The following is a 69807-nucleotide window of genomic DNA, read 5'->3' on the forward strand; positions in this document are numbered from 1 at the left end:
CTGGGCAGTATATTAGCTTAATTACTCTTCACGCTGACCCTATGAGGTAAACAAGGCCATCATGTATGGATGTGAAGGTGTACACTGCACAAGAATCCCACATCTACAAGGACAGTATTCCCATCCTGGATATATTTGTCAGTTTCCGGCAGACGGCAGTAAAGTATCTTGTTCTAACAAAATCAGCACTTAGAAGTACTTTAAGGAAGGAGTGTCTTTTTCTAACTTACACAGGGGCACTTCCGGTAAGGTAGAAGGTAGGGATTATTCAGAGCTCCACTTTACAGATGAGGAAACTGAGGCTCAGAGAGGTGAAGGGGCTTGTCCCAGGCCACAGGTCAGAAATTGTGGGGGTGAGGACTTGGGATCAGCCCTTGCCCAGAGACACCAGATCATTCTGTCCCCACAGGTGTGTCCTGCTGAGGCTCTAGGCTGCTTCTGGCTGGAGCTGTCTGTGATTGGGTTTGAGGAGGGCCCATCCATGGAGACTGCTGTGTTCCGGCTACAACGCCTATTGGATGCCCTGGGGTCCTGGCTGTGGGTGACTGGCTGGGGCCCTTGTCCACCCTGTGGAGGATACCCTCAGAGACCTGTCCATCTTTTTCTGGCCAAACTCTTGGAGTTAAAACAGGGGGCTTGTGCTCAGCATCTGCCCTCAGCATGAACCTGGGAGGATACAGACTCCCTGGTACTCCCGGAGAGGCTGCGTGGAGAGAGGGAGAGGAGATTTGGTCTCCAGCCCCAGTTCCCAAACCCCAAGCCTTCTCCTTCTAGGCCAGAGGACCTCACCTGGAGCCCCAGAAGCCAGGAGAAGAGGAGAGAAGGTAAAAAATAAGGTGAGATCTGAAGCCTGAAGTCTCTGACCTACTGGGGCAGAGGGTTGGATAAATTGCCCACACCTGTCCCCGTTGGTCTCCGTCTCTTTCAGATACTCCCTCCTCTCTCCTCTTCCAGGAAGGGACCGAGAATTGCACACCTGTCCTCCAAACTCATCCCCATCCCTTGAGGACAGGAAGAGTCTTGTGGCTCACATTCCTGGCTGCAAATAGTCACCACCTGGAAAACTTTTAAGTGATGCTGATGGCCAGGTCCCAGCCCAGAGAATTTGACAATTGGTCTCTGGTGAATCCTGAACATCTATATATGTATTTTTTGAATTTCATTTATTTTTTTATACAGCAGGTTCTTATTAGTTATCTATTTTATACATATTAGTGTATATATGTCAATCCCAATCTCCCAGTTCATCCCACCCCCACCACAACCCCCTGCCACTTTTCCCCCTTGGTGTCCATACGTTTGTTCTCTACATCTGTGTCTCTATTTCTGCCCTGCAAACCGGTTCATCTGTACCATTTTTCTAGGTTCCACATATATGCATTAATATACGATATTTGCTGAACATCTATATTTTTAAAATCAACTCTATTGAGGCATAATTTACATACATTTTTTAAAATATAAATTTATTTATTCATTTATTTATTTTTGGCTGCGTTGGTTCTTTGTTGCTGCGCGCGGGCTTTCTCTAGTTGCGGTGAGCAGGGGCTACTCTTCGTTGAGGTGCGCGGGCTTCTCATTGCGGTGGCTTCTCTTGTTGCCAAGCACGGGCTCTAGGCATGCAGGCTTCAGTAGTTGTGGCACGCGGGCTCAGTAGTTGTGGCACATGGGCTTAGTTGCTCCGCGGCATGTGGGATCTTCCCGGACCAGGGCTTAAACCCATGTCCCCTGCATTGGCAGGTGGATTCTTTTTTTTTTTTTTTTTTTTTTTTGCGGTACGCGGGCCTCTCACTGTTGTGGCCTCTCCCGTTGCGGAGCACAGGCTCCAGAAGCTCACGGGCCTAGCCGCTTTGCAGCATGCTGGATCTTCCCGGACCAGGGAACGAACCCGTGTCCCCTGCATTGGCGGGCGGACTCTCAACCACTGTGCCACCAGCGAAGCCCGGCAGGTGGACTCTTAACCACTGCGCCACCAGGGAAGCCCCTACATACATTTTAAGTGTACATTTCAATGAGTTCTGACGAATGGATATATACCACCACATTTCCATCACCCCAAAGCACTCCTTTATGCCTCTTCCCAGTCTCCATCTCTAGTCCTAGACACCCACTAATCTGCTTTCTGTTTGTATAGATTAGTTTCGCCTGCTCTAGAATTTCATATGAATGGAATAATATTGTACGTATCCTAGCGTCTGGCTTCTTTCACTCAGCTAATGTTTTTCAGATCCATTCATATGTGTATCAATAGCTTGTTATTATTCCATTGCATGTATGTACTGCAACTTGTTTATCCATTGTCCTCATGATGCACATTGGGTTGTTTCCAGTTTGGGGCTATTATACATCTCTCTCTCTTATCTTCTCAACTATTCTGATGTGCTGCCAGGTTGAGAGTTGAGAACCACTGATACACCAAAGAAGAGCTTTCCACAGGGAGAAAATGACAGTTCCTGCTCCTTCCTGGAGTAAATGTCTTCCTGCAGAAGTGTCAATAGGCATTTTTATGTGGACTCCTATTTTAAAGAACTGCTGTTTAAAGAAACCAAGCTTATAGAAGGGGAAACTTTTTTTTTTTTTTTTTTTTGGCCTCACCCTGTGGCACGTGGGATCTTAGTTCCCCAACCAAGGATGGAACCCACGCCCCCTGCAGAGTCTTAACCACTGGAAGGCCAGGGAATTCCCGGGGAAACATTTCTATTGTGTGCGCAGCCCCTCCCCAATCTGTCTTGGGTTCATTTGGGGGTTGGAGGGGAGACTGTATGCTTATGCAGAGATGCACCTGTGATGTATACTCACTCCATGGACTATGAACCTGCTGCCAGTCCAACAGCAACTCATTCCCTTTTAACTAAATAGATGTATATTATATTTCTGTAAATTGAATCCGGATGTCTCAATGCTTATGTGGGAAATTTTAGCAATGTGTTCTAAAAGCTTCGATTACTTTTTCCTCCATCAGGTTAATTTTTCATCTCTCTACCTCATCATACCTGGTTGTCTTTGCCATCTCTCTGACAAATAATTACTACTATGTAAATTCACATTTCAGTCAATTTAGGGAGATTGCTAAGGAAAACAAGGGCTTTGGGGTTACCTAACTTGGGGAGGAGTCTTAGGTCTGCCACTTTGCAGTTACATAGTTTATTTTTGAGATTCGGTTACCTTGTCTGCAAAGTAGGGGTATCTACCTCCTAGGAATGTTTCAGAGGCTGTGAGATAAAGTCTGATTTATATGCAAATTTGTTATTATTTGCTAATCCCTTGCTTCCTCACGGCTTGGCACACCACGTTAGTGATCTGGACTAAATTCAAGCAAGCACTTATTTCTGACTAGAAAAGGCCGATCCCAGGGTGTTATAACACTCCGACTTGACCATCCCAAGATGTCAGCTCCACGCTCTACTTTAAGACAACTCTGCCACTCTCAAGATGGCGTCCTGGAAGTGCGTCACCGGGGATGAGCCCCAGAAATCTCGCGTTAGGCGGGGCCAAGTGGTAGGTTCTCGCGAGAGGGCACGTCAGTCTCAGCCAGGCGTCGTGTGAATTGCAGCTGGTGCCGAAGGCGGAGGTGGCACCTGAGCGGTGAGCCGTTGGGTTGGAGGCCGTGGTGGCAGGCCCGGGAGTCGCCGGGGGCCAAGGAGGTGTAGAGACCTGATTAGGGGACTCGGGAGGTATAGCGGGTGGCGTGTGTCGGGGGGTGGTCCCCTTTCGGGATCACAGTTGCCGGAACGAGGCTGCCGGAAGTGCGCTGAGGGGTTTTTCTTCTCCTCGGGAACCCGAGGGGAAACTGAGGCTCGGGGTGGGGCTCGGAACTGGGGGAAGCGCTGAGGCCGCCGTCTTTTCCTGCGAGCAGAAGATGTCGGACAGCGAAGACAGCAACTTCTCCGAGGAGGAGGACAGCGAGCGCAGCAGTGACGGCGAGGAGGCCGAGGTCTGTGGCTGGGACGCTGGGGAAGGCATTGCGCCTGGGGACAGGACCAGAGCAGAACGGCCCATGTGGGAGCTTAGCGGGGATCAGAAGGAGCTCTGGCCTCTGGGAGCTTCCAGGTTGTCGGGAGAGATAGGGAAGTAGGCAAGCCCAAGTCAAGCAGAGGCTCAGGTGCTGGAGGTCGGGGATGTTCCAGGTCCAGTGAGATAACAAGTGATGTGTTTGAAGGACTTGGCATATAGTAAGAACTCACTATTAGTTTTTATTTTTAGGTGTGCTCAGTCATTCCAGAAATATACTTCTAGTGTCTACTACATGCTAGACGCACTTCTTTACCCTTGGGCTATACCAGTAAACAAAACAGATTTTTAGAATCTTTCTTTGCTCTGGTGAAGGTAAACAAACATAACTGAGAAGTAAATCATTTAGTTAGCTAGAAGGCACTCTGGAGAAGAGTAGAGTAGAGAAGGGGAATAGGGAGTGCTGGTTGCACTTTGAGTAGGGTGATCAGGGTGATCATGGTGAGTCTGGGAGGGTGACATTTGGAAAAAGATTTGTGAGGTGAGTGAGTGAGTCATGTCATGTGGAAGAAGGGTGTTCCAGTAATGGGGAACTGCAAGTGCAAAGTTGGGAGCATGTCTGTGGTGTTCAGAAAGTAACAAGACGTTCAGTTTGGCTGGATCAGAGTGAGTGCAACATAGAAGTAACAGGAGCGGGCTTCCCTGGTGGCGCAGTGGTTGAGAGTCCGCCTGCCGATGCAGGGGACACGGGTTCGTGCCCCGGTCTGGGAAGATCCCACATGCCGCAGAGCGGCTAGGCCCGTGAGCCATGGCCACTGAGCCTGTGCTCCGGAGCCTGTGCTCCGCAAGGGGAGAGGCCACAACAGTGAGAGGCCCGCCTACCGCAAAAAAAAAAAAAAAAAAAAAAAAGAAGTAACAGGAGCCAGATCTTGTCGAATCTTAAAGGCTGTGGTGAGGAATTTGTCCTTAACTGAGTGAGATGAAGCCATGAGAAGGTTTTGAGCAAAGGAAGCATGTGATCTAATATTTTGAAAGGATCACTTTAGCTTCAACCCAAAGGGGTCTGTTGAATGTCACTGTTTTAGGAACCAAATAAACATTTCCTGGGACATATCTGATTTCAAATATTATTTTATTGGCTATTAGCCTGTTTTATTTATTTCTCATTTACTCATTTGTTGAACAGGTAAATGTTTGAGCATCTATTGCTATGTTCCAGACACTTCCTAGGTGTTGGAGAGAGTGGAGCAAGGCAAATTTCTGCCTTCACAGAGTTTACACTTAGTAGGCAACAATTACAAACAAATAGATGGGAGTATGATTATAGAAACATTAACTTATTGCTTAAGTTAGTTGCCAACACTTGTAGAAATTTCATGTAAAAATCAAGCTTTCTTGCTTTTCTGGGACAATGGGAGGAGCCAGCAATCTGAGTGACACCCACAGCAGCCGTTTTCTCAAGAAATGGCACCCCCTCTTTAAAGTTAGGAATTTTCTCCAGTTCCCGGGATATATTAATTGCCATTTGTCATCACGCAGATTTAAGAAAAGGAAAGATTTCATAAACCTGTGTTCTGGAAAACATCAGGTAGGTGAAGAGTGCCATAGGTTTCCCTTGAGCTGCCCTACTTATTTACGTTTCCTGTTTGCTCTCTGCAGGCATCTGATTGTCAATCCTTGTTGTGTCCTTTGGGGAGTCCTCAGCTTGCCATGGTGGGAATGGGACGAGGGAAGATGACACGAAGGGCCTTTACTTGAAGCTGTCTCACTGAGTCCTTGGTCTCTGACTCATGGCTTCAAGACACTTTGCTTGTGGTTAAAGCCTGAGGGTAATGAGACCCTCATGAGCTCTCTGTCTTGAGGTGGAGGTAGTTTTATAAGCAGATGGTTACTCCAGGGGATGCTAAGGACGGACTGTGTAAGAGCACGTTCAAGCCCTGAGGTAACATAGAGATAGTAGTGAGAGCTATCTCCTCAGAGGATGCGGAGCCAGGTCTGGAGAGAAGACTGCTGGGACTGAGCCAGGGGGATGATGGCAGGGTTCCTAGAAGTCAGGCTGTGGTCCTCTTGTAGTTTGAGTTGTTAAAGTAGGGGACATCGTGGGCTAGTTAGGATTCTGTATTAAGCAAATAGAATTGACCCTTGAACACGAAGGATTTGAACTGCTTGGGTCCATTTATATGTGGATTTTTGTTCAATAGTAAATTGTACTACATGATCCAAGATTGGTTGGATCCTGAGATGCAGAACCGTGGATACGGAGGAACCTTGTATTCGGAGGGCTGGCCATAAGTTATGTGTGGATTTTTGACTACACAGAGGGTTGAAGCCCCTAACCCCCATGTTATTCAAGGGTCAGCCTTATTTTTTTAAAGTCATTTTCTGTTCCCAGCCCCAGGCTGGGTGGTGTGTTAGGGACCCAGCAATCCCTGAGCTAGCATGGGCCTTTCACTTAGGGAGCTAGCTCTCGGTGGTCAGGGCTGTGATGGAGGAAGCCCAGAGAGTTGTGAGCCCAGAGAATGTGCCTGACTTTCCCTGGTGGGGAGAGGGCAGGCATCACTTCCTGGGCATCACTTCCTGGAAGAGAGGGTATTTTGATTGAAGTATGAACAAGAGGCAGAAGAGAAAGGCTTTTTATGCTGAGGACCGGCACGGATGATGGACAGTGCGATGAGAGCATGCTGCAAGTGGTTCAGTGTGGCTCAAACCTAGCATTTAGGAGGGGGAGCCCAGCGAGGCGGGATGAGAGGGAGAGGCAGAGGGTACAGTGTGCACTCCCAGACCAGGCTGCTAGGGAGCTGGTTCTTTACCTGAGAGCAGTGGGGAGCCGTGGCTGTGTTTTAAGCAGGGGACCAAATGATCAGATTCGTGTTTTTTTGTTTTGGTTTGGTTTTGTTTGTGTTTGTTTTTTGGCCACATGGTGCGGCGTGTGGGATCTTAGTTCCCTGACCAGGGATTGAACCCGTGCCCCCTGCAGCAGTGTCTTAAGGTTAAGGAGTCTTAACCACTGGACCGCCAAGGAAGTCCCCCAGATTCGTGTTTTAGGTCATAGTTTCCCAAAACTGTAGGATGTTTTCCGGGTGAGGAGTAATGAGAAGTGCTTTTAGGTGGAATAAGCATAAGACCTGAAGCGACATTGACTCATTTAGTGAGAAAGTTATTTTCTTTTTAGTTGCACACCCTGTCTTTTAATTGGGTCATGGAGAAAGTTTCACTTTAGTGCTACTGTGTCTTGAACACCTTTCTGAAATTTGCTAGTCTCTGTGTTTGGGAGGGAGAACAGGCCTTCAACTTAGCCTGCAGCAGGCGACAATATCATGTTGGGACTTAGTAACATTGTTTTCATTGCTTTGCTTTTATCTTTATGGTTACTTTCTGTTTATAACTAGCTAACCTTTAAAGAGTTTTAACTTCTGAAACATTTCAAAACAAAAAAGTTTGCCTCAGAAGTAAAAATTTTAGTGAATTTAAAGAAAATATTAGATAAATGGGTTGTACCGATGTGGACATGGCAAGAAGTCATGAAGTTAATGAGGGAAAGGTTGAAGTTTGGGGAACACTGTTTTGTGTGGGTCATTTCCTTTTGTGGTTTGTATGAAAAAGAGGGATTGGAGGCCAAGAGACAAGAAAGGAAGCTGTGGCAAGGATTCAGATTTAGAGGGCAATGTTCTAGCCTAGGCTAGGGGCTGTGCAGGTGGGGAAGAAGGGACGGATTGAAGAGATGATGCTCAAAAAGCAGAAAGGTCAAGAATTTGGTGCCTAATGGGAGCTAGAGGAGGCAAGCACAGGTCTAGGGGAAGACACCGAGGCCAGTTTGGGGTGTGGTGGTTGTGAAGGGCTCAGAGGACATCTGAGGAAGGTATCCAGGAGGCTGCTGGCACAGGAGGGTCTCTAGTTCTGGAAAAAAGTAGGGGACTGGAGACAGATGGGATGTCATCTACAGAGACAGTAGGTGAGATCGTGGAAGGTAAAATGGCCAGGAAGAGAGTGCATGGAGGGAAAAGGCAAGTGGGCCCTTGGTTGAACCCTGGTGATTGAAGCCAGTATTTGAGAGGTGAGCACAGTAAAGGGAGCCTGCAGAGGAGCAGGCGGAGAGGTTGGAGAAAAGCCAGGAGAGTGCGATGTGGCGGACACCAAGGGAAGAGCATTTGCCTGCATAGAGAGTGGTCGGTGGTGTGAGAGGTCTTATAGGTAAGGACCAAAGCATGTCCATAGAATAGCTGTGAGAGGCGGTCAGTGGCCTTGGCAGCAGTGTAGACTGGAAACAGATGTGGGAGTCGATGTCACAGAGATGTCCACCACAGCCAAGGGAGTGGATGAGATGGCCCGGGGGAGCTGTAGCATGGAAAAAGACAAGAGCCAAGGACCAAACCTAATGGAGTGATAACATTTAAAGGCTCCGTGGAGGCTAGCAAGGAGATCTAGTTGGGGGTGGGGTCAGCTCCCAGATATTGGTTGGGTGGATGGTGTTGCTGTCACTGAGATAGGATGGCTACCAGGGAGGCCTGGCCGGCGGGGAAGGGCATGTATGCAGAGCAGAGGGGGCTGTGATCGTCCAGGCAGAGCTGAGGTCAGATTTAGGGGTGGAGAGCATGGTGTCTGGATTTGGGGGGTTCAGTACACTGGTGCCCCAACCCTACCTGACCCTGCAGGTAGAGGAGGAGCGGCGGAGTGCAGCAGGTAGTGAGAAGGAGGAAGAGCCTGAGGAAGAAGAGGAGGAGGAAGAGGAGGAGGAATATGATGAGGAAGAGGAGGAGGAAGATGATGACCGGCCCCCCAAGAAACCCCGCCATGGCGGCTTCATTCTGGATGAGGCTGGTATGTGACAGGGCTGGCGAGTGCTGAGCAGAGGCTGGACTTCCACCTTCAGTTCTATTTCTCCAATGTACTTTTTAAACATTTTCTTTTGGTAAATGTCAAGCACACAATCGTAGGGGAGTTTACGGAGCCCCGTGTGCCGTCACCTGGCATCAGTAGTGAGCAGCTCAGTGCCGCACCTGCTTTGCTTATTTCCTCCTCACTCCCACCCTCCACTGGATGATGTGGAAGCCAATCCCAAGTACATAATTTAACCCCCAAATATTTCATATGTATTCCTATAAGATAGATCCTTTTAAAACCCAGTTACAATGCCATTATCCTCCTTTAAAAAACCACTAATCGTGAAAAGCTCAGATGACCTAGAAGTAGGCAGCCGGACGGGGTAGCGGAGGCTGACAGGTGCAGGTGCCTTCTGGCCTCTCTGCTCTTTTCTCCACGTGGCCCTGGGCAAGTTGCTGCCTGTCTGTCTGAGCCTCTTTTCCCCCTTGTACAGGGGGACAGGCAGTTCTGCCTACTTCAGCAGGGATATTTTGGGGATTTGGGGGACTACGCATGTAAAGCACGTCAAGGTGATGGCAGCCCAAAGTATAATGCCCAGCCTGCAGTAGGCCCTCAGAAAACAGGGTTATTATTTATGTTACATAGACCCACAATGTCTCTGCTGTTCTGTAACTGCTTTTCTCTTCAATGCTTGTGGAGGTAGATATAACATAGATAGTTTAGGTTAAGTGAGTTAATTCTTGTAAGGAAAGTTTTCTGAACATTTGGCAAGTACTCTGTAAATTTTAGCTGCTCTCATCATCATCATCATCATTGTTGAAATATCTGTTTTTTCCAGTGGCTGCACATTGTTCCATTCTGTGATGTGCTTTATTGAACCAGTCTCTTGTGGGACATTGATGTTGTTTGAAGTTCTCAGTAGTATAAGCAACACTGCCGTGAGCATCCTCATATAACATTTAGACTCACATATGCAAGTTATTACCTATTACCTAGATCAGGCGTTCTTAATCTTTTTTGTACCGTGACCCCTTTTGGAGTCTGGTGAAACCTATGGAAGTGTGATTCCCTGACCCTGCTCAGAATCATGTTCTGAAATGCATTAAAAAAAATACATAGGGGCTTCCCTGGTGACGCAGTGGTTGAGAGTCCGCCTGCCGATGCAGGGGACACGGGTTCGTGCCCCGGTCCGGGAAGATCCCACATGCCATGGAGCGGCTAGGCCCGTAAGCCATGGCCGCTGAGCCTGCGCGTCCAGAGCCTGTGCTCTGCAATGGGAGAGGCCACAACAGTGAGAGGCCCACGTACCGCAAAAAAAAAAAAAATACATAGGATTCCAAAGAAAACAATTATATTGAAATACAGTATCTAAATATTAAGAGAACATTGTGATGTATGTGCTTCTTTTTTAGCACATTGAAATAACAAGATTTAGTGGAGGCTCTGTTAAGAATCTAATTTTGAAGTAACACTGATTGTGAGTAATATTTTGAGATATTTATAGCTGTACTGTGCTATGAAAATATCAGATTTCATGGCTAACACTACTGTGGTTTGTTGCCATTGCACATAATTGATGTAAATACTAAATTTCACTTAGAGATTAGTGAAAATGAAGATGTAGTTTTTTCATCTAACACAGACGTGGCAGATTTTTTACATGGTAAATCCCTATAAGTCAAATTGCTGGGCAATGGGGATACATATGTTTTTAAAGCTTTTTGATATCTTTGGCCAAATATCAGCTCCTGAAAAAGTCACTACTTGATACTCCCACCATCCATAGATGAGAATGCTTGTTTCCCACACGCAGGTAAAGAGGAGCGACTTGAAACACCACCCTTCATTTTCTTGGGACCTTCTTACCTGAGGGGAAACCAGGGAACAGAGGGGCAGGAGATGCTCTAGGTGTTCCTGGTTCTCAGAGAGCTTCGGCCCTTTTCTGAAAGGCTGAGAGGGAAGGAGTCCTTGCTTAGAGAGAAAGTCTTAGACAGCAGATGGGCTCAGATCAAGAGAACGGATAACATGCCATGTGACAAAGATGTGGGCCACTAGGGACACCCACTTGGTGGTGGTGGGAGTGACATTCAGCACTGCCTGTGGCAGTGCCCATTAACATCTACCACATCAGGACCCTAGATCCAGCAGTTCCCTTTTAGGAGTTCACCCCACAGGTACATGAGGATACAAGAACAAAGACACTTGCTGTGATCCTGTTTGCAGTTTCAAATGTTTGGTGACCTAAATGTCCATCGATGATAAGGGCCTGGTATAATGAACTATAGGACAGATAGTGAGGCGTGTGCTGCTGTGGAAGAGCTCCAAGCTACTAGTATTGCTTTAAAAAAGAGGGTGGGACAGAACAGTGTGTTTAAAAAATTGTGTGGAAGGGGACTTCCCTGGTGGCACAGTGGTTAAGAATCCGCCTGCCAATGCAAGGGACACGGGTTCGAGCCCCGGTCCGGGAAGATCCCACATGCTGCGGAGCAACTAAGCCCATGCGCCACAACTACTGAGCCTGCGCTCTAGAGCCCGCGAGCCACAACTACTGAGCCCGCGTGCCACAACTCCTGAAGCCTGCGCGCCTAGAGGCCGTGCCTTGCAACAAGAGAAGCCACTGCAGTGAGAAGCACGCAACCACAATGAAGATTAGCTCCCGCTCACCACAGCTAGAGCAAGCCCGTGCGCAGCAACAAAGACCCAATGCAGCTATAAATAAATAAATAAATAAATAAATAAGTTTATAGGAAAAAATTGTGTGAAGAGAAAATAGTGGTGGGGGGGTTTATATGCATTTCTTATATAAGGTCAGATTACCTTTAGACTAGAAGCTGGTCACACAGTTGCATCTGAGAAAGGGGACTGAAAGGGGTTAGAAATGGGAGGGAGACTCACTGTACACTTACGTCCTCTGTACACTTTGGATTTTTTCGTTGTGTGTTGTTTCAGTTTTTAGTGTAATATTCGATACATACAAAAGAGTATATGTTATGTAGTGGAGAGGTTAAGCGCGTGGACCTTGGAGCCAGACTGCCTCTCAGGTGTCAGAGAGTCTTTAGGCAAGTTGCGTGACCTCTCTGGGTCTTCGAGCCCTTACTGTAAAATTAGAACAATGGTGGTACCTCCCTTAGGGTTGCCAGGATGATTCAATGAGGAATTTGGGAAGTACTTACAGGAGGGCAGGGCACACAGTACGCTGTCAGTAAGGGTTGGCTGTTACAAATGTAAGCGAATAATGATAAAACCAACAAACCACAAACCCTATCTTTAAAAAAACAAACAAAAAACCCTATATACCAATTTTCCCTTCCCTTGATAGTTGGGAGGGAACTTTTCTGCTTCCTTGTTTTTATCTTATTTTTAAAATGGATCTGTGGGTGGTAGGGGGAGGGATGACTTCTAGAGTCGGGCGGATCTGCACATTAGACCTGACCCTGCTGCTTGAAGCACTTCTGAGGCTTTGGGTGAGAGCCTCACCTGTCCGAGCCTCAGTGTCCTGACCTGTGAGGTGGGGATTTTGTAGTGCCTGTTGCCCAGATGGGAGCTGTTGTCATGAGGTCATCTTTTCCCTGGATGCCCCCCTGACCACCTGGTGTTCCCGTTCCAGATGTGGACGATGAGTATGAGGATGAGGACCAGTGGGAGGATGGAGCAGAAGACATCCTGGAGAAAGGTGTGTGTGGGCCCCACCTCTGGGAGACCACTGGGGGTGTGGCCGAGAGGGTCTTGAGAGCCTACCCCCACCCCCATGCCCGGAGCCACCCCAACCCACACCCTCCTCACCTTGCTTCTTTCTGTCGTTGCCAGAGAGGCCAGCTCCGCACCCTTTTCCTTTTAGGCCCATGAGTTGGGGGGATGGGGGCTGTGGGGAGAGGACTCTGGGCTCCTAGGGCCCCAGTGAATCCCTTCTGGGGGCTGTGGGGGTGGGACAGGCTCTATCCCAAGATACCCCCCACTTCCTGGGCCAGTGCCACCCCTTCCCTGTTATTTTCCGTTCTGTGCGCCTCATACATTTCGGCTTCTCCCCCCACCACCTGGTGCCTGGCCTTTACTTTTGATTTTCAACCTTCTTGTGTCCCTCCCTTCCCCTTCCCCCAACCCATTGGTTGATTTCGCTGCTATAATTTGGCTCATACTTTGTCTGCCCTCGCCCACCACCACCACCACCACCACCACCACCACCACCACCACCACCACCACCTCCTCTTCCTCCAAGTAGAAGAGATTGAAGGTAAGAACCTGAAAAGTGTGCTTCCCCGACCCTCCTCCCATATCCTGACATCTCCTCCTTCCTGCCTGTGGCACCCTCCCTCACCCCTGACCCCTCCCCGGCCCCGGGGGCTCTGACTCACGTAGGGTCCAGAGGCAGGGGGTCTGGGGCCAGGTCTCCAGCAGTTGTTGGCCTGGGAAAGCGTGTATGTGTTTATGTGTGCGTGTATGTGTGAGTGTGAGCGTTGCCGGTAGCAGGGTGAAGGGGTGGGGGGGCTGGGACGGAGTTCAGGATGTGCTTAGGCAGTGGCGATGAGATGGGGAACAGCTGGATGTCCCCAACTGCTGGGCCCCATCCCCAAGGAGGACACTGAGAAGCAGGATGCTGAGTAGGCCAGAATAGGAAGGTGAGGGTTACGGGTCTCCTCAGTGAGGTATCTGCCGCCCCAGGACCCACCTCTGACCCCCTTAACCCCCACCGCTTTCTCCAGGCCCCTGCTTGCTCTTCATGTCCCCTTACTCACCCCATCTGCCCATTTTTTTTGCAGCCTCCAATATCGACAATGTTGTCTTGGATGAAGACCGTTCCGGGGCTCGCCGCCTACAAAACCTCTGGAGGTAAGCAGTGAGGGGAAAGGGAGGTTTGGGGGCAGGTCAGCCCACCCTCCTCTCCCCAACCTTCAATTCTTGTTTACTTTCCCCCTCACACCCCAGGGACCAGCGAGAAGAAGAACTGGGCGAGTATTACATGAAGAAATATGCAAAGTCATCTGTGGGAGAGACGTAAGGGTGTGGGCTGGGCTGATGGGAGGCTGGGAGCCGGTGGTTCCTCTCTGAGAAGGGTCAGGGGTCTGACAGACCCCTTCCTTCCTGACGGCCTTTCTCTCTCCAGGGTGTATGGAGGATCCGATGAGCTCTCGGATGACATCACCCAGCAGCAGCTGCTCCCGGGAGTCAAGTAAGGGGGCGGGACAGGAGGGCCGAGGTGGGAATTTTTACTGGGGTGATGTGCCCACACGGCCCACTCTCTGAAATAAATCAGGTCACAGTGTCACACAGACAGAGTGGTGGATGGTGGGGAAAGAGGGGAAGGGCAGATTGGCCCTGTTCTCCTTCTCTCTGCTTATGGATGGAAGGATGGAGAAGGGAGAGGGTGTGGAGGGAGAGGAAGAAGGATGGGTGTGGTGATTTGTATGTTTCATGATGAGGAGACAGTTTCACTAAAAGGCTTCCTTTTCCTCTCCTGTCAGGGATCCCAATCTGTGGACTGTCAAATGTAAGGTATGTGCTCTGGCCTCACGGCCTGGGGGAGGCAGGGGAATGGGAGAGGCGGCCTCGTTGGGGGGAACTCTCCTTCCGTCTTTCCTGGGTCTCCTTGATCTGTCCGTCTCTTCCTTCTGTCTGCCTCTACATCCTTCTCTCTCCCCCCACCCTCCTCCTCCCCTCCCCCTCCCTCCCTCACTCAGTGTCTCCTCCCTGTTTTTCTTGCTGTCCATTACTCTTGCTCTGTAATCTCTCCATCTCTCTTGCTCCTCCCTCTCTCCTACTTTGTCTTTTTTGTGGCCACGCCACGTGGCTTGCAGGATCTTAGTTCCTCAACCAGGGATCGAACCCAGGCCCCTGGCAGTGAGAACGCCAAGTCCAACCACTGGACCGCCAGGGAATTCCCGCTGTCTTACCCCATCTTTTTTGCCTGATGATTCTTTCTTTCTTTTTTTCATTGAGGTATAGTTGGTTTACAATATTATGTAAATTTCAGGTGTTCAATATAGTGATTCACAATATTTTAAAGTTACTCCATTTATAGTTATTAGAAAATATGGGCTATGTCCCCTGTGTTGTACAATATATCCTTAAAGCTTTATTTTATTTTATACATAGTAGTTTGTACCTCTTAATCCCCTACCCTTATCTTGCCCTCCCCCAACTCTGTCTTTCTTGCTGCCGTCTCCTGCCCCCTTTTCTATGTCCTGTTCTCCATCTTGCCATTTCTCTTAAGTCTGCCTTTCTTCTTCCAGATTGGGGAGGAGCGGGCCACAGCCATTTCCTTGATGCGCAAGTTCATTGCCTACCAGTTCACAGACACGGTAAGTCGGGTAGGCAGGCAGCTTGTGGGTGAGAGACAGGTAAAGCCCAGAGTGAGGGACAGTACAGGTTCAGGGGTACCAGGTACCCCTTGCACTGAGCAGCACTGCCTGGTAGGTGAGCTGCTTCAGCTAGAAAATGGCCACTTTCTGGATCAAAGTGTTCTTCATGCCTGACAGAGATGCTGTCTTCATTCTCTCTGCATTTCTGGCAGGATTCCCCAGCCTCTGCACCCCTCTGGAAGTCAGCCATCTAGCTCCCTGAGCCTTCTCTGCCTGAGAACGAGTTCTGCCTGTTCACCAACCCTGGTGGGCAGCTGTCACCCTCTTACTGTTTGGTTGGGAGTCCCACCATAGGGCAGTGTGGCTAAGTGCATCACAGAACAGGCCTTTTGGGAAGAGAATTCCTTCCTTCTCTCTTTCACTCAGTTATCAAAATCCACTGAGCCCCTCCTCTGGGCTGGTCCCGGCATTGGGAGATGCTGAGGATACAGCTGTGACAGTGCCAGAGCTGGTCCCTGCCCCTTAAGGGCTCATTCACACACAACACACAAAACATGAAGTAATGCCGGCTGCATGCAAGGCAGCAGATGCTGCATTAAGGGCACAGATTTTTCTTTAGACTCCTGGGTTTTGAATCCTGCCCCTGCTGCTTCCTCACTGTGTGACCTCTATCAAGCCGCTTCCCCTCGTTGCACCCCTTAATTGCCCCTCAGCATCATTAGGATTAAGTATACTTGAATATGTCCAACCCTTAGCCGGGACTTGTTCTGCAGCTTGTGTTCAGTAAATGTAATTGTTGTCATAGGCGTAATTGTTAGTTTTGGAACCAGGACGTGCTGGTTGGTAACTTTCTCACTGAATATGATTTGTGTTAGGCTGAGTGCATAGCTTTTACCTGCCAAAACAGTGGGTGTGTGTCAGTGGGACCAAGTGGACAGTTGCAGGATTTGCAAATCATGATTTTGAATGTGCTCAAACTTCTACCCTGTGCCCTGGGCAAGATTCTAGTGACCCCATTTGAGATGGGACTGAAGTGGTACATGTATATCATGAAAGCCAAAATCTCTCCATACCCAAGTCCCATTTTTCAGAAGTAATTACTGTTGGTTTGTGTGTCTTTCCAGACCATCTTCTCTGCATATTGAAAATAGGTATTTAAAAAAAGTAAAATGGTATTATCTACGTATCATTCTGCAGAGAGCCTTTTGTCAATACCATAGTTCTCTTTCCATGACAGTAAACGTAAGGTGGTTTCCATTTTTCACTATCACAACAAATACGGAAACAAACTAGGTGCTTTTTAAAAAATTGAAATATAATTCACATAGTGTATGAAAGCATGTTGCTGGATTTGGTCTTCTACTATTTCATTAAAGATTTTTGCATCTATGTTTATAAGGGATGTTGGTCTGTAATATTCTTATGATGTCTTTGTCTGGTTTTGGTATCAGGGTAATAATGGATTCATAGGATTAATAGGGAATGTTCCCCCCTCTTCTATTTTTTGGAAGAGTTTGTGAAGGAGTGGTATTAATTTTTTAGATGTTTGGTGAATTTCACCAGTGAAGCCGTCTAATCCTGGGCTTTGGGTGTGTGTGTGTGTCTGTGAGAGTGTGTGTGTGTGTGTGTGTGTGTATGTATGTTTTTTGCTTATTAATTCAATATCTTTACCTCTTATAGGTCCATTCACATTTTCTATTTCTTTTTGAGTCAGTTGTAGTAATTTATGTCTTTCTACAAAACATTCATTTCCTTTAGGTTATCTTATTTATTGGCATGCAGTTATTCATAGTATGCCTTAAAATTCTGTAAGTTTGGTTGGTTGTAATGTCCTTTCTTTCATTCCTGATTTTGGTAATTTGAGTTTTTTCTTTTTTTTCTTGGTCAGTCTGGCTAAAGGTTTGTCAAATTTGTTGATCTTTTCAAAGAACCAACTTTTGGTTTTGATGGCCTTCTCTTGTTTTTCTAACCTCTATTTTACTTATTTCCACTCTGATCTTTATTATTTCTTCCTTCTGCTTGCTTTGGGATTAATTTCCTCTTTCTCTTCTAGTTTCTTAAAGTGGAAGGTTAGGTTATTGATTTGAAAAAAAATTTTTTTTAAGTTGGTGTTTACAGCTGTAAATTTACCTCTAAGCACGGCTTTCTCTGCATCCCATAAATTTAGTATGTTGTGTTTTTGTTTTCATCATCTCAAAATATTTAAAAATTTCCCTCACGATTTCTTCTTTGACCCACTGGTTACTTAGAAGTGTGTTCCGCATATATGTGAACCTTGTAAATTTCCTTTGATTTCTGACTTCATTCTGTGTGGTTGAAGAATATATTATACTTGATATGATTTCATTCCTTTTACATTTGAGACTTGTGTTGTAGCCTAACATATGGTTTATCCTGGAGAGTGTTCAGTGTAACCCTGAGAATTCCACTGCTGTTTGACAGAGTGTTCTAGCTATAGATGTCTGTTAGGTCTTGTTGGTTTGTAGAGTTGCTCAAGTGTTCTGTTTTCTTGTTGATCTTCTAATTGTTCTATCCATTGTTGAAGGCGGGGTATTGTAGTCTCCAGTTATTATTGGTGAATTACCAATTTCTCTCTTCATTACTGTTGCGTTTTGCTTCCTATAGTTTGAGTCTCTGTTGTTAGGTTCATATATATTTATAATTCTTATATCTTCTTGATGGATTGAACTTTTTATCATTATTAAATGTCCTCTGTCTCTGGTAACAATTTTTGTCTTTAAGTCTGCTCTGCTGTTAGTATAGTCACTCCAGCTCTCTTTGGTTCTAGTTGCTTTTTCCACAGAACATATGTTGGATATCTTTCTGTGTCACTACATATAGATCCATCTCATTGTTTTTTTAAGTACTACATTGTATTTCATGGTACAGGCAGACCTCGGAGATACTGGTTCCAGACCCTCACAATAAAGTGAATATCATAGTAAAGCAAGTCACATGAGTTTTTTTGTTCCCCACTGCATGCAACAGTTATGTTTACACTATACTGTATTCTGTTAAGTGTGTCGTAGCATTATGTCTAGAAAAAACAATGTACATACCTTAACTAAAAAGTAATTGCTGTTGGGAAAATGGCACCGATAGACTTGCTCCCTGCAGGGCTGTCACAAACCTTTAGTTGTAAAAACCACAATAGCTACAAAGTGCTATAAAGCCAAAGAGCAGTAAAACGAGTTATGTCTGTATGGTTATTCCATAACTTAACAAGTCCCTCTTTGGGGGCATTTTAAAATTTCCAGTCTTGTTTGTTTTCTATGCTAAATGGCTCTGCAGTGAATGTCCCTGTGTGGGGGTCATTGCACAAACATGTTTCTGTGGGATAAATTCCTAGAAGAGAGACTGCTGAGGTGGTGGTCATTCCTGGTACCAGCAGTCGTGTCTCACTGTCTCTTTTCACTGGCTCGGCCCTCCAGCCCCTGCAGATTAAGTCGGTAGTGGCACCAGAGCATGTGAAGGGCTACATCTATGTGGAGGCCTACAAGCAGACCCATGTGAAGCAGGCCATCGAGGGCGTGGGCAACCTGCGGCTTGGCTACTGGAACCAGCAGATGGTGCCCATCAAGGAGATGACAGATGTGCTCAAAGTGGTGAAGGAGGTGGCCAACCTGAAACCAAAATCCTGGGTCCGCCTCAAGCGGGGCATCTATAAGGACGACATCGCTCAGGTGTCCGGGGCTGGACTGGGCTGGGGCGGCCGAGGAGGCCAGGGCTCTCTGTTCTGTCCTCCCCTCCTTTCTCTTCGTCCTTTCCAGCCCCCTGACTAGTGCAGAGAGCAGAACCCCACACGGATCAGGTGATGCAGAGTCTGGACTTTGTTGCGAGCACACAGGAAACGGATGACCATCTTCTGTGCATGTTCTGTGAATGTTGAGTAAAGATCTGAAGGTGGTGAGGGAGTGAGCCACGCGGAGTTCTCGGGGGGATGGGGTGTGGCAGAAGGCAGCCCATGAGCTAGGACCATCACTGGCCAAAGCAGAGTGAATGAGGGTGAGAGTGGCAGGAGATGAGCTCAGGGAGGCAGCGGGGCCTGTGACTCATCCTAGAGCCTTGGCTTTTACTGGAGTCAGATGGGAGGGTTCTAAGGGATACAGCGTGGCTTGGATTTTGATAGGATTATGCTGCTGACTGCATTGGGACTAGACCGCTGGTTCTCAAGCAGGGGTTCCCCCAGGGGACATTGCATAGTGAATGGAGACACTCCTGGTTGTTTCACCTGGGGAGGGAGTTGAGTCTGCTATCTAGGGGCTAGAAGCCAGGGGTGCTGCTAACATCTGTCAAGGCATGGGACGGCCGCCACAACAAAGGCTTACCCGGATGAGAAACCCTGCAATAGACTAGATGGACCACGGGAGCAGGGAGACCAGTAAGGAGACTGCTGCCACAGCCTAGGTGGCAGGTGATGGTAGGACAGGACTGAGGCTGCAGTAGTAGAGGAGGGGGGAGAGGTCAGAATTTTTGAAGGCAGAGCTGACCGGTTTGCTACCAGGTTGGATATGGGTGTAAGAGAAAAAAAGGAGTGAAGAATGCCTCCCACGTTGTGTGCCTGAGCAGAAGGAAGGATGGAGAGGGACAAGATGGGGAGAGGAGTGGGTTTGGGGCAATCAGGAGGTTAGTTGCAGTTATGCTGGGTGTGCGGGACCTTCTAGACATCCAGGTGGAGATGTCCAGATGGCAGTGGATACTCAGTTTCAGAATGGAGGGAAGACAGGCTAGAGAGTGAATTTGGGGGACTTGTCAGCAGTTTCATTTCTTCCCCATCACCCTCTGTCCCTTGCCCTTCCTGGCATCTCCTTTCCCTTTCTGTGTCTGGGGTCAGGAGGGGAGGGCTGGGCCCCTGCTGACCACCTGTCTGGCCTTCTCAGGTGGATTACGTGGAGCCCAGCCAAAACACCATCTCCCTAAAGATGATCCCGCGCATCGACTACGACCGCATCAAGGCCCGAATGAGCTTGGTATCGTGGGGACGTGCTGCCGGTGGGGAGAGGGGGTGATTGACACCCCTGCTGGTGGCCAAGCCCTCGTCCCTCACCCTTCCTACTCGTGCCCCTTTTCCTGCACAGAAAGACTGGTTTGCCAAAAGGAAGAAGTTTAAGCGGCCTCCACAGAGGCTGTTTGATGCAGAGAAGATCAGGTGAGTGTCCTTGGGCTGGGCCAGGCCGGGTGCCCAGAGCTGTGGTGTAGGATGTGCCTTTGCAGGTTCCCCCACAGGGCTGGGCTCCCGGAGCCATCCATAGTTTGTGAGTGGGTAGCTTGGCAGTATAGCCTTAGCCACGTTATTTAACATCCTTGTGCCTTGGTTTCCTCTGCTGCAAAGATTATAATAGTAACCCCCACTTCCTAGGGTTGTATTGAGACTCAAATGATTTAATATGCATGTGTACCCAGAACAACACTCGACACCTAGTAAGTGTGATTAATGGTATCACATATTGAAATGAGATTTATCGACACATCAGGCTTTATAAAGTCTCTTACCCTCATCTCCTGATGCCTGGACACCTCAGTTGTGGGTACAGAGCCCCTTCCACTCAGGGTGTCTCCCTCCCGCTCCCCGCTGGATAGAGCATTGGAGCAGCCCAGGGTTTCCAGTGTTCCAGGGCTGCCGGGGGCTCCAGCAGGAGGGCAGGAGAGGAGGAGGTGGAGAAACAAGAGCCAGTGACACTTTTCCTCTGGTCCTGTTCTGGAAACACATCATGAGCAGCCAGTTTTTCATTCTGTTAAAGGCTGGACTGTAGAATGAGCCTTTTGATTTGCCAGGCTGGGTTAATACCTCCAGCCCAGGCCAGATTAATACTTCACATGCCTGAATTGGACTCATTTACACCAGTGGTCTCCACCCGTCTGGACATCCCCTGCTGAGCACAAGCTAGGGTGACCCTTCCCTGCCCCCCAGTAGCCGGTCTGACGCAGTGCCCAGACATGCGCAGCTGAGCAGTCTCGCCTCTTGCCAAATGTAGCGTGTGAATGAGATGATTGAGCAGTTGGCAGGAGGAGCTCAGCCTGCTCCCCAGCGCTCCCTTTTTGAGAGCGCGGCAGGCTTTCCCTCCCCACTCTAGAAGCACGGGCAGGAACTAAGGTCCCGCTGTCCCACATGCAGGGCCAGTAGAGTTAAGCACAGGCTTGGGAGTCCCGCCCCCATGCATTTGAATCTTGACTCTCAGACTCAAGGGCTCAGGCCATGTTGGCCATGTGGTGTGCCCTCCCTGAGCCTTGTTCTCTCATTTCCCTGGAAACAAGGCTCATATTACTGATGTCATGGGCTTTGGGGAGGAGTCAGTGAGGTCATATGTGTCCGTGAGTGTTAACTGTTAGCAGCATCTGAGACTTTGTCTAGCTAGTACTCACCGAGTGCTTGCTGTGTGCCAGGCCCTATTATAGGGGAAATAGTGAATAAAAGATGCTAAGTCCTCCCCTTCTGGAGCTGCCATTCTAGTTAGGAAAATGGGTCAAACTTGCTGTAGTGGAAAATAAAGCAGGGACGGGGGGCAGCAGGGTGCAAGAAGGTGGGTGCTGTGCGCCCTTCCGTTGAGGCGGGGCTTTCGGGCTTTGTGAGAGGTCACTCTCGCCAAGGGGTGTGTGTTTTGGGAGGGGATGGCTCAGGCATCCTGTGTTCTTTTCCCCCTTTGCCAGCAGAGGAGACTGAGGTACAGCCAGATTCTCCTCTTAACCTCCACTTCCAATGTTCTCTCCCCCACAAACTCCCAGGTCCCTGGGGGGTGATGTTGCCTCTGATGGTGACTTCCTCATCTTCGAGGGGAACCGTTACAGCCGGAAGGGCTTTCTGTTCAAGAGCTTTGCCATGTCTGCTGTGGTGAGGGTCCCAGAGGGGGTCGTGTTAATGGCGGTGGGAAGCGGGGAGCCCAAGCTTTCTCCCTCCTGCAGTCCAGGCCCCAGAGCAGTGGGTTATCTGGGCTTGTCTTGGATCCTCAAGTTAGGAGTATCCCCAGGGGATTAATCTCACCATCTCTCCAGTCCCCTCAGCTGGGCTGTGACGCTGACTTTCATCCACTTCCTTCTCTCCCTCTTGTCTCTTGGGGCTCAGATCACGGAGGGTGTGAAGCCCACACTCTCTGAGCTGGAGAAATTTGAGGACCAGCCAGAGGGTATCGACCTCGAGGTGGTGACCGAAAGCACAGGTATTTGGTCCCGGTCAGTAACCCAGGCCAAGGAGGGGGCGGCCCATGGTGAGCAGCCCTCAATTTAGCCCTGTGCCTCCCCCCACAGGGAAGGAGCGGGAACACAACTTCCAACCTGGGGACAACGTGGAGGTGTGTGAGGGTGAGCTCATCAACCTGCAGGGCAAGATCCTCAGCGTGGATGGCAACAAGATCACCATCATGCCCAAGCACGAGGACCTCAAGGTGGGTACCATGCTGCCCGTATGTACGTGGTGGGTTGAGGGCATGACGAAACCGTGGAGTAATCTTGAGGTCACTGGTTTTAGTTTGCTTAGGGGTGGTTGTGTCTGAGGCTTATCTAGGCCCAACATGGTGTGTCTGGGGTGAGGCTGTCTCCAGGTGGGTCTGAGGAGGTATCTAGTCTGGTGTCATATGTCTTGGGGACAGGCTGTCTCTGTGCGGGGTAAAGGGTTGTCCAGACTGATATCCTGAGTCTCCGGGGCAGGCTGAGGTTGGTCCAGGTGGCCTGGGGTAGTCTGTGGTTGGGGGTGTGAGCCTGGAGTGGGTTTTGGCCAGGGTCTTTCTGAGACTACGAGTGGAATCTGAAGATGGGTGGACAGATGGGTTGTGATGACTTCCCCTGACTTGCTCGTTGTCCTCACACCCGATCCCTAGGACATGCTGGAGTTCCCGGCCCAGGAACTTCGGAAGTACTTCAAGATGGGGGACCACGTGAAGGTGATTGCCGGCCGGTTTGAGGGCGACACAGGCCTCATTGTGCGGGTGGAGGAGAACTTCGTCATCCTCTTCTCTGACCTCACCATGCATGAGGTAGCTAGCGGAAGGCTGGGAGTGGGGTGGATGTGCCAGGAGGAGACCGAGGCCGATGAGCCACGTGGACCCTGCTTCACCCTTTCCCATCTCCCACAGCTGAAGGTGCTCCCCCGGGACCTGCAGCTCTGCTCGGAGACGGCATCAGGTGTGGATGTCGGGGGCCAGCATGAATGGGGGGAGCTGGTGCAGCTGGACCCCCAGACCGTGGGTGTCATCGTGCGACTGGAGCGGGAGACCTTCCAGGTGTGTGTGCTGCACGCAGAGGCAGGCTTACTTTAGGGGCTTCCTCTCCCTCCAGCTCCTCATCCTGGGAGGTGGCCGAGCATGGTGACTAAGATCCCAGACTGCTCAGGGTTGCAGACCTGGCTCTGTCACCCATGGCCAGCTGTGTGATATCAGGCAGGTGCGTGTCATTTACCCTCTCTGTGCCTCGGTATCACACCCTGTGAAAAGAAGATAGCAGCAGCATGTACTTCGTTAGTTGTGACTGAATCCGTGATATCAGATACGTACCCAGGCATTCGGTGCTTTCTCAAGGGCTGGGTGCTGCTGGCGCCTTCCTCCCCGTCACCGTGCACGTGGGAGCCACAGAGCGTAAATGCTTAGGACCCTGGGCTCTGGATTCACCTCTCAGCTCTGTTGCTCTGTGCTGTATGACCCTGGGCTAGTAACTTGCTCTCTCTGGGCCTGAGATTTCCCCTCTGTAAAATGGGAATTGTGACAACATCCATCTCACAGGGAAATTTTGAGGCCTCAGTGAAATCTTGTGTGAAGAATTTAGCATGGGTCTGGCACAGAGTGATGGGTAGACGTTAGCTATTATGTTAACATCTGTTCCTCTGCTCATCTCTCAGGTCCCTGATGCTCAGTTGGAATGGAGGCTCCTCCCAGAGGGTGTTTTGGAATGACTGGGGACATTTTCGGTTGACCCAGTATCTGGGGGGTGGTTCCCTGACATTACCTGCCCCAGAGTCAGGGAGTCTAGACGTCCTGCAGAGCTTGCGACAGTTTCCTACAGGAATAATCATCCCACTGTAGGGAAGCCCTGCTCCACATCACCCCTTTCTACTCTCATCCCCTCAGTATCCCCTCCCCTCCCTCCATAGGTGCTGAACATGTATGGGAAGGTGGTGACTGTCAGGCACCAGGCTGTGACCCGGAAGAAGGACAACCGCTTTGCCGTGGCCCTGGACTCAGAACAGAACAACATCCATGTGAAAGACATTGTCAAGGTCATTGATGGCCCCCACTCAGTGAGTATAAGCTCCTGCCCGTCTGTCACATCTGAAAGAGTTGGGGTGGGGCATGGCCACGAGAGTGACTGTCCTTCCCCATCCAGGGCCGGGAGGGCGAGATTCGCCATCTATTCCGCAGCTTCGCCTTCCTGCATTGCAAGAAACTGGTAGAGAACGGGGGCATGTTTGTCTGCAAGACCCGCCATCTGGTGCTGGCAGGGGGCTCGAAGGTGAGACAGGCATGGTGGCACCCTGTCTGTTGGCTACCTGACTCGGCTCTCTGACCTACCCTGGCCCCAGGAGTGACAAGAATGGGCTTGTGGAGGATTAGGAGAACAAGTGTCAGTGTCAGGCCCTTGGCAAAGTATGGAAAAAAAGGGTTATTGGGATACTGAGCTATTTACCAAATCATTTGTTCATTCAGTTTTATTGTGCACCTGTTAGGTGCTTGACTCTGGAGGTACGGCAGTGAACAAGACAGAAAAATCTCTGCCTTTCTAGTGCTGCTGCTCTGGAGATGAACAGATAAATAAATACATGCATAGTGCAGCTGGGGCTGATGGCAAGCACTGTGAAGAAAAATAAAACGGAACAAGGAGATAGAGAATGCTGGGGGCTGCTGCAGGTGGCATTTGAGCAGAGACCTGAAGGAAGGGTCAGAGAGCCACCTGAATGTCTCAGGGGAAAGCAAAGTTCCTGAGGTGGGATTTGTAGGGAAGTTGTACAGAACCAGGTATCAGAAAGGAAATGAAACCTGGGATCTGGGGAGCTGGGACCAGGAGATGGTTTTCTCAGGCCCTGCAGGTGGAATACTGAATTCCCATGGCTTGCAGTTTCTGTGTCACTGGGGGTTTAAATTCCTGACTACCACATTTTAGTCTCACTCCTTGCCCAAGGGAGGCCTGGGCCTCTTGATTGACAGGCCCACAATGGCATAGGGGTGACTGTTTTCCCAAAGGGAAATTGAGGCATTGTGACCAGAAAGAGGGAGGCATGGCTGCTGCACAGGTTCAATCAGGAACTGTTCCCAAATGGCAGCAGGCAGTGTGGTGCAGGGGCTGGGAGCCTGTCACCCAGGCCCTGCCTTCCCGTTCACTTCTTGCCCTTTCCCCAGCCGCGAGATGTGACCAACTTCACAGTAGGTGGCTTTGCCCCTATGAGCCCCCGGATCAGCAGCCCCATGCACCCCAGTGCTGGAGGTGAGGGGAATTTGGGGTGGGGATGTGTCTGGGGGGTGGAAGAGAGAGGCTGTTCAGCCCACACTCACTGAGTGTCTGCTCTGGGCTGGCCCGACCATGGTGGGGCTCACAGCCCAGGGGAGACCCGACCCCCACCACAGTGCAGCCCAGGGTGGCTAGGGCGGTGATGGGAAAGCCCAGGCCTCTGGTGGGGGGCCCCCAGAGGAGCCTCCTAACCCAAGGGTGGAGGGAGTCAGGTGAACAGGGGGCTGGAGGGTACCCTGACTGTGGGCACAGCACATGAGAGGATGGCCCCGGGGACTGGTGACAGTCTTCTTCCTCAGGTCAGCGTGGTGGCTTTGGCAGCCCGGGTGGCGGCAGTGGCGGCATGAGCAGGGGCCGGGGGCGGAGAGACAACGAGCTCATCGGCCAGACTGTGCGCATCTCCCAGGGGCCTTACAAAGGTGACCTGCGAGGCCGTGTGGAGGCCTGGGGAGGGGCACGGTGAAGGAGAGCCCACCCGGCCTGACCTCCTGCCTCCCCACCAGGCTACATTGGCGTGGTAAAAGATGCCACGGAGTCCACAGCCCGCGTGGAGCTGCACTCCACCTGCCAGACCATCTCAGTGGACCGTCAGCGCCTCACCACGGTGTACGGGCCAGGGCAGGGCTGGGAGGGAGGTTGTTGGGTGGTGCAAGGGCCCTACTCACCCCACTTGTTCTCTGTGTCTACAGGGGCTCACGGCGCCCGGGCGGCATGACCTCGACCTACGGGCGGACACCCATGTATGGCTCCCAGACGCCCATGTACGGTTCTGGCTCCCGCACGCCCATGTACGGCTCTCAGACACCTCTCCAGGATGGTGAGCACTCCCAGGGGATGGGGATGAGGGACAATGTGGGGGGATCTGGAGCCAGGACAGAACTGATGGACACACATCTCTCCCGTTCCAGGTAGTCGCACCCCGCATTATGGCTCTCAGACACCCCTGCATGATGGCAGCCGCACTCCTGCCCAGAGTGGGGCCTGGGACCCCAACAATCCTAACACACCGTCACGGTGAGGGCCAGGAGCTGGGGGCTGGGGCAGGGTTCCCTGAGCCACTGGGTGTGTGTGCCCATGTGCGTGAATGGTTCTGCTGTGTTTCTGTGGGATGGATGGGCCTGTGTGGTCCACCCTGAGTTCTCTCCTCCCAGCCCCAGGCTGGTCATGTGAAGGGGTAGGCAAGGCTGGGGCTGGGGGCAAAGTAATCTCTCCAGCTCCCATCGTAGTAGCGTGCTGTGGTCAAGACCTGGGCTTGGAGACAAATTGTGTGGTCTTGGTCATGTGACTTTGGGCAACCTCATCTCTATTTCCCAAGTCTCCTCACCTGTGAAATGGAGGCCTCTGGATGGGGCTGTTTGTGAGGATGAAGTTGCCTTGGTTTTGCCTGGTGTTCAGCGCTGTTCTGGAAGCATTTGCTATATCACTGCGATCACCACAGTCATTCTCAACAGACGTCTCTCCCCAACAGGGCTGAGGAAGAATATGAGTACGCGTTCGATGATGAGCCTACCCCATCCCCACAGGCCTATGGGGGCACCCCCAATCCCCAAACACCTGGCTACCCAGACCCCTCGTCCCCGCAGGTCAACCCACAGTACAACCCGCAGACGCCAGGGACGCCAGCCATGTGAGTCCACTGGGGCTAGCCCTTATCACCCGCTGTCCAAACCCTCCCCACTGCTACCACCTCCTTCTCTCCCCGTCTAATGCCCCCAGCTAATGCCCCCCCGCTCTCCTTGTCTCTGCAGGTACAACACAGACCAGTTCTCCCCCTATGCAGCCCCCTCCCCGCAAGGCTCCTACCAGCCCAGCCCCAGCCCCCAGAGCTACCACCAGGTGGCGCCAAGCCCAGCAGGCTACCAGAACACCCACTCCCCAGCCAGCTACCACCCCACCCCCTCGCCCATGGCCTATCAGGTACTGCTCACGTGGCACGCCCTTGAGGGTGGTGGGCTAGGGTGGGCCTTGGACCTATAGGGACAACCAGGCCAAATAACCTGTTCCCAATGACCCCATCCCTTTTTCCCTACAGGCCAGCCCCAGCCCGAGCCCTGTTGGCTATAGTCCGATGACACCTGGAGCTCCCTCCCCTGGTGGCTACAACCCGCACACACCGGGCTCAGGCATTGAGCAGAACTCCAGCGACTGGGTGACCACTGACATCCAGGTGAAGGTGCGGGACACCTACCTGGATACACAAGTGGTGGGGCAGACAGGCGTCATCCGCAGTGTCACGGTAAGTGCCCAGGCTGGTGGGTGGGCAGGCATCCCTTCCTTTGGGGTCCCCAGTCTCTCTGGTTACTGTTTTCTGTTTTCTTTTTAACTGTCTATCCCCATTTTCCAGTACTCATTTATAGCTGGAAAAATAGATATGGAAAGGTTTGGCATGTAAGCTCTACAGGGCAGGGACTTCTGCCCTTTGTGCACATGGCTGGGCCCCCAACGGCCTGGGACAGTGACTGGCACCCAGGAGTGTGGTTACTTTTTGACATACTCTTCTGAGATCAGTTCAGTAACGTGGACTAAGTGCTCCTCTGTGCCAGGCTTCGGCTTAGCGCCAGGCACCCACGCCCCCCGGGCGTTCCCAGCTCCAGCTCTGCTGGCCTCTCTCCATTCTCAGTCACTGAATTCTCTGCAGCCTCAGGGCCTTTGCTTATTACTTTCCTCTGTCTAGAGCTCTCTTCCTGCCATTCTTTGTCTAGTTAACTCCTACTCATCCTGCAAGAAAGCACTTGGGCTGTCTCAGATCTGTCTCTTATGGGTCCATGTAATTCTTTTTCATGTTATCTACCTGTTTAAAAGCTTAAAGTTTACCCTGGTATGGTTCTTTGATTACCAAGCCTATATTTTCTTCCCAAGTAGCCCCAGTTCCTAGATGAGGGACTGACACCTTGTTGGCCCTTCAGTAAATATTAATTGAATTAATTAAACACCAGAGAGGAAGACAGCTCCAGGCCCTACCCTCACAGATTTCACATTCCAGTGGGAGAGACAGACACGTTTCCAGACAGTGACAGACCAAGTGGCCAGAGCTGGGATATGGGAAGCCCAGAGGACAAGGGGAGCTATGTGAACCCAGGGAGGCACCTTATCCAACTTTGGAAGGGATCAGGGAGGGCTTCCGGGAGAAGGTGACATCTGCGCTGAGACCTGAAGAATGAACAGGAGTAAGCCGAGAGAAATGGCTGGGGAAGGGGTTGAGTGTGTTCTAGATAGAGTGCATGTGCAAAGGCCTGGAGGTGAGGGAAAGCCTGGCACATTTGGGGGGTTGAAGTCTCTTCATTGTGGCTGAAACATAAAGATTCAAGGGGGAAGGTGAGTGATGAGGCCAGAGGAGTGGCTGGAGCTGGTCACATGCCAGCCTGGGGAACTTGGATTGTGTCCTCAGGGCACTGGTGGGTGGTGGAGGAATCTAAGCAGGGGAGTGGTGGGATCAGATCTGTGGTTTGGAATCAATTCACTGTGTTGCTCTGTCATAGTTGGATCAGGGGCTGGGAGCCCAGAGGGAGGTCAGGCTGTACTACAGGGCTGGGGGGAGGAGAGGAAGGAGGGAGGTGGGAGAGACCCTCGGAGGCTGAATGGACAGGCCACAGAGCTGGAGGTTGTTGGTGAAGTTGCTGACTAAGATGAGGTCTAGAGCTCTGGCTGGTGCCGGGGACCGTGGGGCCATCCTTGAGACGGAGACCCAGGATGAGAAGCGAGTGTGGGCAAGAAACTGAGGCCAGTTTGGGGCACGATGAGTCAAGAGCCTGAGAAATAGTCTCCCTTTTGGCCTAAGTTAGCTTCATGCTGGAGCTTCCCTTGCTGAACTGATCACCCTGCCCCCATACACCACAGACCCCAGGCCTTGGAACCAGGCCCAGCCTTCACCTTTCCTGCCCCTGTGTCACTTTGGGAAAGTGACTTCTTAGAATAAGCCCTGATCCTATGTCCCTTGACGGGGGGTATCAGTCCTGTGTTGGGAGCAGGCCAGGCTGACCAGGCTGTCCCCACCCCCAGGGAGGCATGTGCTCCGTATACCTGAAGGACAGCGAGAAGGTTGTCAGCATCTCCAGTGAGCACCTGGAGCCCATCACCCCGACCAAGAACAACAAGGTAAGGGAGGACAAAGGGATGTGGGGACATTGGGCTGCTGCCAAGGACCGTGACCCCATGTGTCGTGTCGTCCCCGCCCCCACCAGGTGAAGGTGATCCTGGGTGAGGATCGGGAAGCCACAGGTGTCCTGCTGAGCATTGATGGCGAGGATGGCATAGTCCGCATGGACCTTGATGAACAGCTCAAGATCCTCAACCTCCGCTTCCTGGGGAAGCTCCTGGAGGCCTGAGGCAGGCAGGGTGGACTTTGGCAGATGAATCTGGTAGATGGAGAGTGTCCCTCCTTCCTTTCCTGGCCCTTGGCTCTGACACAGAATCTGGGCCCTGGAGCAGGGCTAGCCGGGTTGATCAGGATTTCTTTTATTTTCCTTTCTGGGTTCCTGTCTCCCTCCCTGATATTCATGGGAATCAGAGTAGAGTCGACAGGGAGGGTCCCCACCTTGTACTCCACCTTCCCCAGCTTTCTTTTGTGTTACGGTCTTTCAATAAAAAGTTGTTTGGTCAAAAGTCGTGCGTGTGTGTGTGTGTGTGTGTGTGTGTGTTCTGGTTTGTAAGTGGGGTCATTTGCAGACCCCACTTCCATGCTGTGTGGTCTTAGGCAAATAAAAGCCCTACAAAAGCCTGTTTCCCCGTCTAGAAAATGATACTCCCTACCCCAGAGGGCTGTTGAATGTATAAGACATTGGAAAGAGATTATTAGAACAGAGCCTGCCATGTGATCGACAAAGTTACATCTTACTCATGCTCGAGTTAAGTGAAAATCACTGAGTATCCCTCAGGAAACCTAAATTGCTCCTTTGGTGCAGGTTACAGCATTTGATAGTTTTTTCTCTTGAGCCCACGTAGCAGTGACACCAGAATTGCCGTAGCTTGTGTAAGGGCGTGGGGATGGGGAGCAGTGTGGAGAGTGGGCTTAGTACTTGACCTTCCTTCACTTTCCTCATTTGATATTCACATGTCTCTTTACAAATGTAATATAAACTGTATTATAAAATAGTTCAGATGTTTAAAAAGGTATGTCAGGAGCACCCATGTCCCCACCACCCAGCATAGGAACCGTATGTGTACCAGATAGGAAGGACCCACTTGAGCAGCACACCCAGTCCATTCCCTTCCAGAAGTAACCGCACCCTGAATCCTGTCTTTTCCTAACTTCGTACATTTACTACCTTAGTAAATGTCCCTAAATGTTGTGTGGTGATTTACATGTTTTTAAAGTTTACATAAACAGTATCAGACTTGTTTTCCTCTCAAAATAATTTGAGGAAGATTCATCGTGGTTCCTGTAGCCTCTAATTCATGGATTTCCTCTTAATACCCCGAGTCCGCCAGATACGGGCAGCTGTTCTTTTGGCTGAACCTCCATGAAACTGGCTGGTTTTCCAGACCCATTTTAAGAAGCTCACGGGAAGAGGGGCAAGAAAGGGCTCGGAGAATGGGAAGGAAGACGGATGAGGCCTCTGGGCCGCACGTGAGTAAGAAGGTGTGTGAAGGTGGCTTTCAGGTTTTAGGACAAAGCAGGCAGCCACTGGGTCCCTCCGTTAGGGCTCCCGCTTCACCTCGGAGCAGTGGGTGTCCGGCGCCGACCTGGAGCGTGGGCGGTGGAACGCCGTCCGGCGCGAGGGGGGCGTGTTGCCGGCTGTCTACCAGTCCTAGTTAGAGCGCCCGCGGCAGTGCGCCCGCAACCCTTTGTCTCTCTCGGGCTCCCGTCCACCCGCCCCTCCCCTACACCACCCATTGGCCGCGGCCCCGGCCCGGGGCGGGGAGAGAGAGTGAGGGGGCGGGGTAGAGTGGCGTCAGCGCAAGATGGCGGCCTCAGCGGCGCCGTTTCTGCGATTGTGGAGCGGGCTCCGGCGAGGCGCGCGGGGGCTGTGCGCGAGGCTCGCGACGCCGCCCCCTCGGGCCCCGGACCAGGTGAGCGGGGAGGGGGTGGGGGTGGCCTCCGGGTGCTGGGGCTCCTTCCTGGAGTTCCAGGCGGACCGCCGCCGCCCGGAGGTTCTGGGACGCAGCACCTCAGGGTGCTGAATGGAACACCGCCAGCATTTTGGGTCTCTTCCCCGCTTCCCGGGGTAGGCAACGCTTGCGTCCCGGGCTAGATGCTTGGGGGCTCAAGTGCGTCCTCTGGACCCCACCTCCTCGACCGCACGTGGGCGCCGGGGGAGGGGAGTCATCTGTTCCCCCATCTCAGTGACTGTTCAGGTAATACTTGAGGGGGAGGAGCCCGGGACGCTGGAGTCCCAGCCTGGCCTTGCGGGTATTTTCCCCGCGGTGGTGGTGGTGGTGGTGGTGGTGGTGAGGTAGATGTTCGGGCTTTTGATTTGACCTGCCTCCATCTTGACAGAGACCCAGTCATTCTGACCTTCGGGTTCATTACTTCCGTGCCCTAAGCCCCAGCAAGCGATTGCCCCTCTGGCGCCGCTCCCATTCTCTCCCCCTCCACACCCCCCTACTGTGAGCCCCAGGCGTCCGGAGGACTTAACTCCCCGTCCTGTCCCCTTGAGTGTCCTTCATTGTCTTGCTCCAGGAATCCCAGTGTTCAGCCAGGCTCCCTCATCTTATCTCCCTGCCCTGCTTTTTCCGGCTCCAGGCCCTCCAGTTTTTTGCCTTGGGATCCCGGGCACCAGAGCTTGTCAACTCTTGAACCCCTGGGATCCTGGCGCCAGACAGTTTAGTTCTTGACCCCTCTGAGAGACCCAGTCTCCTGCCTGCCCCTCCAGGCACACAACACCTGGAGGCCATGTGGGTGGCTGCTTCTTGGCTCCCAACCTCGATTCTTCTCAGACCAGGGTGCCCAAACCACCCTGACCTTCTTTCTCTCCTCTCTTGGCCAACCTACCCCCTTTCGGTTGCAGGCTACAGAGATTGGGAGCCGAGCAGGCACTAAGGCCCAGGCCCAGGGGCCACAGCAGCAGAGGAACTCGGAGGGTCCCAGCTATGCCAAAAAAGTCGCACTCTGGCTTGCTGGGCTGCTCGGGGCTGGTGGGACCGTGAGCGTCATCTATATTTTTGGTGAGGAACATACCCTTGCCCACCAGTTTTGTTCTGTTGGCCCTCTGTTCTGCTTGGGAACTTCCCCCTCTTTCCCCTAAGGGCTTCACCCGTCTTCATTCCCTGGCTCTTCCCTCAGTAGGGCAGCCAACTAGAATTTGGAAATGAGGGAAGTCTCCCTACTACCTCTCTACTCAGCGTTCTACTCTTTCTAGTTGGTTCCTGCACTAAGCTATGGGGAGTCAATTGGAAGAGAAGGAAGGATAGGCTGGGCCCACCCCCCTAAGCTACCTCTTCCCTCAGCACCCAAAACTCCAGCCTTCCCCCTAGTCCCTTCATTCCTCAGAGACCCAGGAGACTCTGCCCCAGCCCTTGTCTCAGAGGCCCAGGTATCCTGGCTACCAGCCCCCTCCTCTCTCTCAGGAGGCCATGATGCTCTAGCCCGCTTCCCTCAGACCCAGGAGGCTAGGCCCCCTGCCCTTTTCCTTCCTTAAAACCCAGGAGACTGGATCCTCAGTCCTCTCATTCATCACTATCTGCCTTACAGGAAACAACTCTGTGGATGAAAATGGTGCCAAGGTGAGCGGGAGAGAGACCCAGAGCCTTACCAGGGGTCCCATCCTGTGGGTCTCCTCCCGTTTGGCCTGTTCAGGCTCATTTCTGGTCTGGGGTGAACCTCCCCCTCCCAGGGACCTTTGCCTACTCTTCCCAGGGCCCTGGAGATTCCTTTTCTGGGTGTGATGGGGTTCTGCCTTTGCCATCCCAAACCCTCCATTTTTCTCTCTACCTCCCAGATTCCCGATGAATTCGACAACGGTGAGTAAATAAGCACAGATCCTGGGGTCCCCTGACCCTCTCTACTGTGCCCTCCCCATTTGGTGCTCCCCCACCCCTCCATTGGGAGGTAGGGGAATCAGCAGCTGGATGGCTTGGGGGGAGGGGCATACAAAACTCCAGTCCCCTTCCCTGGCCCCTCAGCCCAAGAGCAGATGGTCAGGGACAGATAGATGGGGGAGGGGAATCCTAGGTGGGTGGGAGTGCTTGGGGAGAACTGGGCTTTCTATTGCCAGACACGTGACTTCCTGTGCCTTAGATCTGAGCATCTGCAGCCCCTCACCCCCTTCTTTATGACAGCCTCTTTTTTTCCCACCAGGCCCCTACCCCATCCAACTCCTCATTTCCGAAACAATGCCTCCTTCCTTCCTCCCCCTTCTGATTAACCAGCTCTTAGGGAGCTTCTGACAAGTTGGATAGTAGAGAGTAGTTGTCAGTTCTATCACACCTGGTCCCTCCCAAGAGAAATATACAATTGGTCGGTCCAGAAAGCCACTTGTTTGTGGTAGGGATGTTTGCAAACTGGCATGTTAGTACATTGATTGTTTTAAACTAGGCAGGTAGGTAAGTATGCTGTTTTAACTGGGCAGATGTAGAATCATACTGGTTTAAACAAGGCAGTATACTGATTTACGTTGGACAGGTAAACTTGTAGTTTTAAAGTGTGTGTGTTTATTAGCTTAAGTGGTGTTTCGATATTTTGGTTTCAAAAAGGCAGGCCCACAGACAGTAGTTTAACTGCACTAAAAATATTATATTGAAACAGGTAGTCATGTAAGATTTCTGTTTTAAACTGGATTTGGTGTATTCATTTATCCAAGATTTGTCAACCTCAGCCATTCTGATACTATAGATCATATAATTCTTTGTTGTAGGGGAGTGTCCTATGCATTGTAGGATGTTTAGCAGCATCCTGGGCCTCTATCCACTAGATGCCAGTATTGTGACAGTCAAAAATATCTCCAGACATTGCAGAATTTTCTGGGAAGCGAGGAACAAAACCGCTTCTAGTTGAGAACCACTGGTTTAAAGTATACAGACGTGTGTATATGTTTATCGTGGCTTAACTAGATTTCACATACTTGCTTAAAGTGGGCACATCTGGAAACCTAGAGGTTCAAAATGGACTAAATATACTGGCATAATGTCAGCAGATTTATTTATATGTATGTGGGATTTAAGTGGGCAGACGTATAAGCATTCTATTTTATACCTGGGGTGGTGTGTGGATATAAGTATTCAGATTAAAACTTGACAGGTGAATAAAAACATTGTTCCTACCTGGCAGTTAGTTATGTCATTGCTTTTTACCTTTGTACTCGGAAATGAGCTGTTTCAAACCAGGTAGGTATGTAGACCTATTTGTATCTGGTAGATAAATAAACCCCTGGTTTGTCCAGGAGGTTGAGCAGTGGCTTATCTTGGAATCCTCTTGTGCCCTGGTGTTCTCCTAGATCCAATTCTGGTACAGCAGTTGCGCCGGACATACAAATATTTCAAAGATTATAGACAGGTGAGCAGGAGCCCTGGGCCCAGTCCCTATCCCTTCACCCCCAGCCTCCTGCCTCCTTGTCTGAGTGCCCCCATTACATCTCTCTTTCACAGATGATCATCGAACCCACCAGCCCCTGCCTTCTCCCAGACCCTCTGCGGGAGCCGTACTACCAACCACCGTACACGCTGGTCTTGGAGCTCACTGGCGTCCTCTTGCACCCTGAGTGGTCGGTGTGTCCTGGGGAAGGCAGCGGGTTAGGGACACCAGATAGGGCTGGGTGGCCGGCTTGTGATGATGTGGTTAAGAGCATAGACTCTGGAGCCAGGCTGGGGTTCAGCCCCAGTTCCACTCTGTGATCCAGGGGAAGAGGTATCACCCCTCATTGCCTTGCTTCCCTCAACTGTGCTACTCCGCAGCCCGGAGGTGGTTGTAAGTGTGCCTTGGCACACAGTAAGTGCCATAGGGGAGTCACATCCTCCATACTCCTAGACGCTCAGTCACAGCCGTGTACTCCTGAACCCCTCTGAGAGCCACAGAGATTTCCAGGAATCCCCCGAGACTGGGTCTTTGTCCTCCTGGGGCTACAGGGGCCTCCGGGTCTCAGTGTTTCACTGTTCTCACTGCCTTTCCAGCTGGCCACTGGCTGGAGGTTTAAGAAGCGTCCAGGCATCGAGACCTTATTCCAACAGCTCGCCCCTTTGTATGAAATCGTCATCTTTACATCAGAGACTGGCATGGTGAGGCCCCCAGGGCATGGGCGGGATGGTCGACGTGGCAGGAGGTGAGGGAGAACTGCAGGGCCAAGGCTCAGCCTGACCTTGTTCTCCCCCGCCCCACCCCCCAGACTGCCTTTCCACTCATCGACAGCGTGGACCCCCACGGCTTCATCTCCTACCGCCTGTTCCGGGACGCCACGAGATACATGGATGGGCACCATGTTAAGGTGCCATGTGGGGGCCATGGTGGGGCTCTGGGATTTGGGGTAGGGCTAGCACTTCCCAGAGGAAAGAGGACCTAGCTCTGACCCCAGCCTCAACCTGTTTCTGGTTGAGAAGCAACCGGCTGCTTCTGGTTCTGCCCCAGGTCTGATTCTGGTAGGACACTAGCCTGCCGCCAGCCTAGGCTGGGCCTCTACGCCCTTTTCTCTGTCCCAGAATCTGGGAGTGGGAGCAAGGGGAAATGGGGTCTCTCCAAAGAAAACAGTTGGGAGTACGGGGTAGGGACATGAAATTTGGAAGTGGATTTTTGTTTCTGTATCTGCAGCTGAGTGTCTCTGGGACTATGTAATTGTAATAGTTTAAATGAGACTGTTGGAATTTGACTTGGGGTCTGTTGCTGTGACCAGTGATACATCCAGGGGTCCAGGAGTCTGTGGGGCTGTGAATGGGTCTCTTTGTGGGTCTTTGTCCAGGTATCCATGGGTCTTGGTGTCTGTTGGGTTTCTGACTGTGTCTTGGTGGGTCTGGGGGTCTGTGTAGTTTTTCAGGGTTCAGAAGGACATGGGCTATGATTGAGGGTCTTGAAGGGTCTGTCTGGGTACCTGTCTTTGTATGACTCCCTGTGTGTTGCTGTGGATCAGTCTGCACCTCTGTCTGTGAGAAGTTGACAAATGTACAGCTTGTCACAATCACCTGGGGCAGTGGTTACATACACGAGTGCCCATCTCCCTCCCCAGGGAGCCTCCAAATCGGCCTGCCTGTGCGCCAGGCCCGGGTCTAGGAACCCGTGTGAGTGGCTCCTCTGCCCCCGGCCAGGTTTGATGTCTTCATCCCAGCCTGGTCTTCGGGAGGCCCTGTCGTGATGATCCCACTGTGTGATACCAAGTGCACGTGTAGTCTGTCCACCTCTCTCTCCCTCTGTGGGTTCCTGGTGGGAAGGGAAGGAGCACAGGCCTTGACCTGACCTGTCACCCACTTCCAGGACATTTCGTGTCTGAATCGGGACCCAGCCCGAGTAGTAGTCGTGGACTGCAAGAAGGAAGCCTTCCGCCTACAGCCCTACAACGGCGTTGCCCTGCGGCCCTGGAATGGCAACTCCGATGACCGGGTCTTATTGGACCTATCTGCCTTCCTGAAGAGTGAGGCTGACCCCTGACCTCCTGGCCTCTGACCCTGGAGCCCTTGACATTCAAGAGGAATGATAAGATGCTTGATTCTGGCTTGTTTTTTTCGTGAAACCAGGGACTTGCAATGCAGGAGATCCATGAGCATCTTGCAGTCTTTAGAAGCTTCTTAGAATGTTTGGGATGCTCCTCTGGAATGTTTAGGGGATGCCTGGGAATATTCAGGGGAATCCCTTTTAGACTGCTGAGAAGTGTTCCACGTAGCTCTGACCCCACCCCAGTCTGACCTTTACCCTTGCGGGCCCTGTCTCCCTCTGACCGTCAGCTGGCTGACCCCCACCTGCTATCCCCACAGCCATTGCTCTGAATGGTGTGGAGGATGTCCGAACTGTGCTGGAGCACTACGCCCTGGAGGAAGACCCACTGGAGGCTTTCAAGCAGCGGCAAAGCCGGCTGGAGCAGGTGAGTCCTCAGCTTCCCAGCATGGGTGGGGGGCGTCACCCTCAGTTACCCAGGCTCTTGAAGGCGGAGCCCTGGGGCAGCCTGTCTCCACTCTGGCTGTGTGACCTTGAGGAACTACCTTCCCTTTCACACCACCCGTCCCCGGGGGCCCTTTAATGAGGGGCGAATTGATTCTGCAGCCTGCGCTGAGCACAGGAGGCAGGAAACGCCAAGCATTTGAGATAGGTCCAGAGGCCTTGATGGTCTGGGGGTCCTGGTATTTTGTGGGGTGGGGGTTTGGATTAGGTCCAGGAAGAGAGATCCTTGGACACTTGGCCCAAGGGTTTGGGCAAGGAGTTCTGATGATCTGTGATCCTCTAATTTGTAAGTGGGGATAAGAATATGAATTGAGTCTGAGAAAGAGATTCCCAGGAGTCTAGGCTGAGGTTGATTGAGTTTGGGGTTGTGTTCCTGGCTAGAGCTCCTGAGTACCCAAAGGAGGAATCCCTGGAGATTTGGGCCTGGGATCCCTCAGCATCCAGACAGGGGTCTTAGGGCTCAAGACTGGGCACTGGGGGCTTAGGGAGCAACACGTTGTAGTCCAGTGTAGGGCCTGGGATAGGTTCCCAGGGTTCAGGGGACAGGCCCCCTGGGATTTGAGTCTGGGCTTCTGTGGCTCAAAGCTGGCTTTTGCCAGTGTCTGAACTGGGTCCTTAGGGTCTGGGTGCATCCTGTGTCTGGGCTGGGCAAAGGTTTAAGGAAGGTGGCCCCTGGGCTGACTCTCCCTCTCTGCCCCCAACTCCAGGAGGAGCAGCAGCGCCTGGCTGAGCTCTCCAAATCCAGCAAGCAGAACCTCTTCTTTGGCTCCCTTACCAGCCGCTTGTGGCCTCGCTCCAAACAGCCCTGACCTCTAGGCCGCCTCAAACTCAGTGCCTGGGTTCTGGGCCTCAGGCCCAGTGCTCCCAGACCACGGCTTGGCCAACCACATGTCCAATAAAGTTCATCCCAGACGCCACACTGCTGTGTCCGGAGAGTCTCCAGATGGGGGCATCAGGGTGCAGTGTGGGACTCTTCGGGGGTCGTCCCACAGTGGCTGATCAGCTGCCAAGCAGCGAGGGCACTCTGGTGGGTGATGGTTGGTTTTTAACTCTGGCCTGGGAATCCAAAAACCTGGGTAGGGCTCTGCCCTAGCCGTGTCTTCCCATGTGCCATGTGGTCTGCGAAAGTGCATCTCCCTCTTTGGCCCTGGATTCCCTGTGGAAAAGAGGAGAGAGGACGGCACTGTGGGTTGAAATACAGGCTGCTGTGTAAATGTGTGAAGTGTGGGCGCATGGGGCTTCGGTGGACCAGAGGCCCCGCCCCATCTCAGGAGGGCAGTTGCTGCTCAGCTCTGCCAGCCATGGCCCTGTGGGAAGGTGGGCCTAGAGTTGCTTGATCTTCTGGTTTTTCAGTAGAAGCCAGGAAAGGGGTTGTTATATTAAATCTCCCAATTTAAAAATGTTGGCTCCTAACTAAAACAGACTGTAGCAGCACTCTGCGATGGAACTTTCCGCAATGCGTACCCTGTGTCATGTATCTGCACTGTCCGGTAGAGCAGCCAGTGGCCTCATGGGGCCATTGAGTACTTGAGATGTGGCAAGGGTAACTGAGGGATGAGATTTTTAATTTTGTTTCATTTTAATTAATTTAAATAGCTGCATGTGACTACTGGCTCCTGCAATGGACAGCACATTTGGGTATTATTTAAGAGTGTTGAGTTCCAGACTGTTTTTTTTTTGGCCGCGCAGCAGCACAGCATATGGGATCTTAGTTCCCTGACCGGGGATCAAAGCCTGCTGCAGTGGAAACGCGGGGTCTCAACCACTGGGCCACCAGAGAAGTCCCTCCAGACTTTTATAAACCCAAATCCAAGTTCGGATCCAAGCTCTATACCACGTCCTGACTTGTGTGATCACAAGCAAACGAGCAAGTTACTTCCCTTCTCGGTGCCTCAGTTTCCACGTCTGTGAAATAATAGTATCTACCTCATAGGCTAGGCTTGAAGGCTGAGTGAGGCCCCCCAGGTAGGCACTCAGATGGTAGCTGTATGCACCTTGGGAGCACCTTTCTGCCTCCCTTTCCTCATCTCTAAAATGGGGGCGATGATAATATCCATCGTAGTGGAGTGGCTGCGAGGAGTAAATGGGACAGCTCATGCTCAGGCTGCATGTATATTCAGTGGGGCTTATTGTTACCAGGCCATGTTGGTTCTTCCCAGACTGAAATATCCTGTACCGTTTTGGCAGTTGCCTGCCCCCCGGCTGTCTCAGCCTCTCCTGCTCCCGCCAGCATTTAGTGCTAGTACCAGTTAGATACTTCTAAAAACCCTTCCCTGGTGTGTGTGAAAATAATTAAAATGTATTTGAAACTGTGTGGGCCAATTGGACTTGAACTCTAGATTTTTAAACAAGGCTCACAGATGTCTACAAATAAGCAACATTTGCAGCCCTCCACCCCCACCCTGAGGTGTACCATTTGTAATCCAGGAGAGAGTTTCCTCAATATCCTCAGGATTCCCTAGCTTGAGAGCATCTGCAGGATTGAGGGAGGGCCTGTGTTTCCTTTGCAGGTAGCTTTGAGTGTTGGAAACTCCTAACTGAAAGCAAGGTATTTGGGGAACATGATCCTGGGGAGAGGGTTTGTGGATGGAGGGAGCCACCACAAGTGAGTGCTTGCCGACCACGGGGGGTGACCCATGGGACCTTCCGAGGAGCCTTTTGAAATGTGACTCAGATGTGTCCATCCACGGGGCATGAAAGGAGGAAATACGTTTGTCCATTGGCCTGTGGCCCTGGGGGTTATGGTTAGCACTCTGGGTGGCACATGCTTCAGTGTCCAGTGGGTTCCTCCAAGCCCTCTCCCCGACATTGAGGCTGGTTCAGGGATGGTGCTGTCAGGTCACACCTGCTTAAAGCTGGATGGGAGGAGAGGGTTCGACTTGCGCCAGGTGGCCTCTGAGACGCTGCTTACGTGATACGGCGTAGGATGTTTATATATCAAATGCTCGGTGCTAGGGCTGCATTAGGGCGTCATCCAGTGGGCAGGATTGGGCCAGTGTTAAGGCATATCCCAGCAGGGGCTGAATTCCCAGGTTGCATGCCACTTGCAAGCCCGGTGACCCTGGGCAAGGTCTCGAGCATCTCAGTTTGCTCGTTCATAAGAGGTTAATAATAGTACCTCTCGTTTGCTTACTCAGCAAGTATTTCCTAAGTACTGACTGCCAGGCCTCATTTTAGGCACAAGGGCGTATTGGTGAACAAACTAGAGAAAAAACTCTAGAAAAAAAGGAGCTGATGTTCTCATGGAGGAGACAGAAAGTGGTCAGATATTTCTCGGGGTAGAATAAGTGCATACAGAAAAGCATGGTAAGGAGATAGAATGGTTTGGGAACAGGAGTGCTGTTTTAGATTGAATGGGACAGTCAGAGAAGGCCTCTTGGGAGGGTGTATTTGAGCAGAGACCAGAATGAAATGAGACGAACCATGGGGAGATCTGGGTGTGCCGGGCATGGTCACCCCAGGGCCTTTGCACTTGCTATGCCCTCTGCCATGAATGTTTTTTTCCCAGGATCCATATAGCTCACTCCCTCCCCTCCTTCAGGTCTTTGCAGATGTCACCTCAGCATAGCCTTCTGTGGGCTCTTAGGTGGGCACATAAGGAAAAGTCCTAGATAGCCAAAACGATGCTTGGAAATCCCTTAAAGTACACATACAGACTTGAGAGAATTCACATGAAACACTCATGCCTGGCACAAACCCTCAATAAAGGCTGGCTATTTTTACAATCTTTAAAATTTTTGAGATATCTCAGACTTGGAAACTGTTACCTCCCCAGTTATTATCCAGGGCAGGAATTTGCCTTCTCCCACAGCTTCTAATAGCTGTCCAAATCTCATTTGAATAGTTCCTATAATGGGAGGCTCACTCCTTCACCTACCCCAGTACAGGCCCTAATTTGCCTCCTAGTAACTGGGGTCCACAGGGTCTGGCTCTGCTTTGGGGCCACAGAACCTGTTTGAGTAGGGGGATGTGGAGGGAGGGCCTTAAATGTCAACCTTAGAGTTTCAGAAGCTGGAAGGCACTGGGGAGCCATGTAAGAGTCTATGTAGGAGAGGGTCATGATCAGATTTGTGCTTAGAAAGACCTCATAGGCCAGAGTGGTTGGGGCTGGGATAGAGGAGTCCCCAGGGGCTGTGGGAACTCAGAAGAGGTGACTGACCCCCTTGGGGGTGTTAGGGAAGGCCTCCTACAGGACGTGAAGTCTGTATGGTAAGAACAGAATTTAAAAAGAAGGAAGTGGAAAGAATATATCAAGTAGAAGAAAAATCTGTGCAAAGGAACCTGGGATATTCTGCACAATTGACCACGGCCCTCCCCTGTTCAAAACCCTTCCATGGGGCTTCCCTGGTGGCGCAGTGGTTGAGAGTCCGCCTGCCGATGCAGGGGACACGGGTTCGTGCCCCGGTCCGGGAAGATCCCACATGCCGCGGAGCGGCTGGGCCCGTGAGCCATGGCCACTGAGCCTGCGCGCCCCGAGCCTGTGATCCGCGACGGGAGAGGCCACAGCAGTGAGAGGCCCGTGTACCGAAAAACAAAAAAACAAAAAAACCCTTCCATGACTCCCGTCCTCAGGATTATGAGAAAACTGTTTAGATTGAGTTCTTTCATTCATTAAAAATGACTGAGCACTTACTGTATGCCTGGCTCTACTGGGCTGTGCTTTATTGAGCACCTTCTCCAAAAGAAAAGTATGTACGTATATAATTGAACCTGTATTTCCCCCTATAATTATTAGCTTCTAAGTGTTAAATTTTTTTATTCTGGAAAAAAAAAAGTTTACTCCATCTAAAGGGCTTTGCTCAGCACCTGGCACAGAGTAAATGATTAGGACCGGAGGGCTGGAACATCTGCTCTAACCGGCTTTCCTTGCATTGGTCCTGGAATACTAAGGAGCTTCTGGAGGGCGCGGGGTGCCCCCCCATTCATCCTGGAGTGAGGGAGCGGGCCCCTGATCTGTGAGGACCGAATTTCCTGCCCATTTGCTGCTCACACCTTCCGGAGGCCAAACGGGGCAGCCCAGCTGCGGCCCAAAGGGGGAGGGGCGCGGCCGCCCAGCAGATGGCAGCATTTACATACAGCTGGGAGCCCCCTCTGAGGCGGGGGCTCCTCGCCCTGGCGTCTGGTGCATCCGTGATGCGGGTTTGGTGAGGGTGGCTTTGTTTTGGGGAGGGGAAACACACTCGAGCATGCTCGCGCGCGCACACACACACACACACACGGGTCCACAAAGAACACTGGATCTTCATCGTATCCACACAGGGCTACACTCATGGACCTCCCACACCCAGCCTCCTTCACACACAAACCCTCAGCCATTCACAACCTTGCACAGACCTTACCACACACACACACACACACACACACAGCCACCTAGAGGCACCTGCACAGACCACAAAGTCACCGGTTCCTATGACTACACATAGTGGTCCAGGAGCTAACACATTTTTGTACACCTGCACAGAGAAGCATCTACACAGCCACAGAATCTCAGAAGTCACACAACCGTGAAATCATGTACATCTCCATTCTCCCATGCAGGTGTGTGCGTGCGTGTATACACACGCACACACACACAGAGAATCTTAGAATTATTTACAACCTCACAAAGACTTAACCATATACAATTTCAGGCACATGTGGAGCCACACAATCTGACCTAGACACACAATCACAGTCATGTACATCCTCCAGTAGCTCTTGCTCACACACCACACATACTCAGAGTTTTAAAATCATATCCAACCTCACACACAAGCTTAACCCCCCAACCCCACCCTATCCTCAGCCACACAAATCATGCCCACAACCGCATGTAAGATGTACACTCACTGCATTACCTGTGGCCACGACACAGTCTCATGGCTGCTCCAGCACATTCTTCTTCCCCTGCGACCTCCTCCCCTAGGGTCCCCTGGAGCCGGCGGCTGCCCGAAGGGGCGGAGCTGTCCTCTCAGATATAAGTCTCCGGAGCCAGCAGCTGCGGCTCCCAAGACCTCCGGAAGGCCATGGTCTCCCCGCAGATGCCCCAGCTCCTCTCCCCGACGGTGATCCTGGCGCTCTTTTTCCTTCCCCAGGTCGGAGCCCAAGTGGAAAGGGTGGATGGGAGGGTGTGCAACCCGGGAGTCTTGGGGAGGGGGCGCGGGGCGGATGAGATGTCTGGGTCCCCGCAGTCCCCTCACCCTGTACCCCTTTCCGCCCCAGACACGGCCGGCCGGCGTCTTCGAGCTGCAGATCCACTCTTTCGGGCCAGGACCAGGCCCGGGCGCCCCGCGATCCCCCTGCAAGGCCGGGGACACCTGCCGCCTCTTCTTCAGGGTCTGCCTGAAGCCAGGGATCTCCGAGGAGGCCGCCGAGTCTCCGTGCACCCTGGGCGCGGCGCTGAGTGCGCGCGGACCGGTCTATACTGCGCAGCCCGGAGCGCCAGCGCCTGACTTGCCCCTGCCAGACGGCCTCATGCGCGTGCCCTTCCGGGACGCCTGGCCGGTGAGACCCAGCCCCGGGGCACGCCCGTACTGGGGGCCTTACCCAAACCTCGACTGCCATCTGCCCTCCAACTTCAAAGACCCTGCCCCCTGGGGACCCCAAATTTCCAGTAACTCCATCATCTGGAATCTCACATTCTCAGACCCATAAACCCAAATTTTCTGATTCCGAATTTCCCTCTAGGGATCCCAGATCACAGCCTTGCATGCCTGGAACCCTGAATTCCCAGAACCCCAAACTCACCTTCTAGAAATCCTCAATTCACAGGACCCTACCCCTGTTCCTTGGGGATCCTTAAACACTGGTATCCCCATCTTTGTCCCCAAATTTCCTTGCACCTAGGGAGACTTTCACACTCTGTCTTGGGGAGCCCCAATATCCTCTCACCTTATCTCTTCTCAGACCTTGCAGTTGGGGCCTGTATCCATGACTTTTTCACCTCCAAAATCCTATTTTCCATCCCACAACCCCAAAAGCATAAAGGTGAAGAGAATTGTTTTTGAATTCTAGACACTTATGCTTTTGGGCAAGTGACTTTCCCTTTTCTAGCCTCAGTATCCTCATCTGTAAAATGGGATCATCATGGTACATTATAGTGGTCCCTTTTGAGAGATTCAACCAGGTATCTTGAGTATAGTGCTTACCACATAGTAAGTACTCAATAAAGAAAGCCAAAACAGTCATTCCTTGCCTGGGCCAGCCTCTGGGAATTGTCCCTTGCCTGTCTGGCCCCTGGAATGGTCGTCACTCTTTACCTTTTAAAATCTGGCCTTCATTGAGTACCTACCTGCCCTGACCACTGTCTTCATTCTTCTCTCTCCACCTTCCTCCACCCAACCAGGGCACCTTCTCTCTCATCATTGAAACCTGGAGAGAGGAGTTAGGAGAACAGATTGGAGGTGAGTATCTTCAATTCTGGGACTTCAGTGTAGAGTGTGGGAGATCCAGGGAGTTGGGGCCCGATGTGAGGTCCAGGAGGGTGACATGGGGCTGTCTGTAGGGTGGGGCATTCATGGGATTGCTGGACCCATGATGTCATCACAGCTCCCGGAGTGTGGTGCTGGGTGTTGACAACCCCAGGGCTCTTGGCATGTCGACACAGAAATGTCCTGATACCAGGCAAAGCGGGGTGGGGGCAGGGAGAGGCGGGAAGAAGCTCTCTTACTATCTTGGAGTCGAAGCAGCAGCGTTTCACAGTCCTGCCCTGTCACCATCTGATTTTAAGAACCCAGGGTACAATATGAGTTACTTTCTGGTTCTTGTAGGCAAAACCCTGTCACCTTGTCCATATAGAGGGCCTCAGGACCCCTTTGGGATGTTGCAGTTTCACCAGAGAGGTTTCAAGGATATGGGATGATCTTAACCTTAATTCGAGGGAGACTTTGATGCTATATAAGGCCCAGAGGAAGGGTTCTGTCACCATTTTGATATAGGAAAAGCCTGAGGCACAATTTGGGGGTGTTTTTGACCTCACTTCAAAGACCTGTTATTGCCCCTTGGCCATATTAGGGATATTATATGTCCCAGGATGTTAGGGGTCTCATAACTACTTTAATATACAAAAATTCTGGGGCAAAATATAGGGCCACTTCGGCTTCTCTGGGAGAACTGTTATCATCATGATGGTCATAGGGTTCGCGTCATCGAAGATCCCAGGGCGCATTAGGGGAGTTTGCAGCCTTGCTAAGTAACTGCCATTCTCAGGACTCAAAAGGGGTGTTTTGGCTTCGTTAAGACGGGAAAGGAGAGTGCAAGCCTGCGCGCTCCGTCTCCATCCCAAGACCGAGGCGGGCCGCAGCCTAGCACATCTCCCTTCTCACCGCAGGGCCCGCTTGGAGCCTGCTGGCGCGCGTAGCGGGCCGGCGTCGCCTGGCGGCCGGGGGCCCGTGGGCCCGGGACGTGCAGCGCGCAGGCGTCTGGGAGCTGCGCTTCTCCTACCGCGCGCGCTGCGAGCCGCCGGCCGTTGGGGCCGCATGCGCGCGCCTCTGCCGCTCGCGCGGCGCCCCCTCACGGTGTGGCCCGGAACTGCGCCCCTGCCCGCAGATTGAGGACAAATGCGAGGCACCGCGTGAGTCCTGCGTTCAAACCCACCCCACCCCGTCATGGCCCCTCCGGCTCCTTTCACAACCTAGTTACCCTCTTCAGGGCACTGGGGACCTGAGAACCCCTCGCCAGCTTCATTCATGGTCTTCAGCCCGCTCCCATGATCCAGCTACCACTCTCTGGGAAACTAAGGACCCTAGACTTCTCTCCAGCCCTGCCTGGGCACTCCAGCCCCCTTCCCTCTTCCCAGCACACTTGTCTCCCCAAATAAGAGCCGCACACCCATTTCCCATCCTTGTGCCCCCAGTTCCTCCCCTAATCCATACCCACACCCCTTTCCAGATGCTCGGACCCCAAAGCTCTTCTAATTCTGGGGCCCTCCCTACCCCCACGCAGGAGCTTTGGAAGCTCCTCCCATTCACCCCAGGGGTTCCACCATCCTCCCTCCCTGTGATTGCACTCTAGACCCCACTGCGTTCTAAAGCTTGGGATCCCCCAACCCACCCTAGATATCCCAATGTCTGAGCCCCACTGAAGCCCCTAGGACCCCCAGGCTTATCCAGATCCTCCCAGACCTCCCCTAATCCAAGGCCCTCCCATTTCTCCTGAAAGGCCAAGGGTCCCTCCTCAATCCTCTTCCTTCATTCTCCTCTCTCCAAGCTCAGACCTGGGAGCCTCCACTCCATTCTCCTTCCAAGAGCACAGACTCTGGAACTCACTGGTCTGGGTTCAGATCCTAGCTGTGCCACTTCCTAGCTGGGTAAATCACCCTGCCTCTCAGGGCCTCAGTTTCCCTGTCTGTAAACTGGGTGTTGCAATACCATCTAGCCCATTGGGTTGACAGTCACAAAGATGAAACAAGTGATGCACGGAAAGTGCTCAGAAATTTCTCTGATTTCCTATCCTCCCTTCATCAATATTCCTCTTCCCTCTGCCTCTGCTTCCCCCATAGCGGCATGTCGAGCAGGCTGCAGCCCAGAGCACGGCTTCTGTGAGCAGCCCGATGAATGTCGATGCCTGGAGGGCTGGACTGGGCCCCTCTGCACAATCCCTGTCTCCACCAGCAGCTGCCTCAGCCCCAGGGGCCCATCCTCTGCCACCACTGGATGCCTCGTACCCGGGCCTGGGCCCTGTGATGGGAATCCGTGTGCCAACGGAGGCAGCTGTAGTGTCAGTATCACCCCCCCCCCCCCGGATCCTGGGTAATACTTTTCCCAGGGAGTCCCCTGTCTGGGACTCCATGAGACAACAGCCTGGTGGGGGAGGGGGGGCTGGGGAAGCTATCAGGGAGGGCTTCCTGGAGCTGTCCAGTCTGCATCTGGGGCCTTGAAGTAGGATGACGTGTTGGGGAGAGGAGCCCCAGTGGGTGGCACCTAAAGGTGTGGATGTGGGAATGATGAGGGATCCTATCGGGCCACAAACTGCCCCGCCTATGGGGTAGAGAACAAGTCAGAGCTCAAGGTAGGGGTGGTGGCGCCGAGTGGGTTGAGGATTAGGGAAGGGCGGGCATCAGAGAAGGCTTCCTGAAGATGGACCCGGGCTGGGGCTTCTGAAGTAAGCCCCATTTGGCAGACAGGAGGTGACTGGAGAAGCTAGACCGGACGAGTGGCCTGGGGGAAGCGAAGGTGTGGTGGTGGGAGTGAGCCTGGAATGAAGCAGAGCCTGGTGTGGGCCACCTGGACACTGCCACCATGGGACAGTGAGAAACATTCAGCGTTCAAGTTAGGGGGAGGGCCTGAGAAGGGGAGATCCAGGGAAGGCCCCATGGAGGAGGTGAACTTAGAGCTAGGACCTGGAATTAGGCCTGGGCCATGCGGACAGCATCGGGGAGGGCGGACAGGGCGGGCAGCATTTGGCAGCAAAGGTGTAGAGGTGGGAACGGGATCTCTCTGGGCCTCCAGAGCGTCCCCTCTGTGGGGTTGGATGGGCAGACCCAGAAACGTGGAACAGAGAGGTTGTCTTGGCCTCAGGGACTTCCTCGGTGAGGCCGCTACACCCTAGGAGGTGGGACTAGACCAGGAGCAGCCCCGCAATGGTCAAGACTGAGGAAGGGGGGACTTCCCTGGCAGTCCAGTGGTTAAGACTCCGTGCTTTCACTGCAGGAGGCACAGGTTCAATCCCTGATCAGGGAACTAAGATCCCTCATGCCGCACCGGGCGGCCAAAAAAAAAAGACTAAGGAGAGGGATGGGATTTCTAAGGAGATGCTGATCCAAAGTCCTCTTGCCTGTGCCCAGGAGACCCCGGGGTCCTTCGAATGCACCTGTCCCCGTGGGTTCTACGGGTTGCGGTGTGAGGTGAGCGGGGTGACATGTGCGGATGGACCTTGCTTCAACGGCGGCTTGTGTGTGGGAGGTGCAGACCCCGACTCTGCCTACATCTGCCGTTGCCCGCCCGGTTTCCAAGGCTCCAATTGTGAGAAGAGGGTGGACCGGTGCAGCCTGCAGCCATGCCGGAATGGTGAGGTGGGGAGGACAGAGCGGTGGGGGAGGGGAGTGGGGGTCCCTGCATGGTCAGTGGGCAAGAGCAGGGCTTGGCTCACACAGTCCCGGGGGGGGATCCTGACTTTGTCTCCTCTCGGCCTGTGGCTGGGCTCCCCTCTGCCCAGCCTCAATTTGCTCTTCTGTAAAACGGGCGAGGTGACATTCCTATCTCGTAACTATTTGTTGAGCATCTACTGTGTGCCAGGCCCTGTTCCCGGGATACAGTAGGGAATGAGATGAAAACCCCCACCCTCGTAGAGCTGATGGAGCAGAGAGACAATAAAGAAGATCAATGAGTAAATATAGGAGGTTTTGTGGTGATAAAAACTAAGAAGAGGGAATCCCCTGGTGGTTAGGGCTCTGAGCTTCCACTGCAGGGGGCATGGGTTCAATCCCTGGTCGGGGAGCTAAGATCCCAAAAGCCGTGAGGTGCCGCCAAAAATAAAATAAGACAAAACAAAAAAATGAAAAAAAAAAAGAAAGCCAGAAGGGGGATGAGAAGTAGTGTGTATGGGGTGGCAGGTTGACATTTTAGCTAGAGTGGGTAAGGAAGACCATGCTGCAGGTAGGGAGGCAGCCATGTGGGGATCTGAGGGAAGAGTATGTTCCAGGCAGAGGGATGAACAAGTGCAAAGACCCTGAGGTAGGAATATGCCTGGTGTGTTCAGCATCGCAGGGAAGCCAGTGTGGTTGGGGCAGAGGGAGTGAGGGTAGGCTGGTGAGAGATGAGGTCAGGGAGGTGACTGGGACAGATCCTGTAGGGCTTCATGGGTTATGGGGAGGATTCGGATGTTACCCTGAGATGGAGCCAGAGGAGGGTTCTGAATAGTGGGGAGACCTGATTTGACATAGGTATTAAAATATTAAATGAGACCATGAATGTGAAGGGCTCAGCGCCCTCTTCTTTTAATACTAATTCTCTCCAAAACGCTCACTGAGTGTTCACTCTGGGCTGAGTGGTAGTGGGAACACAGCAGTGGTACATAGGGGTAGCAGTCCAGAGGGGAAGACAGAGTCGTCCTTAGACAGGGCCCACAGTGGCCAGGGTGTGATGGCGGAGCGCAGGGTTGGGATGGAGGAAGAATCGGACGGCTATCTGGAGGAGGGGACACCTGAGCACAGACCTGGAGGATGAGCTCGAAAAGAGAACAGGTGAAAAGAATGAGAGAAAAGGAGGAAGGGAAAAGGGAGAAGAAGGCACGGGCAAAGGCCAGGTGGTTCAAACCCGTCGTTCCAGAACTGTTGAAACTATTTCAGTACGGTTAAAGCCGAGAGAAAAAGAGACAGAGACCCAGAAAACCAAAGAGGTGTGAGGCCGAGTTAATGCAAGACTTCACCAGGGGGAAAAGAGGCGGGCCGGTTTTCCAGGCAAACTCCCAGAGGCTGGCCCTAGAGTTAGACGGGCCCAGAGAAAAGATGAGGGCGAGGATCACCGAGCTGAGAAGAAATCGCGGGCTGGCTTGGGGCGGCGGGCTTGGGGGACTCCCCCCAATCGGGCCACGCCCCTGACGCCCCCTTCCCCACAGGCGGGCTCTGCCTGGATCTGGGCCACGCCCTGCGCTGCCGCTGCCGCGCGGGCTTCGCGGGGCCACGCTGCGAGCACGACCTGGATGACTGCGCCAGCCGCGCCTGCGCCAACGGCGGCACCTGCCTGGAGGGCGGCGGCGCGCGCCGCTGCTCCTGCGCGCTGGGCTTCGGCGGCCGCGACTGCCGCGAGCGCGCCGACCCCTGCGCCGCGCGCCCCTGCGCCCACGGCGGGCGCTGCTACGCGCACTTCTCCGGCCTCGTCTGCGCCTGCGCGCCCGGCTACATGGGCGCGCGGTGCGAGTTCCCGGTTCACCCCGACGGCGCAGGCGCGTTGCCCGTGGCCCCGCCGGGTCTGAGGCCCGGGGACCCGCAGCGTTTCCTTTTGCCACCGGCTTTGGGACTGCTGGTGGCCGCGGGCTTGGCCGGCTCTGCGCTCTTGCTGGTCCACGTGCGACGCCGTGGCCCTGGCCGGGATACTGGGTCTCGCTTGCTGGCGGGGACCCCGGAGCCATCAGTCCACGCGCTCCCTGATGCACTCAACAACTTGAGGACGCGGGAAGGTGCCGGGGATGGCCCGAGGTGAGTGGCTTGGCCGCAGACGTAAGCCTTGTCCCTCTCGTCTGCTTGCATCAATCTCCGTAATGCAATTGGCCTGATTCCTTGATGGGCCTTCCTTGATTGGTCCCTTTCTCTTATCCCAGCTCCAACCTTTTTCTGGTTGGGTCGTTTCACAATTCCTCTGGTTGGCTTTGAGTTCCCTTCCTTGGTGGGTGGGAAAACAAGATATGAAAATTTAAAGTGTCTGGATCTTACTCTTCTCCTCCCGCAGCCCGTCCTCAGATTGGAATCGCCCTGAAGATGGAGACGCTCGTTCGGTTTACGTCATATCTGCTCCTTGTATCTACGCTCGGGAGGTAGTTACCACCCTGCGCACGTTGGGCATGCTGGGCAGAGGCAGCTCCTGCTTTTCCTGTAGATCTCCTTTATCTGTAAAATGAAGAGGGTAGTGTCTCTGGAAGGTCCTCTGCCCATTTTTCAGTTTTGACTTAATTTAGTTCTATCTTGCATGCCTTTTGCTATCGTTTTGAGCTACTTGGCATCTTCTCTTTGGATGATCTTTGGGCCTCAAGAGGTCACAGTGGGGAGCCTCAGCCAGAGCTTCTCCACTGATTTCCACTCACTGGGGAGAGGGAGGGGAGAGGGAGGGGCAGACCTTTCTAATGCTTCCTACTTGCTCTGTTTCTAGGCCTGAGCTGCCCCTTCTCCATCAGCACCTGGGGACAGAACCTGGATATTTTTGTATTCTCTGCTTCAGACACTTAGGAGTTCAAGCTGGAAGGGGTGATGGGGAGGATTTTACCATTGGAAGTTGTACATAATGGTTATTTATATCCTATCTCTTTTTCTCTCCCCATCTCTCCAGAGACATCTATAAAGGCTCTTAGTTTGATCAGCTTTGACTCATCAAGTTGAGTGCTTTGTATGTGGTTTTGGGGCTGAGGGGAGAGATTTTGTCTCCTGGGAAGAATAATAGGACTCTACTGCAGGGGTCAGAAACAACTCAAAGTAGTTTAAATAAACAAGAGAATTTATTAGTTTATAAAAGTGAAAATCCTGTGGCAGGTGTAGCTTTAGCAGGGCTGGATTCAGGGGCTCTGTGTTTTCCTCCAGTTGTCTCTAGGATGACTTCATATGTAGACAGGCTTTCATTGGCCCTGGCTTATCACATGACCTTGCTCAAACTAGGGGCCAGGCAGTATGGCTTATTTTGATTGGCCAGGCTTGGCCATCTGTCTAGTGCGTGCATGGCAGGGATTAAGGTCAGCCTGTTCAAACCACATGGAATATGTGGGCAAAGGAGTGTCCCTTTCTGTATCAAAAATCAGCATTTGTTACTAGATATAAGTACTGTACCTGGCAGGCAAACGGACAGAACCAGTCAGAGCAGAAAGAAACTATTTTACAGAGGAATGGGAGGCCCAGAGAGTGAAGTAACTGCTGCAGCTCCTTCCTGATGAGATGGAACAAATCTAGGTAAGATCTAGCAGAGAGGGGGAACCTTCCTAAATTTGGGGACTATCGTAATACAGTTCATCGCACATCTAATACTACTTCTACCACTGAAAATATAAAAAGCCTGCATCAGCCAATTTCTGCCAATCCTCCTTCCCCATATTTTCTAGTGGGGAGTAGGCTGGGACAGTGCCCAAGCACTTTTGGAAATGAGCAAAATCATAGGAACTGAAGATGAGAGAACAGAGAAAAGTAACAAATGGAATATAGCAACAAATGAACAAATGAAGGAGTCCTTTTATTAGAACATCAGCCAAGGGATCCACATGTTCTTTTAATTCAGTCAACGATACCATATATTGAATAAATACTTATACATACGAATTCTCCTTTCAAGTTTCACTATATTGAATTTCTGTGTCATGAGAATTAACTGTACCATTAAGGAATATGGACATTGAAACAAAGGCCTACTATCAAATGATATTTAAATTGAGATTAAAGGCAGACATCAACACCAGCCCATTGTTCCTTCAAAGACAACGCGATATTCAGAGGCCGAGTCTTTGCTGCCTTGAACAAATTATACCACCTGCCGAGAGAGCAGAACTCAATTTAAAAGCAAAGATGGGGGCTTCCCTGGTGGCGCAGTGGTTGAGAGTCCGCCTGCCGATGCAGGGGACGCGGGTTCGTGCCCCGGTCTGGGAGGATCCCACATGCCGCGGAGCGGCTGGGCCCGTGAGCCGTGGCCGCTGAGCCTGTGCTCCGGAGCCTGTGCTCCGCAAGGGGAGAGGCCACAACAGTGAGAGGCCCGCCTACCGCAAAAAAAAAAAAAAAAAAAAAAAGCAAAGATGGGAAACTGTGTTACACTCATGTATTTTTTTAAATTTTTATTTATTTTATGTATTTATTTTTAGCTGCATTGGGTGTTCGCTGCGTGTGGGCTTTCCCTAGTTGGCGGTGAGCGTGGGCTACTCTTCATTGCAGTGCACGGGCTTCTCATTGCGGTGGCTTCTCTCGTTGCAGAGCACGGGCTCTAGGTGTGCGGGCTTCAGTAGTTGCGGCATGTGGGTTCAGTAGTTGTGGCTCGTGGGCTCCAGAGCGCAGGCTCAGTAGCAGTGGCACACGGGCTTAGTCGCTCTGCGGCATGTGGGATCTTCCCAGACCAGGGATCAAACTCGTGTTCCCTGCATTGGCAGATGGATTCTTAACCACTGCGCCACCAGGAAAGTCCCTTCATCATGTTTTTTTTTTTTTTTTTTTTTTTTTTTTTTTTTGCGGTATGCGGGCCTCTTACTGTTGTGGCCTCTCCCATTGCGGAGCACAGGCTCCGGACGCTCAGGCTCAGCAGCCATGCCTCACGGGCCTAGCCGCTCCATGGCATGTGGGATCTTCCCGGACCGGGGCACGAACCCGCGTCCCCTGCATCGGCAGGCGGACTCTCAACCACTGCACCACCAGGGAAGCCCTTCATCATGTATTTTTGATCAGTGACTGCATGCAAGCTGAAGGCAGGCAGCTGAATCCCATGGATTCCCCCCTTTGATGCACTTCTGGTGTCAAGGATGCCTCACCTATCTCAGAGTCTTGGCACCATCGCTGTACATGTCAGTGAGTCATCACAGGAACAGTACTGGCTGGATTATCAAAGAGTGATGACCAGAGTCCTCTGATTCACCACCATAAGGGAGGAGTCCCACACCCAAGCCTGGAGGCCCTTTAAAGTGCAGGCTCTGTTCTATCACTTTGCCTCACAGGCTGCTGCAGGCTCAGCCTAAGGTCATAGCCTCTGGGGCAAGGAAGACTATCTCAGATGATCAGAGCTTGCAGGGAAGAGAAAGTTATTCTGGTCCAAATCCTTCACTTGAAAGGTGAAAGGAAGCAGGGCCCCAGAGGAGTAAGGTGGAAGGCATTGCACACCAAGGAGAAACTTGTCATTTTTTTTCTCTTTTGGCAGAGCTTTAAATCTTTAAATCAGGCATACACTTATTGCATTTAGCACAATGGCAGTAGCAAATAAAGTAACCTAAATGATCACTCCAAAAAGCACAAACAAAGACAAAAAACCAAAAAGCCTACAAATGCACAGAAATCAGACTGCTTTGGTTCAGATCTTGGTTTTGCCATGTATTCAGACAAGTCACTTTACCTCTCAGTGCCTTAATTTCCTTATCTGTAAAATGAAACTAGTAATAGAATCTGCCTCAGAAGTTTGTGAGTGTTAAATGAGTTAATAAGTACAAAGCATTTTATAACAGAGGCTGGCATGCAATAGATGCTCAGTAAATATTACTTCTCAATATTATGCTATAAGAGGAAAGCCCATTTCAAGTTCATTTCACAGAGGGGCAAACTGAAGCCCAGAGAGGGGTAGACGCTTGCCTAGCATCACACAGAAAATTCAGTGTCTTTCTTGATCTTCCTGGTTTTTGGGACCCAGGCCCAAGGTTTAGCACAGGAGGGGCTCTCGGGGGTTGGGAAGCACAGTGGACTTATGTTTGAAACCCTTCCATGAATCTGAGTAAGGTCTGTACCTGACCTAATAGTATTGGACTGGACTTCCCTGGTGGTCCAGCAGTTAAGAATCCACTTGCCAGTGCAGGGGACGTGGGTTTGATCCCTGGTCCGAGGGTTTGATCCCTGGTCCGAGAAGATCCCACATGTCTCAGGGCGACTAAGCCTGTGTGCCACAACTACTGAGCCCACACGCTGCAACTACTGAGCCTGCGTGCTGTAACTGCTGAAGCCTGCACCTAGAGCCTGTGCTCTGCAACAAGAGAAGCGACTGCAATGAGAAGCTCACGCACCAAAATGAAGAGTAGCCCCCGCTTGCCACAGCTAGAGAAAGCCTGTGCAGCAACAAAGACCGAGTGCAGCCAAAAAAAAACCAAAAAAACAATAGTATTGGACCAATTGGTTTTGACAGTGTACTGTGGTTACATAAGATGTTATCAGGGAAAACTGGGTGAAAGTTACACAGGAATTCTCTGTACTATTTCCCCAACTTCTCACCAGTGTTAAAACTATATCAAAATAAAAAGACATTTATTGAGTGCCTACTGTGTGCCAGGCCTTGTTCTAGGAGCTGAGGATTCAGCAGTGAACGAGACAAGTTCCCACCCTGGAGGAACTCAGTGTGATAGAGCCCTTGACACAAGGTTCTGTGTCAGGACCCTAGAGTCTGATGGCTGCCGTTTGAGTCCTGGCTCTGCCACTTACCAGCTGTGGGTATGTGTGTAGCACTTAGCGCTACGTGAATGTAAAATCTGTTATTGTTGTTATTATTTTTCTCCAGGTCTCTCAGTTGTCACCTCTTCTAGGAAGCCCTCTCTGATTGCCCCCAGACTGGTTCTAACACCTGTTTTGGGATCCCACAAGTCCCCGTGTTTCCTCACCATATCTCTAACCCCTCTGCCTGTGCCTCCTCCACCCTCACCCTGACCTCACTGGGCTGTCACTGTTTGTTAAGGGGTATATCTCCTCTACTGGACAGGGAGCCTGATAACTGGACTTCGGCTTTCCTGACTGCTCTGGCCCCAGAATCACCCAGTACAGGACTGTGCACATAGCAGGCACTCAATGAACATATAGTGAACACCTGAACGTTAAGGACACTGGCAATCTGGAGATAGGGATTTGGGGGATGGGAATTATCAGGGGAGATCCAGAGGCCTCCGCCCCATCTGCGGCTCTGGGCAATAGAACCTGAGCGCTGAATGGAACCCCGTGTAATAGCACCCCATTGTGTTTGCCTCCCGTTTTAGAACCTGGTGTAGATGAGGCTCTCCCCACCCAAGGCAGGAGGGTCGGGCAGGATCCCAACCCAGGCTACCTGGAGTCTACCCCTATCCCCCATGAACAACCAGGCGCGGGCCCCAGCTCCTTCCCCGGTCTGGCCCTCGGCCTCGGTCCGGGCCTTGACTCTGGCCCGGGGTACGACCCCGGTCAGGACTTCGATCCAGGTTCGGACTCCGACTCTGGTCCCGGCCTTGGGCCCGATCCGGATCCTGATTCTGGTCCGGACCCTGAACCCGGTCCGGACCCCGACGCCGGTCCGGTCCCCGACTCCGGTCCAGATCCTGACTCCGGCCCGGATCCCAACCCCGACCCCATCTCGGGTCCTGGTTCCTGCCTCGGAATCCTTTCCGAACTCGGCCCTATCTTTGGATCCGCCCTAGGAACCTGAACCCGAGCTCACTTTGTCATCTGATAGGGATCCTGAGCCAGCCTTGAGGGTGAAGCACGTCCCATCTGTCACCGATGGATTTGGTCCCATCCAAGAGCCCTTTCCTGCCCTTACTCCACTGGCCACCGATTTACTGGGGCCCCCCCTTGGGTCCACTCTGAGGGCAGACCTATCGGCCACCAAGTTGACAGATTCCTCTTCTGGACATATCCCGGGGACGCCCATCCTGGGGGCCATCCTGGCGTTAGCTGTCGCCTTACCGATTTCTACCCATGCGTTCGCCTCCACCAGCGAGAACATCCACGTGGACGGCAGGATCATGATTCGAGTGGTGTAAGGGGCTGTCCCTGCCCACACCTGCCTCCTCCCCGTGGGGAAAGGGCTGCAGGGGGCAGGCTGTACCTGCCATTCTCTTTGGGACTAGAGAGCTCTGAATTCATTCATTCACTGTCCTGCCGGTCATGGGTCAGGACTTCTGGGGATAGAGGGCTGAGCAGAGCCATGCTTTCCTGGGGGTGGGAGGGGTGGGTGAGAGTGGGGAGCAGAGAGCCCTGAGGGAGGACAAGGGGTGGGAGAACTTCAGAAACTGAGTGTTTGGAGACAGCCTTTCTCAGGAGGTGGGTCTTAGGCGGCTACATCTCAGTGATGAGGCTACTAAGTGGGGTGGGGAGGGGAGGGTAGGAATAGGGGGATCAGGGTAGCAAGGGGGAAGGGGAGCAGCCAGTGCAAAGGCCAGAGGAGGCTGGCTTCAGTCCGTCTTTGTGGTCTCAGAGCTGAATCTTTGTGTCCATGACACGAGTAAACAGCAGTGACCTTCCTTGACCTCCCTGAGACCCAGGGCTGAATGTGGCCCAGGGAGGGGCTTTGTCTTCCCCTCCAGTCCCCTGCTGTGTCTCTTTTGCTCTGGTCCTTCTCTGTAGCTCTCCAGCTCCCTCTCCAACTCACTGCCTCTTTTCCTTTCCCCTTGTGGTGTGCATCTCTTTCTCCTTCTCTCTATCTCTCTTTTCCCATCTCCCCCCTCTCTCTTTCTCTGCCCATCTCCTCTTTTCTATCTCTTTCCCTGACTGCATGGACTCATTCATTATTTTATTCATTCAAAAACCATTTATTCAGCACCAACCCTGCTCTCAGCATCACAGACACAGCAGTGAATAAGACAGAGATGCCTGTGGCACTGACATTCTGGTTGGTGTGGAGGGGCAGGGATGGACAATAAATATGACACATGGCAAGTTATCTAGTATCTTAGAAGGTGATCAGTGCTATGGACAAAAGGCATCTTGTGGGGTGGGGGTGTCACAATTTTAGCTGGGGTAGTCAGGAAGGCCTCACTGAGGAGGTGATATATGAGCAAAGACCTGAAAGAGGGGAGAGAAGGAGCCATTCAGATACCAGGGAAAGAGCATTCTGCAGAGGGAAGAGCCAGTGCAAAGGCCCTGAGGCAAGACATGCTTGGAGTGTTGGAAGTGGCTGGAGCCAGGGGGTCAGTGGGAGGAGATAGAGCAGAGAGGTGATGGGGGCAGATCCTATGGGGGCTTGTGGGCCATGAGGAGGACTGTTTTTTTGCCCTGAGTAAGATGGCACTATGGGAGGCTTCTGAGCAGGGGAGGGATGGGATCTCACTTAGCTGTTCAGTGTCCCTCTGGACTTGAGGAGATACTGATGCGGTGTCTTCCTTCCATCTCTCTTCCTCCCTCCTCTCTGCCCTTGCCTCCAGTGGCCTCTGAAGCTATGGACTTCGGGTGAGTAGTTTTGACTTTAGAGGTGGGGGGAGTGGGGTCATGAAGTCTGGAAGAAGTTCCTGTTTTCCCTCCTTTTAAGACCTGTGATCCTGTGATGCTGTGACTACACGATCCCATCTCTTTCCCACAGTATATCCTACTGAAAAAGAGTCTGGAGCAGCAATTTCCAAACTGTCTACTCTTTGTGAGTGTGCTGGTGGCCTGGGAGAGTTGGGGGTGGTGGTGGTCAGGGCTCCAAGACCCCCAGGGAACTTGGAGGGAAGTTCTTAACCTCCCCCAACCTCCACCATTCCCTCCCCAGGAGGAGGACATATCTGCCCAGGCTACAGGGGAATTTGAAGTGTTCGTGGACGGGAAACTGGTCCATTCAAAGAAGGTGATTCTGAGCAAAGGTCGTGGACAGGGAGGGAGGGTGGAGCTGGGGTCCCAGGGGATGGGAGACATACGTGTCTGTGCTCTTTCCCTTCTGTGCCCAGAAAGGTGATGGCTTCGTGGATGAGACCAAGCTGCAGAAAATTGCGAGCCTTATCAATGAGGAGATCAAGAAAAGGTAGCAGGCAACTGGTGAGCTGGAGGTGAGGTGAGGGAGGTGACGTGGGAGGGGTGGAGGCTGGGCTGTGGATAAGTGGGTGGGTGGGCAGGAGGCAGGGCCCTGTCTTGGAGTCAAAGACACCCTAGCCCCAGTCCTAGCTCCGCCAGTCCTCACTGTTATAATCAGGATAAGTCATCTACATCCTTTTCTGAGCCTCAATTTTCTCATCTGTAAAGTGGGGTTGTTGAGATGATTCCATAAGAGGCCTCTTATAAGGTAATAAACAGTACACAGCTCAGAGCAGGGCTCAGTGTATGACAACTATACATTCTTTTCAAAAGAGCTTTAGGGTTTTTTTTTTTTAGCTTTTAATTATAAAGCTGTGCTGTCCAATAGCAGCATGTGACTTTTCAACGTATAGTGGAGTTAATTAAAATTAAATACATTAAAAATTCAGTTATTAGTCACACTAGCCACATTTCAAATACAGCCACATGTGGCTGCTGTACTGGATAGCACAGATATAGAACATGGAATCCATCATCGCAGAAACTTCTATTGCTAACGTTGTCTTAAGGTATTAAAGCATAGACACAATAATTTATTTCCCACCAATACTGGACTTTTTTTTTTTTTTTTTTTTTGCGGTACGCGGGCCTCTCACTGTTGTGGCCTCTCCCGTTGCGGAGCACGGGCTCCGGGCGCGCAGGCTCAGCGGCCATGGCTCATGGGCCCAGCCGCTCCGCAGCACGTGGGATCCTCCCGGACCGGGGCACGAACCCGTGTCCCCTGCACCGGCAGACGGACTCTCAACCACTGCGCCACCAGGTAAGCCCCTCCTTTTTCTTTTTTGTATGTATATCTATTATGGAGGTTTGGTTTGCGGTTACCATGAGGTTTTTGTGTAGGAGTCTATATACATATGTGATTGTTTTAAGTTGCTGATCTCTTAATTAGAAATGCATTTTTAAAACCTTGCGTTTGTACTCTCCTCCCCTCACCAATTACTGTTTTTTGTTTTTTTTTTTTCGGTACGCGGGCCTCTCACTGTTGTGGCCTCTCCCGTTGCGGAGCACAGGCTCCGGACGCACAGGCTCAGCGGCCATGGCTCACGGGCCCAGCCGCTCTGCAGCATGTGGGATCTACCCAGACTGGGGCACGAACCCGTGTTCCCTGCATCGTCAGGCGGACTCTCAACCACTGCGCCACCAGGGCAGCCCTACTGTTTTTTTTAAAAAATTTTATTTATTTATTTACTGATTGATTGATTGATTGATTGCCGCACTGGGTCTTCACTTTCTCTAGCTGCGGCGAGCGGGGGCTACTCTTCGTTGTGGTGCACGGGCTCTAGGCACGCAGGTTTCGGTAGTTGTGGCGCACGGGCTTAGTTGCTCCGCGGCATGCGGGACCCTCCCAGACCAGGGCTCGAACCCGTGTCCCCTGCACCGGCAGGAGGATTCCCAACCACTGCCACCAGGGAAGTCCCGCAATTACTGTTTTTTGACATCATATTTTACATCTAATTGTTTTGTGTATCCCTTAACTGCTTATTGTGGATACAGATTGTGCATACAGATAGTGGATACAGATTTTACTACTTTTGTCTTTTAACCTCCCTACTAGCTTTGTGTGTGGATGATTTCCCACCTTTACTGTATGTTTGACTTCGCCAGTGAGCCTTTTCTTTCCGTAGCTTTCTTTTTTCTAGTTGTGGCCTTTTTTTTTTCCGCTTGGAGAAGTTCCTTTAACATTTGTTGTAAAGCTGGTTTGATGGTGCTGAATTCTTTTAGCTTTTGCCTGTCTGTAAAGCTTTTGATTTCTCCATCAGATCTGAATGTGAGCCTTGCTGGGTTTCCTCATTTAAAAAATCTTATTTCTCTTTCCTCTTCTACTTGTATCACAGAGTTCTATCTTCAAGCTTGCTAATTCTCTGTTCCATATAGGGTGCTCTATTTCCAGTGCTTTCTAATGCATTCTTCATCTCGTTTATTTTGCTCTTCGGCTCCAGAATTTCTGTTTGATTCTTCTTTAGAGTGTCAATCTCTTTGGTAAAGCATTTCTTCTGTACATTAATTTTATTCCTGAGCTCACTGAACTACCTTTCTGAGTTTTCTTGTAGCTCCTTGAGTTTCTTCATAGACTTATTTTGAATTCTCCATCAGTGAGATCTCAGGAGTCTGCGACTTTAAGTTTGGTTTCTGGAGAATTGTCATTTTCTTTCGTGTTACAGTGTTACCGTGGTTCTTCATGGTGCTTGATGAGTTGCTCCTCCGCCGATTCATCTGAAGTAGGGGACACCTTTCTGCTTGATGCTAACGATTTAACAGGTTAGAAACTGAGGCGTTTCAGGGAGTTCCCTGGCGGTCCAATGGTTAGCACTCGGCGTTTTCACTTCCATAGCCCCGGTTCAGTCCCTGGTGGGGGAACTAAGATCCGGCAAGCCAAAAAGAAAGAGAAAAAAAGAGGGGAAAAAAAAAAAAAAAAAATGGAGGCGTTTCTTCTGTTTTCCAGTAGGTGGTGATATAGCACAAGGTTTGGGTTTCTCTTCCCTGCGCTGCCTCCGGTTATATTTGAGAGTCTGCATTTTCCACACTCCACTGCCTTTATCGTTGCTTCAAGCCCTCTTTATTGCTCCTTGTGCCTCCGGGGTCATTGGTGCCTTGTTTCCTGCAGGAAACACCAGCAGGTGTTTCCGCCTGGGGCTCGGAGATGGTGTGCTCTTCTCTTACATTCGGGATCCCCACCCCTTGCAGACTCCGCCCCTGGGGGAGGGCGAAGGTGGCGATGGTGGCGGGGGAGCGGTGTTGCACCTGGCGCCTCTGCCAGTATTGTAAGGTTTGCCGGCTCCACCGCTGCGAGTGGGTGGCCAGGGGTCCGAACTGTGGATGCCTCAGCAGCTGGAGGGATGGGATCTCAGGCTCCACTGCTACCGGTGACTGTGGGCACCGCTGCCGCTGGGAGGTTAGAGTCGTGTGTGCCGCTTCCTCTGCTATTGTTACTGGCTGTCTGGGGCTGCGGCCTCAGCTGCCATGGCAGGAGGGCTGGGTTTGCAGGAACCACCTCCCTGTTCCCTCAGTTCCGGCTCCTCTGTGTGTCCCTGTACATCCCCCTGTAGGTGTTCAGATGTGTGAATTCTCTGGACACCTGGTGTGTTGGACAGAGGTACCCTTGTTGTGTTGTGGATGTTTTAGCGGTTGTAGATTGAAGAGACAGAGTTTTTCATCTGCCATGTTGCTGGCGTCATTCTTCTGAAACAGTTATTTTTCATAAAACTGTTAACATGTAACTTTTTTTTTTTTTTGGTACCTGCGCCAGACAGGCCTGTGGGATTTTCATTCCCTGACCAGGGATCAAACCCGGGCCCTCGGCAGTGAGAGCTCGGAGTCCTAACCACTAGACCGCCAGGGACTTCCCTAATGATTTTTAAAAATATTAAAAAATGAAGGGCTTCCCTGGTGGCGCAGTGGTTAAGAATCTGCCTGTCAATGCAGGGGACACGGGTTTGAGCCCTGGTCGGGGCTCCACGTGCCGCGGAAAAACTAAGCCCGTGCATCACAACTACTGAGCCTGCGCTCTAGAGCCTGCGATCCACAACTACTGAAGCCTGCGCGCCTAGAGCCTGTGCTCTGCAACAAGAGAAGCCACTGCAGTGAGAAGTCCGAGCACTGCAACGAAGAGTAGCCCCGCTTGCCACAGCTAGAGAAAGGCCCGCGCACAGCAACGAGGACCCAGTGAAGCCAAAAATAAATTAATTTAAAAAAAAAAAGAAAAGAAAGGACATGAAGTCATCACTTGTCTTACTTGTAGGCTTTGGATAATTTTTCATAACATAACTGTCGATATTGTTAACATCACCCCCATTTTACAGATGAAAGACTGATCCAGAGAAGTAGAGTAATTCACCTTAGAGCTCACTGCTGGTAAGAAGTGGAGTAGGGATTTGAACCTTGACAGTCCAGCTCCAGTATTCTAGTATCTCATTGGCTCAGCCTAGTTGAAGTGCCACCGTTGATCAAATCAACTATAGTTGGAGGGGAAGTGAAGTCACAAAGGTCAAATAGCATTAAGAGGGTGGGGTCATGAGATTCCTGGAGAAAGGAGAACATAGTGGGTAGCCATCTCAAGAAGTGTCTTCTAGAGTCAGAGTGGAGTCCTGGGAAAAAATTTTCTGGTCAGCACTCCAGTTCATTTCTAAAGGTGGTCCGTTTTGGCAATCACTGATGAATTGATTATTAGTATGAGTTTTGGAGGCAAGAAAGCTGGGTTTGAGCCCTAATTCTACTGCTTCTTAGCTGTGTGAACTTGGGTAAGTGTGATGATAAATTCTGTGTCCACTTGGCTAGACTACGATGAACAGTTGTTTGGTCAAACACTAGTCTAAGATGTTGCTGTAAAGATATTTCTTAGAAGTGATTAAGATTTATAAACAGTTGGCTCTAAATAAGGCAGACTTGCCTCATCTAATCACTTGAAGGTGGTTTTTTTTTTTTTTTTTTTTTTTTTGGCCGTGCGGAGCCAGAAAGATCTTGCAGGGTCTTAGTTCTGTAAGAGCAAAAACTAAAGTTTCCTGAAAAAGTGGAATTCTCCTCTAGATTGCAACATAGATATTCTACCTGAGTTTCCAGCCTTCACATTCAGGACCACAATGTTAACTTTACCTAAATCTCCAGGCTGCTGGCCTGCCCTACAGATTTTGCACTTGCCAGCCTCCACAATCCTGTGAGCGAATTCCTTAAGATCTCTTTCTCTCTCTGTATATACAATATATATGTATACATATACAATATACCTTACACACACACAGAAAGACAGAAGCCCACGTGCCTAGAACATGGCTTTCCTATTGGTTCTATTTCTCAGAAGAACCCTGATTGATACAGCTAGTAAGCCTCAGTTTTCTCATCTATAAAATGGATATGCTAATACTCTTTACCTCACACCATGGTGAGAATTCTGTGAGATGCCATAAATAAAGCACCAAGATCTGTGCCTGGATCACCGTAAACTCTCAACCGATGGTGATGGTGGTTATATCATCTGTGGTGACCGGTTTCCAAAGATGGCTCCCCATAAACCACAGTGCTCAGGATTCAGTTCCTTAGGTATTGCTTCTCCTCCCTGGCCTATGTAACCCACAGAATGAGGCGGATGTGTGCTAGCTCTGGGCCTGAGTCTGAAGGCCCGGCCGCTTCCCACCTTTGCACTTTTGGAAGCCCTGAGGCGGCCACGTAAGAAATCTGGCTACACTATTGGAGAGCAAGGTGGAGAGAGGAAGAGGGTTTGAAACTGCAGAAAGGGAGAGGCCCAGCCTTCTAGCCTTTTCCCACCAATATGACAGGCATGTGAGTGACCTGTCCAGGACATTCCAGCCCAGCTGAGCTCCTGGCCAACATCACGTGGAGCAGAACTGCTGAGCTGATTTCGGTCAACCTACAGAAGAGTGAGCAGTGATAAAATGGTTGTTGCTTAAAGCCTTTAAGTTTTAGGGTGGTTAGTTACACAGAAAGAGATAACTGGAACATCAATATTAGGGGACAGAGACTAATTTCCCCCAGAATTCGTAAAGAGAGGCCAGTACTGGTTTGGAAGAACCATCATGTTAATTTGACTGGACTTTGTCCCTAATTCCCAGAAGGTAACCTATAAATCTTTGGAATTTCCAGCGATAGTGTTACCAAATGCGAGTCTGTGTGCCCGATGCACAGTGAGGCCAAACAATACCAAAACGTCCGAGTTTGGAGCAGAGAAAGGTTTATTGCAGGGCCACGCAAGGGGATGGGTGGTTCATGCCTGAAAAACCCTAAACTCCTTGAAAACTTTCAGCAAAGCCCTCTTATAGCAATGGTGAGGGAGGGGCGTGGTCAGTTGTAAATTTCTTGGTGTCAGATCCTTTGTTCTTGAGGTTAGGTCAGGGTCAGGTAATGGTGTTCCTGTAAATCTCCACCCAACAAATGTTATTCTCTGTTCTGACAAGAAAGAGCAAGGTCCCAAGGCTCAACTTTCACCCTCCGAGGTCTAGGTCCTGGCTAAGAGGAGGGGGTCCCTGCGGGGGCCGGTTACCCTGCCCAGGAGCGTTCGTCCGGCACCCAGTCTGGATCCTACCGGCTGAAGAGGCAGATCCCAGCTGGCAGTGCCCTCAGGACCAGGTCCCCAGACCCTGCACAGCTGTCATCACTGAGGGAGCCAGGCGCCTAGGACCCAGCCAGCCCTCAGGCTCCTCAGGCCGCCCAAACGGCGGGGGCCAGGTCCCGCAAACCGCGTCCCACGCAGACTGCCGCTGCCATTAGGTCGCAGAGGTGGGGATGGGGGCAAGGTTCACCGCAGTCTCAAGGCCTGGGCCCGGCCAGTGGGAGGCCTTGGCGAGGGCTCTGGAGCCCTGCAGGACACAGCCCCCAGCCTATCCCCAGCCCCCCAGCTCACCTGCTGGCCCAAGGCCAGAGTGCCTGGAGGGCCCCCGGGAGAAGGCCGGGATCCGCCTCTTACCTCACTTTTCCCCAGAGAACCACCAACCTCCTGACTGGCAGAAGGGGCCCTCTAACCGGCCAGGCTGGCGGTCTCGCTCTAACAGTCCCGCATTAGCGGTCTCCCGGTAACGGTTGCCTGGTAACTGTAGCGCCAGAGGCAGCAATGCGAGGGACCTGTTCGTTACAGGGCAACGGTTGCCTGGTAACTGTCGCGCGGTAACGGCCACCCCATCCCCATTACAATAGGAGTGTCTTTGTTACTCGTGTGTGTGAGGGACCCCTTGGGCCATCCCTGAGGGTCTTAGACGATTTAAGCCTCGCGATTTCGGCCTAACTTCAGGGCTTGTTGAGCGTCCCTGGTTGGTAAATGCTCTGCACGTGCTGGAGGATGATGCATCCCTGAGGATGGCGTAATATCATGTTTGGGACTCTCCCAGACTTGGTCCTACTCGTCTTTCCCTTTAGCTGGTTATGATTTGTATGCTTTGCTATCATGAAATTGTAATCATAACTGTAGTGCTTTCTTGAGTTCTGTGCGTCTTTTTTTTTTCGCAAATTATTGAAACTGCATGGGAACTGGGAATCCTCAAACTTGTAGCCTGCTGGTCAGACGTGGGAGTGGCCTGGGGACCCTTGAACTTAGAGCTATGGTGTCTGTAACAGAGGACTGTGTCCCTGACCTGGGGAGTTTGGCTAAATTCTGGGGAAGAAGCCACTGTACGTGCTGACACTGCAGCTGAAATTGTTCAAGCAAGAGAAGAGGCTCCTTAAAATGCTTTGAGAGACAAGAAGAGGACTTGATTTTGCTCCTGGGTTGAAAGGTGAAGAGGAGGGAAGGGGAGAAGTTGAAAGGAGCCAGCCAGGTGGGGGGGCTTGTCTTCCAAGGGATGACCCCAGCCCTGCGACCCACCAGATTTTCACTCAAGTCTACCAAAGTGAAGGGGTCTGTCATGTGAGTGGATTTGATTGGAAATGTATGAAGGAACTGTCAGGGAGGGGGAAATTTTCCCTTGGACCCATCTTGAGGTCTTGTGGCTGGACTAATAATAAAATTGACACAAGACAGATCAACAGGAGAAAAAGAAACAAAATTTAGTTCATGCGCATGGAGGTCTCATAGAAATGGGATCTAAGAAGTGGCCAAGAGAATTCCCTGGCGGTCCAGTGGTTAGGACTTGGCGCTTTCACTGCCGGGCCTGGGTTCGATCCCTGGTCGGGGAACTAAGATCCTGTAAGTCACTTGGCGAGGCAAAAAAAAACAAAAAAAACCCCAAAGGATTATATCTCATTTGTAAATAAGGATCATTTGAAGAATACAATCATGGTGGTGGATATAAAAATAACACCTTCATGGATTATGAAAAGGCCTTTGACAAAATTCTATAACCACTCTAGATAAAACAAACACATGTACAAATAGTGAGAGATGGATATGTGAAGAATTTCTACAAAATCAGGACAAGTTAATGATGCTTCACTATCATTCATATTATTTTACATTAGAAAGAAGGTAGCAATAAAGTACCTTCTGTCTAATGTATAAATAAAGAGAAAGAAGTCAGAAGTATAAAAATTATAAAAGAGGCAATACTGTCACTATTTGCATATGACTTGTTCCCCAATCTAGGAGATTCAAATGAAAAACTACTGTAAAACAGTAAGAGAATTCAGTATGTTAACAGGCTATCAAATAAATATGCAGAAATGAATTATTTTCAAATACATAGGCAAGCTTTTAGAAAATATAACAGAGATAATCTTCATTTACTATAGAAAAAAGATAAAAGATAAAATGTCTAAGAATAAATTATTAGACCCGTAAAAGACCTACTTTAGGAACACTAATTTAAGGACAAACATTAATACTCTTCTGAAGGATACAAAGGAAGTCTTTAAAAAATGGAAAAATAAATAATTTGGATATCTTAGAGATGGCAGTTATCTTCGATTTATTAAATATAATGTGATTCTAATAAAGAACTTTGAAATAAGGTAAGCTGACTTTGAGGTTGATGTAGTAATATAAATAAACAAAAATAGCCAGAACACTCTGAAAATGAAGAGAGGTTTTAGCATTATTACATGTAAAACTAGTTAGAAAAATTTAAAAAACAGTTTAGTATATGATGAAGAGGCACCTTTAAACAAAGTTAGTGGGGAAAAGATGGGCTAGTTAGTAACTGGTGTTGGGGCAGCCAGGTAGCCACCTAAAAAAGAAAATTTGGATCCTTACCTCATATTGTACATCAGGATAAATTCCGAATGGTTCAAAAATTCAAATATGAAAAATAAAACCACACACATACATACACATGCACACACACTGAGAAAACCTTGAGTTTCAAAATCTTGCAGGTTTTCTCTCTCTCTCTCTCTTTTTTTTTTTTTTTTTGGCCACGCTGCATGGCTTGCAGAATCTCAGTTCCCCGATCAGGGATCAAACCCGTGCCCCGGCAGTGAAAGCACTGAGTCCTAATCACTGGACCACAAGGGAATTCCCCAAATCTTGCAGGTTTAAAAGATAAAAGGAAACAAGAGCAAAAATCTCCATGCCAAAAGGCTTTCAGGGAAACCAAAGACAAATGACAACCTAGGAAAAAATATCCATAACTCACATTACAAGCTATTATCATATCTCATCTCACTATTTCATTAATAGTTAACAGAGTCAATAAAGGACAAAATTATTCAGGAAAGAAATGGAGAAAAGATTTTGAATAGATAGTTCATGGAAAAGGGAATACGTATGACTCAAATGAAAAGATATTTAACTTCCCTCATAATGAGAGATAAGCAAATTAAAACCGATATACCATTTTCCAACTATATAGATTGGCAAAATCCAGATACTTGATGACTTACTGTGCTGGTGAGGCTGCAGGGGAAATGTCCACGTTTAGCAGTTGCTGGTGGGAGTGTGAAGAGGTACAACATGAATGGAAGGCAACTTAGTAATATCTATAAACTTTCACATGAGTGCATTCACCTCAGAATTCTCACCTCTGGAAATTCGTACTAAGATATTATACATAACAAGGAATCTAAGAAGCTGCTGATTATAATATGCACCATTATTTTTATGAAAATGCTGTATTACACCATCAAGTGTAAGATACACCCCAATTTCAGAGACGTCAATATATGAAAAGTGCATTTAGAGTCAGAGCAATACTGTATTTGTGCCCATGCCATGGGATATACAGACTAGATTAACTATTATAGCAACTTTTTTGGCCAATAGAAAATGATGGGAAAAAACCTAAATGCCCATCAGTATGTTCCTGGTTAAGTAAATTACAACATAACCACAGAATGGAATAAAATGCAGCTCTAAAAAACAATGAGGAAATGTAGTGGTTTGGAAGGATATTTAAGATAAGTTCTTACTGAAAATGCAATGCATAAATCAATAAATATAATTTGCCAACTTTTGTGAAGAAATGAAAAAAAAAACCCACCCAGATTTGTATTTGCTTTTGTATACATAGGGAAACTGAAAAGACAGAAGAGGTACAGTGGTTACAGATGGGAATTGTGGTAGGTACTGGGTGGGCAGGGGGAAAGGTATAGAAGACTTCTCATTGCACACTTTATATTTTGGGGGCTTATAGATTATTTACCAAAAAGGTATTAAAAATTGAATGAAGAAAATCCAGAAATTTCTGATAGTCTTGAATACGTAATTTATCATGTAATATATACAGTATTTACTTTGCCTTTCATTTGAAATGCCTCAGAAAACACAAAATCAATCTTACACTATGGGCTCTATTGGCAGTTTTTCTTCATCAAGTCTCAATTATATAAAACCATTCTTCACTTTAGTGAAGCAATTTTAAAAGACATTTCCACAATGCAGGGAAAACAATCCGGATCAATCACAAACTCAAAGGACGTTAGAGGAGTCATAACGGTTTTTATTTTTTTCTATTTCTTTTCTGATGGTTTTTCTTGATAAGCTTCCTTTTCTTTTTCAACTGTGCCTTGCCTTATTCTCAAATACTTTTTTTTAAAAGCAAGTTACAGGATTGGTATGACTACTGAACGCAGAGGTTCTTGAAGTAGTTTCATCACTTAACTATTCTCTACCGATAAACTTATCACAACCAAGTTCTTCTATCAGAGGATTGATAATTTCAGATGCAGTCAGAGTTATACTAAATGTTAAAATATCAAAATCCATCCTCTGAGGATTCCGCTGATATTCGGCATCAAACGCTGCTTCCCTTGCTCTGCAGGCTTCCACAAATCTCCTGCGGCGTCCTTCAAGCTCCTGAATTCTGCCGGGAGCAATCGGGTAGTGTTCCAGATAGTGGCGGAGGAGCTGCTGATAATTAATTCCTAAAACGCCAAGTGGGTGACGGAGGCGGAGATTCGGCAACGCAGCCTGGCCTGGGCTGTTCCCGGGCCTGGACCGGCGTCTGCCCTCAGGACCCTCTTCCTCTGCTGGCTCCGCCAACAATCGGGCAACCTCTGCAATCCGGGCTTCCCTGGCCGCCGCCGTCGGACCTTCCCTGGCATCCGCCACTGGACCTTCCCTGGCCGCCGCCATCGGACGGTCCCTGGCCTCCACAGGCCGCGCTGGGGCCGGCTCCCGCCTCCCGCCGCCTACCTCCGCCTGCGGGACGTCGCCGTTGTCATTCGCCGCGCCCTTCGGTGGGACACTGCTGTCTGCGGGCAGCTCGGACATCCCGGACCGCGGGGTCAGCTCGGCCGCTCTCAGAAAAGCTGGAATAACGGTACAACGCGATCAGCGGTGTGCACCTAAATGCGCGTGCGTGAGCGCTGTGCATACGGGTCAACGCTGTGGGCAAACCCACGTGCAC

At 51.0% G+C, this 69807-nt stretch overlaps 4 protein-coding genes across 4 annotated transcripts in view; 3 read left to right on the forward strand and 1 right to left on the reverse strand.

The window, feature by feature from the left end:
- Positions 1–3859: 3859 nt before the first annotated feature.
- Positions 3860–30101, forward strand: SUPT5H (SPT5 homolog, DSIF elongation factor subunit; the record flags this gene model as incomplete). The annotated part of the gene is given in 29 exon segments (XM_079723190.1): positions 3860–3937; positions 8610–8769; positions 12380–12445; positions 12992–13003; positions 13530–13599; positions 13696–13764; positions 13874–13939; positions 14232–14262; positions 15000–15068; positions 18500–18751; positions 19949–20038; positions 20147–20217; positions 21792–21897; positions 22129–22222; positions 22311–22447; positions 22880–23035; positions 23135–23281; positions 24145–24291; positions 24378–24503; positions 25388–25472; positions 25796–25915; positions 26000–26102; positions 26186–26313; positions 26405–26510; positions 26965–27123; positions 27245–27413; positions 27529–27732; positions 29496–29591; positions 29678–30101. Coding segments are annotated over 29 exon segments (3261 nt in total). The 3' UTR covers positions 29822–30101.
- A 1296-nt stretch (positions 30102–31397) lies between these two features.
- Positions 31398–38426, forward strand: TIMM50 (translocase of inner mitochondrial membrane 50; the record flags this gene model as incomplete). Its single annotated transcript, XM_079723274.1, has 12 exons — positions 31398–31505; positions 31665–31790; positions 32444–32600; positions 33127–33158; positions 33374–33395; positions 34868–34926; positions 35019–35138; positions 35541–35645; positions 35753–35851; positions 36829–36985; positions 37326–37432; positions 38217–38426. The coding sequence occupies 12 exons, from the start codon at positions 31398–31400 to the stop codon at positions 38316–38318; spliced, it is 1194 nt and encodes a 397-aa protein (XP_079579400.1). The 3' UTR covers positions 38319–38426.
- Positions 38427–43514: 5088 nt separating this feature from the next.
- DLL3 (delta like canonical Notch ligand 3) lies at positions 43515–52402 on the forward strand (the record flags this gene model as incomplete). The annotated part of the gene is made up of 9 exons (XM_079723528.1): positions 43515–43583; positions 43711–43992; positions 44834–44891; positions 45818–46060; positions 46988–47205; positions 48272–48494; positions 50044–50623; positions 50874–50958; positions 51966–52402. The coding sequence occupies 9 exons, from the start codon at positions 43515–43517 to the stop codon at positions 52032–52034; spliced, it is 1827 nt and encodes a 608-aa protein (XP_079579654.1). The 3' UTR covers positions 52035–52402.
- Positions 52403–69059: 16657 nt separating this feature from the next.
- LOC307066750 (EP300-interacting inhibitor of differentiation 2-like) overlaps positions 69060–69807 on the reverse strand; it is a gene marked incomplete at its 3' end in the record, with an annotated part of 755 nt that continues 7 nt past the window's right edge. The window contains exon 1 of the mRNA XM_079723994.1: positions 69060–69807. This exon is cut by the window's right edge and continues 7 nt beyond it. Within this exon, the coding sequence (XP_079580120.1) occupies positions 69060–69671 (612 nt within the window). The 5' untranslated portion in view covers positions 69672–69807.

The sequence above is a fragment of the Hyperoodon ampullatus genome, assembly GCF_949752795.1.
Source record: "Hyperoodon ampullatus genome assembly, chromosome: 18".
In the NCBI taxonomy this organism is placed as follows: domain Eukaryota; kingdom Metazoa; phylum Chordata; class Mammalia; order Artiodactyla; family Ziphiidae; genus Hyperoodon; species Hyperoodon ampullatus.